At 36.4% G+C, this 72089-nt stretch overlaps 5 protein-coding genes across 7 annotated transcripts; 2 read left to right on the top strand and 3 right to left on the bottom strand.

Annotated features, from left to right (window-relative positions):
* Positions 1 to 16491: 16491 nt before the first annotated feature.
* Positions 16492 to 33941, top strand: LOC110787715 (tobamovirus multiplication protein 1). 2 transcript variants are annotated; one of them, XR_008920649.1, is made up of 13 exons: positions 16492 to 17131; positions 19205 to 19255; positions 20763 to 20796; positions 22830 to 22916; positions 23002 to 23053; positions 23239 to 23413; positions 23561 to 23656; positions 26906 to 26966; positions 30368 to 30432; positions 31661 to 31735; positions 31876 to 31951; positions 33034 to 33213; positions 33367 to 33941. XR_008920649.1 is itself a non-coding variant. In XM_056828066.1 (13 exons), the coding sequence occupies exons 1-13, from the start codon at positions 17027 to 17029 to the stop codon at positions 33388 to 33390; spliced, it is 1068 nt and encodes a 355-aa protein (XP_056684044.1). In that variant the 5' UTR covers positions 16499 to 17026; the 3' UTR covers positions 33391 to 33941. The 2 variants fall into 2 exon arrangements, 1 of the variants encoding a protein (XP_056684044.1); XM_056828066.1 differs by having other exon boundaries at positions 16499 to 17131; positions 33047 to 33213.
* A 3213-nt stretch (positions 33942 to 37154) lies between these two features.
* LOC110787714 (uncharacterized) lies at positions 37155 to 44649 on the bottom strand. Of its 2 annotated transcripts, none has more exons than XM_021992352.2 (5): positions 44424 to 44646; positions 44093 to 44317; positions 42894 to 43004; positions 39110 to 39166; positions 37155 to 37515 (listed from the first exon to the last, which is right to left on the bottom strand). In XM_021992352.2, the coding sequence occupies exons 1-4, from the start codon at positions 44547 to 44549 to the stop codon at positions 39134 to 39136; spliced, it is 495 nt and encodes a 164-aa protein (XP_021848044.1). In that variant the 5' UTR covers positions 44550 to 44646; the 3' UTR covers positions 37155 to 37515; positions 39110 to 39133. The 2 variants fall into 2 exon arrangements, with proteins under 2 accessions (XP_021848044.1, XP_021848045.1); XM_021992353.2 differs by lacking the exon at positions 37155 to 37515 and adding an exon at positions 37554 to 37869 and having other exon boundaries at positions 44424 to 44649.
* Positions 44650 to 45867: 1218 nt separating this feature from the next.
* LOC110787736 (L10-interacting MYB domain-containing protein-like) lies at positions 45868 to 46549 on the top strand. Its single transcript, XM_021992380.2, has 2 exons — positions 45868 to 46191; positions 46305 to 46549. Exons 1-2 carry the CDS (start codon positions 45868 to 45870, stop codon positions 46539 to 46541), a joined length of 561 nt encoding a protein of 186 aa, XP_021848072.1. The 3' UTR covers positions 46542 to 46549.
* Positions 46550 to 46571: 22 nt separating this feature from the next.
* LOC110787735 (uncharacterized) lies at positions 46572 to 47171 on the bottom strand. The gene is made up of 2 exons (XM_056828077.1): positions 46994 to 47171; positions 46572 to 46891 (listed from the first exon to the last, which is right to left on the bottom strand). The coding sequence occupies exons 1-2, from the start codon at positions 47168 to 47170 to the stop codon at positions 46757 to 46759; spliced, it is 312 nt and encodes a 103-aa protein (XP_056684055.1). The 5' UTR covers position 47171; the 3' UTR covers positions 46572 to 46756.
* Positions 47172 to 47435: 264 nt separating this feature from the next.
* LOC110787734 (uncharacterized) lies at positions 47436 to 50773 on the bottom strand. Its single transcript, XM_056829678.1, has 9 exons — positions 50625 to 50773; positions 49892 to 50515; positions 49701 to 49793; positions 48928 to 49611; positions 48664 to 48801; positions 48427 to 48570; positions 48243 to 48281; positions 47881 to 48148; positions 47436 to 47839 (listed from the first exon to the last, which is right to left on the bottom strand). Exons 1-9 carry the CDS (start codon positions 50664 to 50666, stop codon positions 47436 to 47438), a joined length of 2436 nt encoding a protein of 811 aa, XP_056685656.1. The 5' UTR covers positions 50667 to 50773.
* Positions 50774 to 72089: the final 21316 nt, after the last annotated feature.

Genomic DNA, 72089 nt, shown 5'->3' on the forward strand with positions numbered 1-72089 from the left:
TTGAAACCATGTTGTGACTTTCGTGCTATGAGTGTTTCCTTTCCTAGTGGAGAAACTGTGAAATGTAGAACTATGTATAGCGATTGTCCTATTGTAATAGAGAAAGTTGAGTTCCTATTAGACTTAATAGCTTTTGACCTATCAGAATTTGATATGATTTTGGGAATGAATTGGTTGACTAAGTATGAAGCTAACCTTAATTTTTTAAGGCAAAGTGTGTCCCTTAAAACGCCAAATGGAGATAGAATTTCATTCCATAAGTTAGTAAGAAAACCAACGATTCAAATTGTCACTGCTTTGAGAGCTCAAAAGATGATTGAGAGTGGTTTTTTTTGTTATCTTTGTAGTGTTATTGACCTAAATACTTCCAACTCATCCATCACTGACATACCTATCGTTTGTGAATACCCGAATGTTTTACCAGAAGAAATACCTGGTATGCCTCCACGAAGAGAATTAGACTTTAGCATTAAATTAATTCCAGGATCCACCCATATTTCTAAGGCACCATATAGAATGACACCAGCTGAGTTACAAGAATTAAAGAAACAATTAGATGAATTACTTGAAAAAGGATATATTCGACCTAGTGTTTCACCTTGGGGAGCCACTATCTTATTTGTGAAGAAAAAAGATGGATCTTTGAGGTTATGCATAGATTATAGAGAATTAAAAAAGATTAATATTAAGAACAAATATCCTTTACCCCGTATTGATGATTTATTTGACCAACTTTGAGGCACAAAAATGTTTTTCAAGATAGATTTGAGGTCAGGTTACCATCAACTTCGAATTAAACCTGAGGATATTCCAAAGATGGCCTTAATTTAGAACTAAATATGGTCACTATGAGTTCGTTGTAATGCCTTTTGGGTCAACTAATGCACCAAATGTAATGAGCCGCATTTTTAAACCATACCTTGATAAGTTTGTAGGTGTTTTCATAGATGATATTTTGGTATATTCTGAGAGTAATGAGGAAAATGAGGAACATTTGAGAAAAGTGTTAGATACATTGATTGAAAACCATTTATATGCTAAGTTTTCAAAGTGTGAATTCTGGCTTAAGGAGATATCATTCTTAGGTCATATTATTTCTGAGAAAGGTGTATCTGTTGATCCTGAGAAAATAAAAGCAATTGTGGAATGTGTTAGGTTATGATACATATGACAATTCATAAATCATGCGGAAACAACCATTAAGCCAGGAATACATATTATTTACACATAATCATTTAGCATAGTTTTAGATGCATACTCTTTGTTGCGTGCCTTCCCTAGCTGCGCCCGAACCGAACAAGAACAAGTCTTTAGGACTCCAAGTGTCGTCCCTCCGTAGATAGTCCACAGCACGTCCGGATCCGCCTTAAGATTGACCAACTAGAATCGCCCTTAAGGTACTATTATTTTCGGCACTTTTAGGCAAATGTGTGACTGAATTTTTCTCTCAAAAACTCACTTTAATACTTGAAAACTCGTTGTAAATATGTGACCCTAGGCACCTATTTATAGAGTTATGGAAAAGGATTTGGAATCCTATTAGGATACTAATTTATTTAATTATAATCCTACTAGGACTCTTATTAAATAAACTAAATCTTTTAGGATTAGATTTAATCATATGACGAATCCCGGTAGCCTTAGGATTCGAGTAACCCACTTCGAGTAATACGCTAGCACCGCACGCAGGCCTTGCGGCCCACGCACAGCGCCAGCCCACTCGTCGCAGCCCCGCGCGCGCGCCCAAGCTTCGGCTGGGCCTGGCTTTTGCGTTGGGCCTGGTCGCATGCTTGGCGTGTGGTTGTTGCGCTTGGCTTGCTGGGCGATGGCCCGGCTTCGTGCTGGGCCTTCGTCTGGCAGGCCTCGTCCGATGCTAATTCGTACGATACGCTTCCGATTAAATTCTCGATTCCGAAATTCATTTCCGATACGAACAATATTTAATATTTCCGATTCCAGAATTAATTTCCGTTTCGAACAAATATTTAATATTTCCGTTTCCGGAACTATTTTCCGATTCCGATAATATTTCCGATTCTGACAATATTTCCGTTTCCGGCAATATTTTGGATTCCGGCAATATTTCCATTTCCGATAATATTTTCCGATACGTACCATGTTTCCGTTTCCGGCAACATCTACGACTTGGATAATATTTATATTTCCGATACGATCCATATTTCCGTTTCCGGCAATATCATCGTTTCCGGAGTATTCATTTCTTGCCTGTGACGATCTCAGCTCCCACTGAAACCAAGATCCGTCGATTCCGAATATCCATAGATGGAGTATTTAATGCCATTAAATACTTGATCCGTTTACGTACTATTTGTGTGACCCTACGAGTTCAGTCAAGAGTAAGCTGTGGATTAATATCATTAATTCCACTTGAGCTGAAGCGGCCTCTAGCTAGGCATTCAGCTCACTTGATATCACTGAATTATTAACTTGTTAATTAATACTGAACCGCATTTATTAGACTTAACATTGAATGCATACTTGGACCAAGGGCATTATTTCCTTCAGTCTCCCACTTGTCCTTAGGGACAAGTGTGCATTTCCTAATTCCTTTGTCGCTCGATGCTTGCTCTTGAACATAAGGTAAGAGTTGTCATCCTTATTATGTCCAGAGGTGTTCCTCGGTTTCAGAGTTCAACTGATCAAATAAACAGATAATCATAGCCTATTATTCATCCGAGCACGGCCATGCATTTCACAGTTTCTAGCTCTCCGAGTGGCCTTGTACAACTTTTAAGCATCTCATCCCGATTTATGGGAGGACAATCCCAATCTTGCGATATTGAGATTAGACTTCGTTTGATAGGTGATTACCTGAGCGTTGCCTTTATAGCCTCCTTTTACGGTGCGACGGTTGGTCAACGTCAAAGTAACCAGTTCTCAAACAAGTAATCTCAAATCACTCAGGTATTGAGGATTTAGCGTCTAATAATTTTAATGAAATTTACTTATGACATATTTTCATCTCTTACAGTAAAGTTTCATAGGTCTTGTCCGATACTAGTCTTCCCAAAGTAAGTATCTATGCAAATGATTATGACATTGCCATGTCCACATAGTTCAAGAAACAGAACTACTAGTCATCTTGCATTCTAGTCGTCTAACGTTTTCTATGCGTCCAATTTTATAGAAAACTCCGACTAGGGACCATTTTCAACCTTTGACATTCAAGTTCACTTGATAGACATTTCTTAGTCACAGGACTGGTCCTGACAGTCTATCTTGAATATATTGTCAAATTGAAGGGATTCATCATTTAATAAACCACAAATTAAATGGAAAAATGAATTCTTTTCATTTATTGTGAATGATTAACCAATAATGTTTTACAAAGATTTAAACTCTAAAACTTTAAAACATTAAACAGGGACATCAAAGCCATTCTCCAATATGCTTGATTCCCATAGCTGCAGTGTGCGAGTTGTGCTTCGCCTGCGGCAGAGGTTTAGTCAATGGATCTGATATGTTGTCATCAGTTCCAATTTTGCTTATCTCGACTTCTTTTCTTTCAACGAACTCTCGTAGAAGGTGAAATCTACGAAGTACATGCTTGACTCTCTGGTGGTGTCTAGGCTCCTTTGCCTGTGCAATAGCTCCGTTATTATCACAATACATGGCTATTGGTCCTTTAATGGAGGGGACTACACCAAGTTCACCTATGAACTTCCTTAGCCATATAGCTTCCTTTGCTGCTTCATGTGCAGCAATGTACTCTGCTTCAGTTGTAGAATCCGCAATGGTGCTTTGCTTAGCACTTTTCCAGCTTACTGCTCCTCCGTTAAGGCAGAAGACAAACCCAGACTGTGATCTGAAATCATCTTTGTCGGTTTGGAAACTTGCGTCCGTATAGCCTTTAACAATTAATTCGTCATCTCCACCATAGACCAGGAAGTCATCTTTGTGCCTTTTCAGGTACTTCAGAATATTCTTGGCAGCAGTCCAATGCGCCTCTCCTGGGTCTGACTGGTATCTGCTCGTAGCACTGAGTGCATACGCAACATCCGGGCGTGTACATATCATAGCATACATTATTGAACCAATCAATGATGCATATGGAATCCCATTCATTCGTCTACGCTCATCAAGTGTTTTTGGGCACTGATTCTTGCTTAGAGTCATTCCATGAGACATGGGTAGGTAGCCTCGCTTGGAGTCCGCCATCTTGAACCTATCAAGCACCTTATTTATATAAGTGCTTTGACTAAGTCCAATCATCCTTTTAGATCTATCTCTGTAAATCTTGATGCCCAATATGTACTGTGCTTCTCCTAGATCTTTCATCAAAAAACATTTCCCAAGCTAAATCTTGACAGAGTTCAACATAGGAATGTCATTTCCGATAAGTAATATGTCGTCGACATATAATACTAGGAAAGCAATTTTGCTCCCACTGACCTTCTTGTATACACAAGATTCGTCTGCGTTCTTGATGAAACCAAAGTCACTGACTGCTTCATCAAAACGTATATTACAGCTCCTGGATGCCTGCTTCAATCCGTAGATTGACTTCTTTAGCTTGCATACCTTTTTAGCATTCTTTGGATCCTCAAAACCTTCAGGCTGTGTCACAAACACAGTTTCTGTTAAAACTTCGTTTAAGAAAGCAGTTTTGACATCCATCTGCCATATTTCGTAATCGTAATATGCAGCGATTGCTAACATTATCCGAATAGACTTTAGCATTGCAACTGGTGAAAAGGTTTCATCGTAATCCACACCGTGGACTTGCCTGTAACCTTTTGCAACTAATCTAGCTTTGAAAACTTCAAGTTTCCCATCCTTGTCCTTTTTCAGTTTGAAAACCCATTTGCTTCCAATGGCTTGGTAGCCATCTGGCAAATCGACCAAATCCATACTTGGTTTTCAGACATGGAGTCTAATTCAGATTGCATGGCTTCTTGCCATTGCTTGGAGCTAGGGCTCGTCATAGCTTGTTTGTAAGTCGCAGGTTCATCACTTTCAAGTAATAGAACGTCATAGCTCTCGTTCGTCAAAATACCTAAGTACCTTTCCGGTTGAGATCTATATCTTTGCGATCTACACGGGGTAACATTTCTAGATTGACCATGATTCTCCCCAGATTCTTCTAAAGATCTCTGAGTTTCATCCTGAATGTCATCTTGAGCATTCTCTAGAGTTTGTTGTTCGACTCGAATTTCTTCGAGGTCTACTTTTCTCCCACTTGTCATTTTGGAAATGTGATCTTTCTCCAAAAAGACACCATCTCGAGCAACAAACACCTTGTTCTCAGATGTATTGTAGAAGTAATACCCCTTTGTTTCCTTTGGATAGCCCACAAGGATACATTTGTCAGATTTTGGATGAAGTTTGTCTGAAATTAATCGTTTGACGTATACTTCACATCCCCAAATCTTAAGAAAAGACACATTTGGAGGCTTTCCAAACCATAATTCATATGGAGTCTTTTCGACAGCTTTAGACGGAGCTCTATTTATAGTGAGTGCAGCTGTATTTAGTGCATGTCCCCAAAATTCTAATGGAAGTTTGGCCTGACCCATCATTGACCTGACCATGTCTAGCAAGGTTCTGTTCCTCCGTTCCGACACACCGTTCCATTGTGGTGTTCCTGGAGGAGTCAATTCTGATAGAATTCCACATTCTTTCAGATGGTCATCAAATTCATAGCTCAGATATACACCGCCTCTATCAGACCGCAGTGCCTTAATCTTCTTGCCTAATTGATTCTCTACTTCACTCTGAAATTCCTTGAATTTGTCAAAGGATTCAGACTTATGCTTCATTAGGTAGACATAACCATATCTACTGAAGTCATCAGTGAAAGTGATAAAGTAGCTGAAACCACCTCTAGCATTTGTACTCATTGGTCCACATACATCTGTATGGATTAAACCCAATAGTTCATTTGCTCTTTCTCCAACTTTAGAGAAAGGTTGCTTTGTCATTTTGCCAAGTAAACATGATTCGCATTTACCATAATCCTCTAAGTCAAATGGTTCTATAATTCCTTCCTTTTGAAGTCTTTCTAAGCGTTTCAAGTTTATATGGCCTAATCGAGAATGCCACAGATAGGTGAGATCTGAATCATCCTTTTTGGCCTTTTTGGTATTTATGTTATATACTTGTTTGTCGTGATCTAATAAATAAAGTCCATTGACTAATCTAGCAGATCCATAAAACATCTCTTTAAAATAAAACGAACAACTATTGTCTTTTATTAAAAAGGAAAATCCCTTAGCATCTAAGCAAGAAACTGAAATGATGTTTTTAGTAAGACTTGGAACATGGAAACATTCTTCCAGTTCCAAAACTAGCCCGGAGGGCAACGACAAATAGTAAGTTCCTACAGCTAATGCAGCAATCCGTGCTCCATTTCCCACTCGTAGGTCGACTTCACCCTTGCTTAACTTTCTACTTCTTCTTAGTCCCTGTGGATTGGAACATAAGTGTGAGCCACAACCTGTATCTAATACCCAAGAAGTTGAATTAGCAAGTATACAGTCTATAACGAAAATACCTGAAGATGGAACGACTGTTCCGTTCTTCTGATCTTCCTTTAGCTTCAAGCAATCTCTCTTCCAATGCCCCTTCTTCTTGCAGTAGAAGCATTCGGATTCAGAAGTGGGTTGACTGACCTTCCTCTTTACAGATTTGGCGCCAGTTTGCTTAGTTGGGCTGGCCTTGTTGCCACCTTTCTTAGCATTCCTCTTCTTTCCAGATTTCTTGAACTTGCCCCCACGCATCATAAGCACATCCTGCTTATCACTTTTGAGCGTCTTTTCAGCGGTCTTCAGCATACCGTGAAGCTCAGTGAGCGTTTTGTCCAGACTATTCATACTGTAGTTCAGTTTGAACTGATCATACCCGCTATGAAGAGAATGGAGGATGGTGTCTATAGCCATTTCCTGAGAAAATTGCTGATCCAGCCGACTCATATTCTCAATGAGTCCAATCATTTTGAGAACATGTGGACTTACGGGCTCGCCTTTCTTAAGCTTGGTCTCAAGAATTTGCCTATGAGTCTCGAATCTTTCGACTCGAGCCAGATCTTGGAACATGTTCTTCAACTCACTGATGATTGTGAAAGCATCTGAGTTGATGAACGTTTTCTGCAGATCCGCGCTCATTGTGGCGAGCATTAGACATTTCACATCCTTGTTGGCATCAATCCAACGATTGAGGGCTGCCTGAGTGACCCCGTCGCCTGCGGCTTCAGGCATCGCCTCTTCTAGGACATACTCCTTTTCTTCCTGCATAAGAACTATTTGCAAGTTCCTTTGTCAGTCAAGGAAGTTTTTCCCGTTCAACTTCTCCTTTTCGAGAATTGATCGAATGTTGAATGAATTGTTGTTTGCCATATTAAAAACTACAATTGAAAAGAATAAACAAATAAATAACCATTCACAGTTTCTTTTAATAAACTTAAATTCTAGCATACATGCATAATTCAATGTTTATTAAGCATTTTATTCAAGTTATGTGTTCCGGCAGGTGTGAATAAAATGATTCCAAGATCCTAAAATCATTGAAGAACTAAGCACAGTTTGTCGACTTAATCCTAAAACATCTTAGGTAAGCAAAATCCTTTTGCTAATAATCTAGAAACTATTCTTGGTTGATAGGTACGTCTAAGAACTTATTAGGTAAACCTATCGATTTTGCCACGACATAAAAGGACTCCTTACTTATATCGTTGAGTTTCACCAAAACTAACATGTACTCACAATTATTTGTGTACCTTGCCCCTTTAGGACCAATAAGTAACACCTCGCTGAGCGAAAAACTATTACTAGATTGATGTAAAGGATATCCAAGCAAGTGTATATTTTGGCATGGCACCTTTTAACTCAATTTTTAAGTTTTGGAACTTAAGGCTCTTACTATGTTGGTTAGATTTTAAGTGAACTAAAATCCTTAATCATGCAACATAATCAAGCTTTTGATCTCATGCATTTTAAGACATATTTAAAAGCAATAAATAACTTAAAACATGCATAAGATAAATGTGATCTAGTATGGCCCGACTTCATCTTGAAGCTTTAACTTCAAAGTCCGTCTTGAAAATCTCCGTGGGAGGCACCATTTTCTTCAAATAGGATAAGCTATAATTAAAACTAATTACAACTATTTGATGGTACGCAGACCATATTTGAATTGAAAAACAACTTTGGTACTTTAGACCAATTACATTCAAATTAATGGTACGCAGACCATATTTTCTATCCTATTTGGGCCATACTAGTCACTTCATAACCTGCAAAACAGTACATATACAATATATATACCATTCACCCATTCATTATCATGAATGGCCCACATAGCTGGTTAGTAAAACACATTATGCATCACGTAAACATTTGCAGCAATTAATCAAGGGCACCAATAATCTACCAATTATTCAGTCCTTATTAATTCTAATCAAGTTGTTTTAACCTTAATGATTTGTAGACCTAATCAAGAGTTTATGATTAAAAGGGCTCCCACTTAAACCAATAAATTCATATGCTTTACTAATTTTAAACATAAAAATGTATTTCTAGTCTAACCGTAAACATAAAAATTTAATTAAAATTTAAAGCTCATATAAATTTATAATTGAATCCAAAAAGTTTAATTTAATTTCAGTCGTAATTAAATTAATTCATGATTTTAATTTTAGTAAAATAATTAGAATAAATAAAATTTATTATAATTACAATATTCAAAATTAAAATCCAAGAAAATAATTTAAATTATTAATTTTAAAATTAATTAAAATTACGTAAACTGAAAATTTCAAATTAAAATTTCAAAACGATCTAATCGCAACGCAACAACCCTACGCATCGCACGCCCATGGGCCACACGCACACAGCCATCGCTGGCCATGTGCGCGCAGCCCATGCGCTGCGTCGCATAGCTGCTGCTGCTTTCCTTCGCAAGGCCTCATGCGAGCTGGTGCTCGCTGCGCGCGCGCCAACGCTCGATGCACGCGAGCCATCGCTCGCTGCGCTCGCTCGCCAGCGCTCGTTGTGCGCGCTCGCCAGCGCTCGCTGCATGCGAGCCAACGCTCGCTGCGCTCGATGCTGCGAGCCATCGCTCGTTATGCGAGGCATCGACGTTGGGCGCAGCACTCGTGGCACGCGAGCTTGCGCTCGCTGCGCGCGCTTGCGCGAGGCAGTGCGCGTTGTGGCGCAGCTCGCTTGCTGCCCACACGCGACTGCTGTGCCTTGCATTCGCCCATGCCCATTCGTCCATTGCTCATAGCCCACGACACAAGGCAGGGCTGCTGCCTTGTGCTCGTGCACCATGGCCTTGCTCATTGCATTCGTGCCGCATGGGCGACGAGCTCCCTTGCTCGTCGTCACATGCCCGCACTATACAACACCCCTTAAGGGTAACACGTATGCTTTGTGCGTGCAAGTTATATGAACGAATCGCATAAAATTTAAAAAATTTATATTTAAAATTAATGACAAATTAATAAATAATATTAATTTCATAATTTTAGGGCGAAAAATCGAAAATTTATTATTCAATTGATTTCCGATTAACATGGATTCAAGCCTAGGTCATAAAAATTTAAAATTTATCATAAATTTACAATTTTTATGGTGGTTTTTAATCATAGGTATCTAATTAAATTATAATTAATTATGAAAATCAAATTAATTCTAAATTATTCTAATTTTCAACAAATTAATCATAATTACAAATTAGATTGCATAATTAACAAGGCTAGGCATTCAAACTTGTTAAACATATACGGTAGGTCAATCAAAAATTCAAGATTTATCAACAAGAATCGCAAATATTTAATTTAACATCTTAAATTTACGAAATTTTGCATTCGAAAAACTAAAACCTCCGAAAAGTCATAGTTAGGCTTCGAATTTGAGAATTCTGGGTTCGGCAGAAAAATACTATTTTAGAATGCCTTTTACATGCGTAATTGACACAAAAATCACTCGATTTGGATGAGTAACGAAAAAACTGCCGAAAAACTGCGTACGTATAATTAAATAAACGCAATTTGCAATTAATTAACAATTACGAAAATTAATCACCCCTTTTAATTCTTGCAAATTTGTAATATTTAACCATGTTCATGCAATTTAGATTATGAAAATAATAAGAGGCTCTGATACCACTGTTAGGTTATGATACATATGACAATTCATAAATCATGCGGAAACAACCATTAAGCCAGGAATACATATTATTTACACATAATCATTTAGCATAGTTTTAGATGCATACTCTTTGTTGCGTGCCTTCCCTATTTGCGCCCGAACCGAACAAGAACAAGTCTTTAGGACTCCAAGTGTCGTCCCTCCGTAGATAGTCCACAGCACGTCCGGATCCGCCTTAAGATTGACCAACTAGAATCGCCCTTAAGGTACTATTATTTTCGGCACTTTTAGGCAAATGTGTGACTGATTTTTTCTCTCAAAAACTCACTTTTAATACTTGAAAACTCGTTGTAAATATGTGACCCTAGGCACCTATTTATAGAGTTATGGAAAAGGATTTGGAATCCTATTAGGATACTAATTTATTTAATTATAATCCTACTAGGACTCTAATTAAATAAACTAAATCTTTTAGGATTAGATTTAATCATATGACGAATCCCGGTAGCCTTAGGATTCGAGTAACCCACTTCGAGTAATACGCTAGCACCGCACGCAGGCCTTGCGGCCCACGCACAGCGCCAGCCCACTCGTCGCAGCCCCGCGCGCGCGCCCAAGCTTCGGTTGGGCCTGGCTTTTGCGCTGGGCCTGGTCGCATGCTTGGCGTGTGGTTGTTGCGCTTGGCTTGCTGGGCGATGGCCCGGCTTCGTGCTGGGCCTTCGTCTGGCAGGCCTCGTCCGATGCTAATTCGTACGATACGCTTCCGATTAAATTCTCGATTCCGGAATTCATTTCCGATACGAACAATATTTAATATTTCCGATTCCGGAATTAATTTCCGTTTCGAACAAATATTTAATATTTCCGTTTCCGGAACTATTTTCCGATTCCGATAATATTTCCGATTCTGACAATATTTCCGTTTCCGGCAATATTTTGGATTCCGGCAATATTTCCATTTCCGATAATATTTTCCGATACGTACCATGTTTCCGTTTCCGGCAACATCTACGACTTGGATAATATTTATATTTCCGATACGATCCATATTTCTGTTTCCGGCAATATCATCGTTTCCGGAGTATTCATTTCTTGCCTGTGACGATCTCAGCTCCCACTGAAACCAAGATCCGTCGATTCCGAATATCCATAGATGGAGTATTTAATGCCATTAAATACTTGATCCGTTTACGTACTATTTGTGTGACCCTACGGGTTCAGTCAAGAGTAAGCTGTGGATTAATATCATTAATTCCACTTGAACTGAAGCGGCCTCTAGCTAGGCATTCAGCTCACTTGATCTCACTGAATTATTAACTTGTTAATTAATACTGAACCGCATTTATTAGACTTAACATTGAATGCATACTTGGACCAAGGGCATTATTTCCTTCAGAATGGCCTAGGCCAACTAATGTCCCTGAAGTACGAAGTTTTATGGGTTTAGCCGGATATTATCGAAGATTCGTTCAAGACTTTTCTAAGGTTGCCTTACCTATACCCCGATTAGTTAGAAAGAATAATAAATTTGTATGGAATGATGATTGCGAATATGCATTTCAAGAACTTAAGAAATGTCTCACCACTGCCCCTATTCTTACCCTTCCATCCGGAACTGAGGGATTTGTTATTTATAGTGATGCTTCTAAGCATGGGTTAGGATGTGTCTTGATGCAAAATGGAAAATTTATAGCTTATGCTTCTCGTCAACTCAAAGTCCATGAACAAAACTACCCTGCCCATGACCTCGAACTTGCAGCTGTTGGTTTCGCCCTTAAAATTTGGAGACATTATTTATATGGTATTTTGTGTCAAATTTTCACTGACCATAAAAGTCTTAAATACATTTTCACCCAAAAAGAACTCAACATGAGAGAACGTAGGTGGTTATAACTCCTTAAAGATTATGATCTTGATATTCAATACCATCCCGGAAAGGCTAACGTTGTTGCAGATGCATTGAGTCGGAAGTCTCACTTAAATTCTATCCTAACTTTTTCTCGAGCCAACCAAGATGATATGCAAAAGATGGAGGTTGATTTCATCAAGAAAGGAAATGCCTATTTAAATACGTTAGTAATGAGACCAACTTTGATCGATGAGATTAAGGAAGCACAATGTAAGGACTTGCAATTAGAACGAACAAGAAGTGAAGTGAGAAATGGAAAGTCACCTGGTTTTGTAGTACAAGAGGATGTCACATTGAGATTCCAAGGAAGATTATGTGTACCAAACGACGAAAAATTGAAAAAGAGAATCTTAGAGGAAGCTCATAGTTCACCATACTCGATTCACCCTGGAGGAAACAAAATGTATAAAGATTTGAGACAAGTGTATTGGTGGAGCAACATGAAGCAAGAAGTGGCAGAATATGTGGCTAAATGTTTGACATGTCATAGAATCAAGATAGAGCATCAAAGACCAGCAGGTTTGTTGCAACCCCTAGATGTGCCAGAATGGAAACGGGATATACATTTAGTGTCGATGGATTTTATCATAGGTTTACCAAGGTCAACCAAGGGAATTAATGCTATTTGGGTTATTGTTGATCGATTAACAAAGTCATCACATTTCTTAGCAATGAGGAATAATTCGAGTTTAGATCAACTTGCTGAACTATATGTGAATAATATTGCGCGATTGCATGGGTTCCTAGTTCAATTATTTCTGATTGTGATACGAGATATCAATCTACCTATTGGAAAGAATTGCAGAAAGACCTTGGGAAAAAACTTAACTTTAGTATTGCCTTTCATCCAACGACTGATGGAAAAACAGAACGCAATAATCAAATTGTCGAGGATATGTTGAGATCATGTGTTTTGGATTTTTAAGGAACCTTGGAAACGTTTTTACCCATGGTAGAATTTTTATACAACAACAGTTAGCAGGCCAACATTGGCATGGCCCCGTACGAAGCTCTTTATGGAAGGAAATGTTGAACATCATTATGTTGGAGTGATATCGATGAAGCACGTGTTATAGGACCAGAATTGATTTAAGAAACTACCGACAAGATCCATTTAATCCAATCAAGAATGAAGGCAGCACAAAGTAGGCAAAAGAGTTATGCAGACCAACAAAGAAGACCATTAGAGTTTGAAGTTGGAGATCACGTGTTCTTGAAAATTTCACCAACAAAAGGAATAATGAGATTTGGCCATACGAGATATTAGAAAGAATAGGTGAAGTAGCATATCGACTTTCCTTACCGACCGACTTGGAAAAGGTGCATAACGTGTTCCACCTGTCAATGTTAAGAAAATATGTTCCTGGTCTTAGCCATGTGATTATACACGAAACCTTTTTGTTGCGAAACGATCTCACATACGAGGAGAAACCAGTTGAAATTCTTGAAAGAAGAGAGATACGAAATAGAAGCAAAGTAATTCCAATGGTTAAAGTTTTATGGGCCAATCACTTGACAACTGAAGCCACATGGAAAGTCGAAGTGCAGATGAAATCGATGTATCCCCGGTTATTCGTTTAAAAATGATATGATCTATGAATTTTGATATCTTATTTGAATGATTATGTTATAATGTTATTTAATCATGTTTGTATAACTACTTAAACGATTAAATATGACATGTATGATTTGTAAGAATGACAATTAATCCAAGTTCAGCTGAGCTCCAGTTTTGAGGACGAAACTTTTTCTAAGTGGGTAAGAGTGTAATACCCCGAACTTTTTAAAATTTAATTTAGTAAAATTAAAAATATTCATTAACTTAATTTCGTTTTTAAACATTTAGAAATAATTAAATTTTGTTATTTTAAACATTTTTACGAAATATTTTAAACGATAACTCATAATCGAAAATTAATTTATATTAATGATAATTTATAAAGAATTATGTCAAAAACTTTATTTTAGTTAAACATTTCTATTTTACTCAATTGCTGAAAATAGCAACCAAATTTCAGAAACTTTGGCCTAATATGTGAAATGACCAAAATGCCCCAAAGAGCAAAAATTGCCTTTTTCTTCTTCTTCCTTCCTCTCCAATTTTTTCATTCCCCTCTTCCCTCAATTCAGTCCTTGTTCATTCCTTGGACCCCAAGGATTTCTCCTGGTTCTTCACTCTACATGTATACAAAATCAGCAAATAAATCAACAAAATACAATTCCAATCCCACCTCCCTTTTTTGTTCTTTGTTCGAACCACCACCACCACCGTCTACCACCACCCCTACCACTACTGCTTAACACCACCACAACCACCCAACACCACACGACCACCCAACACCACCCCCGCACCCCCGCCTCCCCTGCCCTTTCCCCTCTTTGCACTCCCCTGCCTTTTCGCCCTCACCCCCGCGCAAACCGTAGCCGCAACCACCACTCCCTGCCACCATCACCACCACCAGTTGAGTCCACCACCTCCCCTACCCTCGCCGGAAAACTGCTACAGCCTTCCCCCATAACCAACAACGTCATCGCACAAAAGCCCCTGCTTCTCCTTTTATTTTTTCGCACAACCTCCCTCCCCTTCCTCGTTGTTCTGCCGCCGCGAACCACCACCACTGTCGTCTTTCCGGCGCGGTTTCGCTAACCCGTGCCACCTAAGCCCATACCCGAATCGTCACCTCCCTTTCTCCTCCTCCCCTGCTCCTTCGTGCCTCCCTTGTTCGTGCCCACTCTTCCCAGAAACCAAGTTTCAATTTGAAATTTTGGTTTTCCTTAAACCCATAATAAAGTTGGGTGAATTCTAATCATTTGGGCTTTGGGTAAGACATATGTGAATTTTCAGATTTTCAACATAATAGTACTTATGTTTTGATAAATAAGATTTTAAATAATAATTAAATATAAATATATTTTTTGACTGAAATTTCGTTTAATAATATTTTCATTAATTTATGAAATTATATTTTTATTATATTCATTATTTATAAATTCGCTATTTATAAAATATTGGTTTTATAATTTTTATCGTTTTAATACTAATTCTATAATTTAATATTTTGAAAGAAATCGGACTCGGAGCTCAGGAAAAACGAACCAAGGAAAAAGCTTAGCAAAATTGCGGAACTGAGGTAACGACTATTGCTAGTACCCACAATTCGCTTGTAAATGTAATTATGACGTTATGATTGAATTTATGAATTAAATGTTTTGACATGTTTTATGAATTGCGAGAATGAAATATGATCTGATTGAATTATTTCTTATAATATGATGTTTATGAGAAACCATGAAATAAATGTTTTATTGAATCTCATGATCTAAATGAGTTATGTTACTTCAACTAACGTACAAAAGCCAAGAAAAGTAAAATTAAATACAACATGATAAATGAAAGTGAAAGACCTAGTTTGTCTGGCAGTATATATTATCATGTTTCTATTTTTCGGTCATGCATGTACCTATGGGACACTTTCCACCCATGTTGAGCCCAGGCTCCAATGGATTATGAGCCCAAGCTCGGGCTGAGGCCCAATGTTACCAGTTCGATTATGAGCCCAGGCTCCTATGGGCCCAGGCCCTTCGTGGTTAATGTTCCACCAGTTCGTACTTGCAAATAACTAGCATGTTAATAAAAAGTTATGAATGAATTAAATGTGATGTTTTATTAAATGTTTTACATTATTCTATTCTCCCTGTTTTATCAACTAAAATGAGTTGAATTGAATTTACGTTACTAGAATAGTTCGTGACTGAGTATTCGGCTCACCGTCTTTGTGTTTCTGGGTTAGGTACTGCTGGGGAGTTACGACAGTAATGTCCTGACCAAATTAGGTTAATTCCTCTTAATTCTTAATTACTTGAATTAGAGGTCGGGCGTTACACAAAGAAAAGGTGTCTGATTATCCGCTTTCTTTTACTTGTAATTTATATTTTACCCTGAGAAGGAAAACATTGTACAGAGATTGATTTTTATTGTGATAAAAAAAGTATTGTTTTTTTGTGATAACCGAAGAAGGGAAGCAAATGAGAAATACAGTAACCAAAATCACAATAAATAATTGTTTTATTTCAATAATGTTACAATATTTTGAAAATAAAATCAATAGAACTTCTCGGAAATAATTTTTTTTAAGCTCAATTTCACGGGAATAAAACATACTTCATCGGCAATAAAATCTAGAGTTATGAAACTAATACCCTATTTGACAAATCCAATTTATTTTTGGAAATGTAAAGTATTCTCACCTAGACAATTTACAAAGCACCCGCCAAAAACAAAATATATACTTGTACCTATTTTCCAATTTCGTATCGTAAACACAACCTAAATCGAACTTAACTCGTAGTCCAGCAAAGCCTACCCCTCTAAATCACATGCCTATAATTCTATAAAGTGATTACTATTGTCTTAATCTAAGAGGTTTAGAATTAACAAATGGGATAGAAAGTAGAATCATAGATTCAAATCCTTCATCATCAGGGCATCAAACATTAAAATAGTAGACTTCATTTTAGACCTCTTTCCACTTTCCAGCACCCAAAACACAATTCCACAGCACAAGGGATTAAACTAAGGAATCTTCATCATGAATGCAGTATCTTGAAACTCTAAATTTGATAAAAAAATAATCTCTTACCACAATTATAAATTTATAATCCTTCTCATTTTTTGTTTTTACTCTTTTTTTCCAATAATAATACAAACCTGATTACAATACCTTCACTTTCATCCTCTCAAATAAAAAAAAAATCCCAAAATTCAATTTGTTATTGTTGTTTGCAGTGGAGCGAATCTGGGTTCGGATCTGTCATGAAAGATACTGTCAAAAGTTATCTTTTTCAATCCCTTTTGCAGTATATCTCTTGGTCCCAAAAGGCTACACAATTTCACCCTTAAATTCCCAGAAAAAGTAGAGGGATTAAGGGTCTGTAAAAGGGTATCTTTTTAATTGAGTTTTCTGAGTGATTTTGGTTGAAATTGGATTGGGAGAAAAGGGGAGCAAGAATGTTGGAATTGAGGGATAATACTTGCTTCCCACCTGGAATTGTTGTTGTTTATGCTACCCTTGCATGTGTTGATGCGGCTATTGCTGTGATTGCATTTTGTCAGGTATTAATTGTGCTTAATTTTTATTGAATTTGAAAATGGTATTGGTTAATTATTTTAATTAGTTTGTTGTTTTGTGTGATTATAGGTTTTGGATGGTTGTTGTTTTCGTCCAATGTGGTTGTTTATTGCATTAGATTGGTGAATTTGATGGGTTTTTTTTTTTTAAGGTGGGTCGTGCTTAGCTGGGGTTTATGAGGGGTTAGTGTTTTTGGTGATTGAGTTGTTATCTGCAGTGATTCTTACTGGAAATTTGTTGTAGATGATTGACAAATTCGTTCGATGGATTTATGAGCTGAGTTTTATGACTTTACAGAGTACTATTGAGAATTTCGAAATTCCGAGTGCAGCGCTATGAGAGTTAGTTAATGGACATGGAAAAAGAAAAATAGGTTTTGGATGATTGATGCCTTGTCCTATTTCAGTGGATGTAGGAAACTTATGTTCAAGGAAACACTTACTGTTTTGTACATGTTCGAGAGTGATTATGTTATCGGATTGGTCTTTGGCTTCCACTGAGAGCGAAGCTGATGTGACTGGTTCGAGGACATCTAGTTGCATACCACAATATGAGATTAGATAGAAACATACGTGCAACATTGGAATTTGTCTATACTAGTGTAGATATAGAGTACAGATCAATTGCATAGGCCCTTAAGGAGTTAGTACTTAGTACACCACTTTGATATAGATAACTAAATCTGCTCTAAGGCCATAACCAATGTTACCTAATACTCTAATCCCGCCGTGTGTGTACCGCATACTGACAAGCGAATTGTAATACAAAACTGGTATGTTTTTGCTCAGTTTTAAGAAATTATGAATGGCATATCGTACCGAATCTAATACTCACGCATTAGGTAACTCTGGCCATATTCCAGGCACTTTAGGTGATATATACTAGATAGTCCTGTGCTGGGTCACTCAAAGTGGGCATTATTTGATGGGCTCATTTATATTTCTAGAACTTAAGACATCTTGAGACAAGCTTTCGTGGAAGTTTGGAAGGATTCAATGAATGGAAGTCCTCAAACAATGCTTATATAGCCATGAGTCCTGAGTATTTCTCTTGAGTCTTGCCTATTTCAAGACGATTGGTTCTTGTGGTTGGTAATAACGGAAAGGGGGTATGGACTATGGAGGGTGTTTGTTCGGGGAATAAATTCTTTCACTGCTGTGTTGGAACATCTTTTGCATGGTTGAAGAATTTGGTATTGACTGTAGTCTTTGAGGAAGTCTTATGTGCTGTGCTACAAGGGTTTATGTTAAGAGGGTGAATAGTCCTTGATGTTTGCGTCGGAGTTAGTATTAGCAAACAAGACTTTAAAGGTTCTTTACTTCTTATTTTATTGTCCACGCAGGGATTCTTTCTTGGTAGTGTCGTGGTATACTATTGTGCACCATGTTGTTGTAAAGTATTTGCCTGTTGTGTTATGTGGTTTCTCTCTTGATTATGTATCACTTCAGTAGCAGTACTATACCAATGCATTTTGCTTTTTAGCAGTCAATTGAAGTATTGAACATAGGGCTAGCCACAACCATAAATAATCAGGTTATAGTAATTTGATTTTCCACCGCAATAGTTTGTCTGAACATATATTAGCCTTAAGGTGACACTTTGCAGCACTGTTAGTAAAAATGCTGGAAGGTGTTATCTTTTTTATTGCTTGTCATTTTAATGCTATTCTATGTATGTGTTTGATTATCTCAACGCCCCCCTCTCTATAATCCCTCCTTTCCGGTTTTTATGTATTTGGGATAACGGGAAGTAGCTAGGGGACAGTTGGAAGTGTTCTCACAATGTTGAGGTGTTGAAAGTAATATAATTTAGATAATACAGTTTTGTGTTGCTTAATCGCCTATGGCAATTTGTATTCTCTAAAAATGTCCTTATTTTCTAACTTCTTAAAGATGTCAAGAAAGCATAGCAGATCTTGCTGATTGAGAAATATCTTGTATATTTAATTCTTATCCTCATTTAATTTTGGTTTCCTATTTGACTAGTATCATCATTCTTTAGTAGAATATCTTATCTTTTCTATTTATGATGCCAACCTATTCTTTTTTGCTCTTTAGTTAGCGAGGATTCATTCTAGGAGTGCGCTACTTGGTTGGACCCGCCAAAAGGTAAGTCGGCGACCATGTTCAGTTGCTTTTTTCTGTACACATTCTTACTGTTGTTTTGAACTTGGCTGATGTGTAGCGCCTGTTAGTTTATTTCCAAATGGTGCTTGGCCTCAATGCTTTTGTGATTAGAGCATTGGCATGAATTACATATGAAATTTTGTCTCAAGGAACTCCATGAGATAAATCTCCTCACCATGTGAGCAAAATGAATTTTCCTCATATGCTATGAAACTTATTGCGTCGGGCCATGTACATGTGAGACATTTACATTATTTACAATGCTTATTTTTTCACATAATATAAATAAAAAAATATTAAAAACTATAATTGACACATGTTTTTAGATCTCTGTAAAATGACATCCATTTTGCTATATTTTGAACACATTTAAATTTTTTCCTGTTTTTAATAGTTTACTTGATGAAAGAGACTAAGAGAGTGGAAAGTGGGTGAGGGAGTGATGGGGAACTTTTCATCCCCTTATGAGTGAGATGGATTTTTATTTTTATTTTTATTTTTTTATTTTATTTTTTTATTTTATTTTTAAAATTCTTTTGAATTTTTTTAATTTTACATGCTATTTTGAAATGTACTTACTTTACTTATTCATTTATTGTAAACTTTACTTATTTTTTATTATCTCTTACAATATTTCTTCTATAATATATATATATATATATATATATATATACATTTTTCTCTTATCTTACTTTCATTAATTCCACTTTCTCTTCCTTGTTTTTCCTTTTTTACTTCCTGCTCCTTTCTGGTTTGATTGGTGACAATGACGATCTCCTACGACGATTCATGTTAGCCGACCCCAAATCATTTTGGGACTAAGGCTTTGTTGTTGTTGTTGTTGTTGTTGTTGTTGTATGAGTGAGATGGATTTTGTGGGGAAAAAACTCATGAGTCATGAGGAAAACTTATATGTAAGAGGGAAAAGGTGGGTAGAGAAAACAGAGAAAGAGAGAGGGATGAGAAAAAAAAATCCCTCACCAATAGGAATGCTCTCAGGCTTTAAGTGTTTGATTATGCTTGCTAGTCACCGAATGCTTCATATTGAAAATTGGATGCTCTCAGGCTTTAAGTGTTTGTTTATGCCTTCTAATCGCTGAATGCTTCAAATTGAAATATTTCTGATATCAAAAGCCCTTTCCCTACCCATGTCCGAAAAGCTATTGCTACCAAGTCATATGATGCTATCCGCCAATTGTCCTTGACAAGTAATCCAAATCCATGACCCGTCGGAGCCATCGTAGGCCTTGAAATGACTGGTAGGTAGTGGTAGTGCGGTGGGAAGACATGAACGCAAATCTGCCTAGTTAGAAAAGACATATACATGATCACAAGTCGGCCTAACTTTACCAATGATACATTAGCTAGATATGTTTTTATTTCTTTCACTGTCAAAACATGAGCACAAATCAGAACTATGTATTTTTTCTTTGTATTTTCCCTTGAGGCCAAATGGCATAACCTGAATCAAGTTCATATGTATTTTCAGGTCTTTCATTTCATGATTGGCCTTTGTAACTTAGGTAAGATACTGCTTATTCTCTATGGTAATTTTTTGTCGCTTTTAGTGATCTATGAGGAGAACTTTTTTGAACTTGACTGCTTAAAGATGAGTATCTTTACGATTCTTTGTTGATGCTTGAAAAACAGAACTCTCTGGGTGTACCATTTTTAGAGACTGTTTTTTTATCATCTTCTGTTCTTCCTGTTGGTCCAGGGCTCCAGGCTCTTGTTTCTGTAGCTTTGAATTCATGATTATAGTGATGGTGCTGGCGCCTTTGTCTTTTCCAATCAGCATATCAAAGTTTCTTGTGCACTTGATCAATCAAAAAACTTTATGGTTTTAATTGTGATAAAAAAAATTATTACCTGGATCATACAATTTTTAGATGGAATGACGAATCATATTAATGGAGAAACAATCCCTCTCCCTTTTATGTGAATTTCATGTGATATCAAATCTGGAATATTTTGTTGTAGTTGCTTTAGTAGAGATAATGTCGAGTCTTGTGGGATGAGTGTAACTTTAAAGTAGTCCCATATACTTCAGATGAAATTGAATCTGAAATGTTGGCAGATAACTAAACAGTCTAAACTCAAGTCTAACTGCCAAAAGGAAGGCATTAAAATTAGGAGTTCCTGATAATGTTGAAAATTCTTTACTCTGTTGACCTATTACAGCTAACAGTAAACTATCAATGTATGACTTCGAAGAAAGCTGCAGCTAATTGTTATTTGGTTGAAAAGGTGGTTGTGAAAAGAGAAGTGGAGTGTTCTTTTTATTGTAAAAGAAAAGGTGGTATGAGATAGTGAGGTACTTTTTCCTAATTTGAGAGAGCATGGACCCTTCCATTTTGTGGTGGGAAGAGAGATGCATTAAATAACGGAGCAAAACTTTCCCAAAATTGAAGTATAAAAACTAATCTACGGTAGATGAAAAAAGAAAAAGAAAAACTAATTTGGGACACAGCGCACAGGGAGTATTTCTTTTGTCTTAACAGCATGGTGCTCTGTGGATGGGCTCCTAATATCTCCATAAATAGTTTCCTTGCTTGTCTAGTTGTGCTTGATGATGAGATGGTGTATCCTTTTTCGACTTTTACCATATAAAGTTCTTTAGCTTTGGTTAGCCTAAGGCCTAAGCTAAGATTAGTCATGCCGAAAACCAGTAAGTTATAAATATCCTGAATGGATTGTTGACTTTTCACCCGTAATTTGTTGGTGTTAAGGATCTAATAGATCCCATGTTTAATTAGTGTTAAATATTACACTGAAAATTATTTATACTTCCTCTGTTTTTTTTTTAATCTCACCATTGGTATGGGCACAGGAATTAAGAAAGGGAATAAAGGTGATAAATACCAAAAATTCCCATGTCATTCATCATTATCATTATCATTACCCCATTGCCTCAAGAGGCTCCCGCAAGAAGCGGGGTAAGGGGGGGTCGGACGTACGCAACCTTACCCCTGCAATTGCAGAGAGGTTGTTTCCAATTGACCCAAAAGCGATAACGGGACAACAACGGGACGACCATCTTCTACTTCATGGAAAGGAAGCGAATAGGTATTAAGAGCCATTTTGATTTAGTCCATCACATCCCACAGCCAAAAGAACAAATGAATCTTTGGCTCCATCAAAAATCCCCATGTGATAACAAAAAAAGGAGAGAGATAAAAGGTGGGGTAGCAATGTTAAACATAAAGTGTGTATAAGGGTAGAATTGGTATTTGTTGTGTGTAACGCATCAAAAAGCATTTGAAGCACACCATAATAGGAAATGGTGAAATTAAAAAAACACGGAGGAAATATATCAATAGAAGGTGATTAACAGTTTCATTAATGTTATTAATTTGTCAACTTGAAAGGTAAAATGGTCATTGAGTATTGTATTTAATTTTATTATGTGCTTATGTGCATTGTCCGTTTATGGTCGGGGAAATCTAGCTTGTTAGTCTGTTACCGTTTTGTGCAAATTCTTGATTTATGGTATCTGTTTTAAATTTCTTTGACCATATATTTAATGAAAAAAATATAATAATAGCTTTTGTTGCAGGTTACGTTGTTTTTTTTGTATTAACGCTCATCGCTACTTGCAAAGGATGGTCATGCTGGTCAAGTTTTTGCGGCTTTGTATTCATGGGTATGAATCCAGCTTATTGCAAGCTGGCTCTGATCAGTTGCTGATTTTTTTTTGTTTCATAAAGATTTTTGATATTTTGGTGCAGCCTTCCCTAAGATCCTTTTATTTGCGGCATTTCTTCTACTTCTGTCATACTGGTATGTATGTTATTTTTATTCTTGTTATTGCTACTATGCATTACTTTATATTGTCGCCTGGATTTTTGTATAATTTTAGCACACAATAGGTTGGTGTTATTGCTGCCTTGTTCTAGTTGTCAAGTTCTATGCCAATGTTTCTGTTAGTTCATTATTGTGTGCTGTCTTTGCTGCCTTTTCTATAGGGTGGATCTTTGCCACCAGGCTGATGATGAAGAGGATGAGGGAGACGGTAGTTCTCGTGAAGCTTTGTTGGATAAGACTACCAGTAAACCTCCTTTAACAAACACTGATGATAATCAAAGATGTCTACCTATTCCATCACTTCATGTTGGAAGCCGCCAAAGACTTGTTATTTTGGTATGTTATTAAAATCGCACATGTAGTGTGCTGGTAAATTCTACTTCACATTAGCCGAGGCATATTATGAATCGATTATTCATATTACGCAAAACTATTGCCAATTTGTTGATTAAGATTTCTTTTTTACTGTTATTTCTATTCCAGATTACGGTTGTGGTTCTTGTTTTAATGATTGCTTTCGCCGTGCTAATTTGGATTGGGATGGGAAGGAATCCGATTGATTCATCAACTGTTGCCCGGGTATGAGCTTCTTAGTAAACTTTTCTTCTGTTTAATCTTCCAAGTGTGCACTTATAATTTTGTATGTGGAGATTAAGGGGCTAATCTAAAGGAACTTTGGGCGAAACCATGCATGTTTGTGTCCTCGTTGCAACTTGAAAGGATTGTTATGGTTTTTCTGGCTGTCTTTCCCGTGTGAACTTCAGCTACTACAGAAAGCTTTAAATTATGTTCTGTTGCATTACAAATATACCAAAGTCAGCTTACTTTTTCTCTTCTTTATGTATCAATTTTCTGTCACATTAACATTACATTTTTTTTTATATACTTATGACTTCTTTTGGAGGGGAAAGTAGTTGGAATTATGGAGACAAACTTTGGAATCTCGAGGTTTTAGGCTGAGTAGAAACAAGACGGAATATATGGAGTGTAAGTTTAGTGGAGTCCAAAATAGAGACCGGCGCGATTAACTTCGATGTGAAGATTGTCCAGGTTCTGAAATCTTCCGCTATTTAGAATCTATTATCCAAAAGGATGGAGAATTGGGTGGCGATGTGGCTATAGAATCAAAGCAGGTTGGTTGAAATGGAAGAGTGCCACGGGGTTCGTCTGTGATCCAGGCAAGCCCCAAAACATTGAAGGGAAAATTCTACCACACGGCAATTAGACCGGCGTTGTTATACGACACAGAAAGCTGGACAATAAAATATTGTCATGTGCATAAGATGAATGTGGCGGAGATGCGCATGTTACGTTGGATGTGTGGACATACAAGAAATGATCGATTGAGGAATGAGATTACTAGGAAGAAAGTAGGGGTTGCATCAATTGAGTTTAAGATGATGGAGAATCGTTTAAGATAGTATGGACATGTAAGAAGGAGATCAAGTGATGCTCCAATTAGGAGGCTAGAAGGGTGGCAAAGTGATAGGGTTGTAAGGGGTAGGGGAAGACCTAGGAAAACTTATAGAAAGGTGATTGAGAATGATATGAGCCTACTTGGGATTGAGGAAAATATGGCGTTGGTCAGGACAAAGTGGAGGGAGAGAATATACATTGATGACTTGATTTGACATATATCTTCCATTTTGGTCCTCTTAGTTACTTAGCGTTTTGCAAACCTTTTTCGTTGAACTTTGTTTACATATTTTTTTTCCTTTTCTTTTTTCCCTTAAAGCTTTCTTTAACCTTTTAATTAGTTTCCCCCACAAACTTTTTTTCCTCCCCGTCTTTTCTTGGCTCCCTTTTATATGATATTTTCAAATGTAATTCTGTCCTTATTTTTTTCGTTTTTAACTTTACTTATTTTTCTTATCCCTTATGTTATTTTCTTTAGTATTTTTTTCTTGTTTTACTTTCATTAATTTCACTTTCTCCCTCTTTCTTGTTTATTCTTTTCACTTCCCGCTCCTTTCTTGTTTGATTAGTCACAATGACGATCTCCTATGACGATTCATGTTAGCCGACCCCAAAATCATTTTGGGATTAAGGCGTTGTTGTTGTTGTAGTTATGACTTCTTCTCCGGTACAAACCAGTCATGACAATCAAATTCAAGGTATAATATGAGATAAGTTCGGATAAAATAAGAGTTAATAAGTTCAAAATGTATCTTTTTATAACTTCTAATAAGGGCCAATAAGATAAGTTAAGGGGGTAATATGATAAGAATACGAAGTATAGATAAATAAGTGTAAGGCCAATAAGGTAAGATAAGATAAGATAAAATAAGTGAAATTCAGGTGAGTAGAATGATACCTTACTCTTCATCTTCTATGCCAACTGCAAGCTTGTCATTACCAATTTCTATCTTTTTATAAGTTGCCTTTGGGTTATGGTCAGTGGCGAAACCAGAAATATTTTATCGGGGGGGGGGGGGGGGGGGGGGGGGCACATATACTAATTGTATTACGTCTCAAATATCCAATTTTATGAAAAATATTATGGGTTCGCGATATTTACACCAAAATGAATTTTGTTTATCTAAGGTGACGATTTAAAGCTAACAATTACTTATAAAGTTTATAAAACATATGTGTGCAAATCCATTTCTACGATAACAATTGTAGTAAGGATTTTTTTTTTTTTTTTTGCGAAATGCATTTAATCAGTTAACGTAACTTATTTTATAATATAGAAAATATGTTAAATTAAATAAAGCTTGTAAAAAAAAAGTAAGACAAGTCGTTATTAAGAAAATACATTAGAAATACTTCTTCGTATATGAAGTAAAAACCTGTATGCATAAAAAATAAAAAATAAAAACCTCTGTTATAAGATGTTAAATTGCTGTAAAAAAGGATGTTAAGTTGAGGAATTGAACAATGAAAGACACTTTAAAAATAAAGAAAAGAAAAAACATGGATAATAAATGACTGGGCATAGCCAGCTGTAGCAAGGAGTAATAAAAATGGAAAAGGTAGAAAAGAAGAATCGAACTTGAGCCGAATAATGGCTTTCATGCTCCAAAAACCAACTAAGCCAACTTAATTTTGTGAATATTATAGACATCATTTAGTTTATAATTTAAATCATAGGGGGGGCCTTGGCCACCCTTGGCCACCCCCTAGTTCCGCCCCTGGTTATGGTCATTTGCTATGTGTCCTTACCGGGATGTGTAAAAATTACTCCCTCCGTTTTTTTAAATGCATCACTTGACTTTTATGGGTGTCTTTTTTTTTTAAATGCACCACTTCTACATTTGGTAACTTTCTACCATATTTTATTATTTTTCATTAATACCCACTCGAAATCTGTTGTTGTTCTCTCTCTCTTATTAAATACCTTTTAAAAAAAAAATCTCTCACATGTTATCTCTATCATGGTCCCCATTGTTGTTTTACTGGAATAATTAATTTTTCTACTTGCCCACTTGCACCATTTAATAATTAATTTTGCATGGGCCTCCTATAACTATATGCTCTAGTCAGGTTGAGCAAAATTGAATTGTTAGTTATTGTTGATGTCTGATCTTGTGTTCAACTCCTCCAAATCAAGTTTCAGGACTGAATGGATTTGAAAAATGAGCAAATTACGGAAATTACTATGGTGAAGGAACAAATTCATGTCTAGTTACAGCCAAATTATAAAAATGTGCTGAAATTAATAATAACTAATTAATAAGGTTTTGATGAAACATTTTTTTTGTGTGTGATTTGGGTGAAAAGAAGGTCCAAGTTGGCAGGAGTTCTCCAACATCTCATTCTTGTTTTTGTGTAAATACAAAACTAATATTGATGTTGCAGTAGAATGACCTCAGAAACACTGTGCAGGTCTATGTAGATATCTTTGCAATTGGAATTTTTCTGTTGGGAGGGGCATTGGCGTGTTATGGTAAGTGTTTCCAATTGCTTCCTCATAAATTTTACCTTAAAACAGGGGTTATTACCATTATGTGCTTCTGCTGCTGTTCTCACTTTCATACTTGAGATATTTTGGACATGATAAAGGACGAAATTAATGAAGAAAACGAATAGGTAAGAGGATAAGGTAGGAAGATAATTTGATACGGAATTCATTTTTGAGACTATCTTTCTCATTTCCCTAGTGTACTGCTATGCTGATGTCTAACTAATGAGATTTATGGTCCAAGTTTGATGGAATAACAGTGCAGTGTCTATTGACTAGAGATGTAAATTGAGTGATTTGCAATATGACCATTTCAATTTTGAATAAATGATGATGGGTTCTTTAGATTGGAACATTGCAAATTGAACTCATATTTTTTCACTAGCATTAGCAATCATGGTGTCCTATTGTGCTTTTGACATGTTACCGGGTCCACACATAGAGACATATACCTTAATGTTCATAGTTATTCCTCCTTCCATATGTTATCTTACTGTTTATGGCTGTCCTATACTCACTGTTATATTTTTTTTCTTTTCACTGTGGTAGTTTATGTGCTTTCTTGGATCCTAGAGTGGAGTTTAATCGGGTAGATCCTCATTTGTAAAAGCCAGTAGGTAAATAATATTATACTGTTTTGTTGATGCTGACCTCGATAATTTAAAGAAATTTTAAGAAGCTGCTTAGGGTTGAAATTTAAGTTGTTTCAGGATTGAAGTTAACCTAGGGTTTGTTCTCTTCGATTTATTTCGGGTTTATTACTTACTACTATACTACTCACTAAAGATAGTCAAAGTAAATTATGTGGTTGGTGGGTTGGGTCAGTTTTTGCCAGATCTACTTACTAGTCACTAAAGATAGTCAAAGTAAATTATGTGAATAGTGTAAAAGTTAAAATGGTGTTACTAAAAACAAACCTAGGAAGTATATACTATCTTATTACAGGATAACTTTAATTCCGTATTAATAGAGCTTATTGAAGCTAGATGTAAGACAAGTCTAACGGAGTGTTTAAAAAAGCGCGCTTAAAGCACGCTTAAGCCCTGAAGCTCGAAGCTCTAGGGAAAAACGCTTAATTAGGTCTGAGCGAAGCTCTTGTGATTAAGCCTGCCGATGCGCGCTTAAGCGCATGAAGCCCGCGAAGTGCAAAGAGCACGCTTTTGGCGCTTCATTGAATTTTTTTTTTTTTATTATTACTTTACGTTGAAAGCTTTTTTATATGTTGTTATTGTGTTTTGGACCACTCCCTATTAATCCTTAACAATAGAAAGTATACCAATAGTCCAAAAAAGAAGAAAAGAGAAGAAAACAGTCACAACAGCCGACCCTAACTTCTACCTTCTGGATAAACACTATGTTATATGCTTTATTTTTGTTAAAGCAAGGAGTAATATATTTTTGTTAAAGCAAGGAGTAATATATTTTTGAAGCAAATCTGATGTTTATATTTTTTTTTGGTTATTTTAGTAAGATATATATTCATAATAGTAAAAATCTTTAATTCTTAAAAAGTGTGCTTCACTTCGATGAAGCCCACGCCTTGCGCTTGCGCTTTGCGCTTAAGCTCTAGGACTCATATCGCTTTAGTGCGCTTTGCGCTTTTTTATACACTCTAACCAACAGAATTCAGATGGAGGATTCTAGGGTATGGGAGGGTCCGTGATACGCCTGGGAATATTTCTCTTAAGTTGTTTTTTTGTTGTTTAAGCTTGTTTTCATGAATCATAGTTGGTGGAATTCCCTCTATGGGACTGCTAATTGTGATCTGAAAGCTAAGGCATCTCTCAAGGTTTGAGCTTTTTTGGAGACTAAGGTCAGGTGTTAGGCAAAGTTAACTCTTTTGATAGATCGGGTTGACTATCTTGGCAGTCATTTTCATGTAGGACTGAGTCAATAGCTAGTCATGCTCATGTGTCTCTCTTCATTGTTACATGGTGTATTACATTTGGAAGATTCTTTATGCTGAGAAGAACTCCTTGGTTTTCCGTTGTATGTGTTAAATTTGTTACAAGTTTGTTTCTTTGGGCTAGGAAAGGCCAAATGGTATGATGCTCTTGTGGCAAACTGGCAATTGTGTGCAATGGCTAGAACGAAGTGTGTATGTCTTCTTGGTAGACACGCTTTAAGTGATTGCTGTTGGATAGGATGACTTATTTAGCGTTGAGCTAAGGCTGCTAGGCTTTTAGAGGAACACTCATTTTCTTTTATTACTCCCTTTGTCCAATAATTTCTTCACACATGGGTTTGGCTCGAAGCCTAAAGTCAAGATTTGAGAGAACTAATAAAAAAATGGAATAAAAGAATTGATGTAAAGAGAGAGAACACTAAAAGTTTTTGATGGAGACAGAAAAAGGTTTGATGTGATGAGAAAAGAGAAGTAAAATTTCTTATTTAAGTTATTTATTTTTATTTCAAAATATAAGTGTAATGTAAAGTTTCGAATAATAGAAAGAAGAAAATTAGGGATGCAGGGAGTATGGCTTGGTGTTTCTCTTCTTTCTGTCTCATGTCTTTATAGTGCCCTTTTATGTAGTTTCTATTTCTTAGGAATTTGGAGTTATTTGGTTTAATCATGTATAACTGCATTCATCCAGAAGTTGACCTGGAAATATGACATTGTTTGAAATGTGTAGGCTAAGAGTGGCTTGAAGTTGTGTTACAAATCACTTTCCTTGAGGCTCGATCTTGCCTCTTAATAGTTGTAATGGGGTATCATTTAATGCATTAAGAATACAATGAACCCTAGTTCATATTAAGTCATTGTACTAGCAAGATTGGTAATCTTGAGAGAAAATTATCAAATTCTGAAATAATTTGGAGTAAATGTCATCTAAATCTTGCATGAATGATTTTTCATCTTTTGCATGAGACCTGACACTAACTTGCCTTAACAATTATAGCTAATCCATGTACTCCCTCCGTTCCCGAATACTTGCAACACTTGTGTTTGCATGTAGTTTTAGGAAGGTTTGTGACTAGTACGTGAAAATAAAGTGGAGTTAATGAGGATATTTAAAAGGTTTTTGGGAGAGAGAAATAATAAAGAATTTAATAGAAAAAAGAAACAATAAATACTTGATACAAGTCGGGTTAGTGGGTGAGAGAAATAATAAAGAATTAGTAGTCCCCTGCCAAAATAGGAACTGTTGCAAGTATTCAGAGATGGCCGAAAGAGGCAAGTGTTGCAAGTATTTAGCGGAGTAATACTAATGAAGCACTACTGTCTGAACGTTGTCCACGAGACACTCTGCTGCTGAATGTACAATTCCCGTTAACTTCTATTTTGGTATTGTGATATATTACTATGCCCTCTCCCATCTCCGTTCTCCCCATATATCAACTTTTCTATTCAATTTTTGTTCTCAGTTACCTATTTTCATGCTCAGGTCTCCTAATATATTTGAAGATGAGCAAAGTAAGATCCGAGGGCGCTTCATCGGAGATGTGGAAGGTATTTTTTCTTTGTGCTGTATCAATTTCCTTTTGATGGGTATTCTACGGTTTTAAGTACAATATAGAGGAACTTAAGTGGGAATAGAAGGTCGGGGGTTCATTTACTTGTTAAATCTATCGAACAGCACAAGAAACAAGAAGTGTTCTATATCTGTCTGATGTGGGAGTTAGCATGTGAGACTTAAATAATGGGGACATATATTAAAGATCTATGGTTGTTCATAGTTTTAGCTTGGGGTAGAGCCATAGAGGCCCTAAGGGAGAACATAAGAAAGATATTTTAACATTCAGAGATGTAACCATTTGCTTCGAAGTTGTAGTGATGGTGGTCTAGATGCATTTTCATTTGCCATCCTTTCTGGCCCACTCTATAAAGACTAAAGCCTTTGATTTCATTCATATGCTGATTGAAACCTGCAATGGAAGTAAATGGCGTGTGACTAGCTTTAAGTTATTCAGGTGTATGTACCAGAGATGCAGTGCTGAAAGGATGGTAACTGAAAATGTACATCGGTCTTAGAACTTAGAAGTATATATATAGGGTGAGGTTCCGGTGAGAACTTATGGTGAGAACTTCTCTTTTCACGAGAATCTCTTTTGTGCGTAATTTTTGAACACGTGGATAAAATTTGAACTATATGTGCATATATTTTTTAAAATGTGCACCACTTTTTTTCAGCTTGAATAAAATTTACGATTTTCTAGAAACGGAAAAAAATGCACATAATATATGAGTAAAACATATGCACATTTAGTTCAAAAAATATGCACATTTAATATAGTTGAAATATTATGCACATTTTAGTTCAAAAATTATGCATACTTAGTTCAAATAATATGCATATTTGAGGTTCTCACCATAAGAAAAGTTCTCACCATAAGAGGGTTCCCATATGATCTAAATCTATATATACTTTCTCCGTGTCACAATAAAATAGATGCACTATTTTGACTTTTTGCACTATTCCACTTCTTAACTTTGGCTTCTTTTTTACTAATATATTAAAAATACATATTAATATTTAAAATGCTGTTAGAATAGTTTATAACGTATATTTCAAAGTATAACTTTGTTTATAACTTTTTACTAATAGATAATTATAGAAAGTAAAGTTCAAGGATGGTTGTTGATAAGAGAGGAAGTCAAAATAGTGCATCTATTGTGAAAAGGAGGTAGTATGTTGCATGTTATTTATCTTAAACTGATCTTACCTTCCGATTTACAGGTCACAGGTCTTGCTGTTGTTTCTCTTGTATGTTTCACAACAAGTGCTCTAGTAGCACTTCTAACTGATATTCCAGTATGTGTTGATTTTCTTTTTAATGATTTATCTTGGATTCTATATTTACTTTCATTCAGATATTGATTATAGATTGCCCTTTTTTGGCTGCACTTTGTGGCATATTTACCTCTAAGAGTTCTACTATTCTATTGCTACAGGTTCTTTACCGTTGGCATCAAGAGCCCATTAGTGGTTTTAGCACCACTATCTTACTGATCTTATACTATTTTATAGGTACTTGATGTTTTTTTTTTAATTGACTTCATTGTTTTGGACATTGAACTAGTAGTTTGTCTCAGCATAATGTTTCACATGTTCACAACTAGAAGTGGCTCATCATGATTCATGATTAGTTCCAAGCTTGTTAATACCTGACGCTCATGTATTAACTATTCCTCATTACTATATCGGAAAAATGGCATAGAATTCCAAGGAAAACTTGTGAGAAAGCTGAGCTGTGAGCACCTATATGACTATGTTGTGGTACCTGCCTTAGAGTGAGAGTCCTTAGCCTAGTTTCTTTCTTTCTAATAGTCAAACACTTGGTTAAAAGTATACAATTACTTGCCTAGGGACTGCTGGTAAAAGGTTGAGTGTGATTACTGATATAGATAGGTACTTTTGGTGAATTTTTTTGCCCTGCTATGAGAATGTTTAGTTAGTTATGACCAAACATCTATAGCTTGAAATGTATGCCCATGTAATGGAATGCCTCCTTTCTTTGTTGATTTAGAAAATTCTCTATCGTATGCCTCTTTCCTTTTCCATTTCATTGTCTTTGATTCCTGCTCTGTCAGCCATTAGAATGACACATCTCCTTTACGCAAGTGACAATTGGTAAGTCATTGCAGAACTTCTGATAAAGCTGCTAAAAACTGTTCTGATACTAGGCAGATGATGAAGTAGAAATAGGATTCCGTGTTATTCAATTTCTATGGAGTTGAACTATTTGGTTATAGCAAGATTTTTGTAATTGGTGATAGATAGATTGCGCAACTGCATCACATGCACTTTTCAAAGGCCTCTAATTACTTGTGGGTGTTCAAGATAGTAGAGGAAGTGCATCACATGCACTCAACTTTCTTATGGAAGAGGGTTTTAAAACCTCTTCTCTTCTCAAACAAGAGATTCCCTCCATCCCAAACTAATGGGCCACCTTTGTATATTAGTTTATGAGTTCACCCTAAAAAATAGGTCACTTTTTAAATGTGATAACTCTAGTAACGTTCACCATGACTGGTGCTCTTGAATTCATTGGAATGTTGACGTATTTGGAATTTTGCCTGATTTTGATGAAGATAATGAATTTTAGTTAGCTTTGGTATGCAGGTTCATCAGCACCGGCAGCCTTTGTATTGTGGGTCATGAGGGAATTACCACCTTCTTGGGTGGTTGATAGAGCCGAGGAATCAAGAATAGTAACCTTCATTAATGATGGATCAACAGGAACGCATAATTCTCAGCACTGGACTGCTGTAACAAGCTCACGAAATCAGGTTTGCTTTCAGTTGTTCGCACCATATTGATAATGGCATATCACCATGAACCTTACCTTTTCCCCATTTAGCGCAAAGTTGTTTTTTCTTTTTTAAAAGAAGTATAATGTGCAATGAAGACCAAAATAACTCCTACTCCTACTACTGTCACAGGGTTCAAAAGCAAGCCCCATCTAATGTAAATCATGGTCTGAAACATATCCGGATGAAATTTCTTGAGCAGAATTTTGTACTGTACTCTCTCACTAAAGGTTGGGCAATGTGGTGGCACCCTGAGTTGGGAAGAAGCACGGTGCTCCATTTATTAGCCAGAACCATACCGCTGTAATTCAATTGTTTTGCTTTGAATTATCTGTAAATAGATAATCTATTCCTCTTGCCATCCTTAAAAGTAAAACAGCAGGGATGGTTGGAGGAAGATGGAAGGTAGTCAACCTGTTTCCTGACCTAGAAATTTGTAAAATTTTGTAGCTCAACTTGGTGAAATGGCTCACTTTGGTGAGTATAATCACAGTTTTGTACCCGAGTTAATTGTCTCAAATGAAGGATTACAATGACATTAGTGAGATACTCTGTAATAGCTCTTCCGTTTTCTCTCTACCATTTTGTTGGTAGTTTAGGTCTCTTTTGAATTTCAACCATAATTTATACAAGTAACTATTTTAGGGAAGATCAAATTTATTTTTTAAAGCATTCGGAAGTAGTATTATAAGATCTTATTTCCTGGAGTTTTTTTTTTACGTAGGAGTCTTAATAAAGTAAAGTAGCCCATGAATTAGCCTGTTCTTTGTGGATCGATTCGTTTGCTTCAAACGTGTCTTTTGCTTGGTTGATGATGGTTTAAGTAATGACCTTAATAGTAACGACAACTTTTGTGTAAGACCGTCTTACCGGAAAGACTGTTTTGATTGGTTAACTAATTGGTTTCATTGCTTAACTAAGTAGTTCTAATGTTTAATTAACTAATTAGTTTCAGTAATTATATGACACAAATGTGGTGTTTTGTGTAAGACGGCCTTATATAAAAGTTTGCATTAATAGCGATACTACTGTTCAATTCTCGTGCCAATTGTGAATTTGTTTGAATAATCTGGTCGTACTAGTATGAATGTATGATCCACCGTCAAAATAGACATGCTCAACATATAGAGGTGTAATGAAACACTGCTGACTTTCCTTCTCCGCCTCATACATCCTTGATCCTCCAACCATGGTAAAATATGTACAGCTAATTTGTTTTCTGAAATTAAGCAAGATTCTCTCTTGCTTCTTGATCCAGCATCTCATGATTAGACCTGGTTATTGGACAGGGTAGTCCAATGGATATAGGGTTAGGGTCAAGTTAATAGGGCTTTTATTGGACAGGGCCTTTATTGGACAGGGCCTTTATTGGACAGGGTCATTATAGGGTCAAACTTATACTACAATTATTTTGAAAATAAAAATAGTAATGATACAAAAAATTACATGCATAGCTTCGTATTTACTTGTACTTGCACATGGCTCTTTTGTTTTTCATTTTTCATTGCTCGTTTATTGACCCGCCCAATAATGACCCGCTATTGACCCGCGACCCGCTTTTGACCCGCCCATTATCGACCCTCTAAAAATGACCCTTTCAATACCCGACCCTCTTTTGACCCGCACCGACCCTGACCCGCCCCGCCCGATAACCAGGCCTACTCATGATGCATCAATGATATTTTTTGATTTTAAGTTGGCCCAATTTATTTCGAAATTTAAGCAAAGAATGAAATAGATATGTTATGTTTCTTCCGAAATTAATCAAGCTTTTGTCTTGGTTTTTGGCCCTGCATCACAAGATGCCTATGACCATGCTTATGAGGTGTAAAATGAAGTTTATGTTCTCTTTCCTGCCTCATTACTCATTAGGCACAGAAACTTAATAAGGCCAAATCTTTGCTTGTCTTCTTTGTTTTTCAGAAATTTTGGTAATTTCCTGGTCAATTTCTGTCTTTTGTTCCGTAAAGAAGTTTTTATAGGCTTTTTTTTTTTAATTTCAATCATTTTTTAGATTATTTTCTGGTTCTTCTCTTGGCCATGCCCATAGACGATAGATCTCTTTTTACAGCATCGTTCCATCTGTTTATTTTTATTTCTCAGAAATTTTAAGCAAGATGTTCTTGCTTCTCGACCGCCTCATTTCCTTGGCTAGCATAATACCCTTTGCTTCTTCGTTCCCAATCGGTGAACTTCAGGCGCCGACATACTCGTCTTCGGAGACCACTATGAAGATCTTCTATTCGACATCACTCAGATCGACACATGCTGAGTTGAACTCCCTAGTTATTTTGACACCTCTCTTGTATTAGCTTCATTGGGAAGCTCTGTTTATTTGGCTTCCTTGAGAAGTTTTAGTTTTAGTTTTTTTATTTTCTTGTTTTTATGTCTTTTTATTTTCTAATCTATTAGTCTTTCTCTGAGATAGGGAGACTTTTAGATTCTTTGGTTTTCCCTGAGATAGGGAGACCTTAGAACCGTGTACCTTTCCTTTAAAAGTAATAAAAAATAATATAGAGGTGTAATGACCCCATAATGACATCCCACTCTTTACAAATAACGATTACAAGTCATTATGCGATTCTAAACTAGGGATGTCAATGGATCGGTTTCAAATCGGGTGAAGTTTCATTTGCGTACATCAGTTTATTAATTCGTTCCCACTGCATCCATTTGTCACCCGCTTAACTCATCACCCGCATCCATCTGTCGCTTGTTTAACTCATCACCGGCATCCATCCATCCGCAGATGAAACAAGTTGATTAGGATAATACCAGATTAATGTTTTGTATTTTAAAAAAATTACATAAACTCTGGCATAAACTCCGTCTGTATTTTTATTAAGTGATACAATTTGACCAGTACGGGATTTCAAGAGGCTAAATTAATTTTATTAAAATAAGATGTAAGTGATGGTAGAGGGTTATTATTTGTTATAAAGTTGATAATAAGTGAATTATTTATTGTTAGAAAAAAAAGATGACCACAAGATGGAGAAGGATTAATATAATTGAAAGTGATAACCATGACATACCAAAATATATATATATATATATATATATATATATATATATATATATATATATATATATATATATATATATATATATATATATATATATATATCACTTAATAAAACACGGCCGAATAAAAAACATTGTATCCCTTAATAAAAATAAAAAGGGAGAAGTAATTTTCAACAATATGAAATACAAAAGGTCTTGCGCGCACAAGGTGTACAATAAATTTATTGTACACCAAGATAACTTTTACTCATTTTTTTGTAACTTTAACCTAGTTTTTATTAACTTTTATATTAATAAAAGAAATTTGATAGATAAATATTTTAAAGGGTTAAATTATTAATTTTATAATGATTAGTGATTTTGAAGAAATAAGTTTTATTAAAATGAAAAAAAAATCACTTAAAAATAGATAACTTTTACATATATAAGCTTAACTTTTAAGCATTTTGAGTTAACTTTTACTCCGGTGTTCAATGTTTATTGTACAACCTTTGTAAATAAGAATTTGTGTATAAAATAATTACATATAAACAAACAAAAAATAACTTGAAAAATAATAATTTGCAACAAGAATCACATTTTTCTCTAAATAGTATTATAAAATTTAGAACGAAAAAAAATGTATTAAACGGATGGATAGTGGTCGACGTATGGAGTGAAGCGTTCATTCATATCGGACATGATCCGTCACCCGTATCTCATCCATTTAATATTGTTCTTATTCACAAGATCTTCAAACCAAATAAGCAATATTACGATAACGATCTCAACAATAAAAAGGAAACTGATGCAAGCTACAAATGTCTGATGAGTAGATACGAATATGACTCAAATGATGATGACCCTGTGTTCTACCATCATCGTCGGACAAAAAAGGCAAGGGAAGAGGGGGGTGCCAGCAACTGCTGCAAGAAGTTTTCCATTCAATAATACCACTGGGAACCAAACAAGAACAGTAATGCCAACACCACAGAATTTTACAAATATTCCCATCTCAAAAATGTACAGCCAACCTGCTACTGCATTCCAAGGTGCCAAAATATTCAATGCTCAAAACCTTAATCATGTATCTTACCCTGTAATAGGCAAATAAGACTAACATATGATAGCTGACTACCCTTCATTTCCCAGAAAAAGAAAAAGAAAATGCCGTGTTTTAGGACCTTTACAAAATTAAATCTAGCTGATTCAAGCAATCATTGTCAGCATCCTTGTAAAATCTGTCATTTCAACGATCATTGTCAAGAAACCACCCTGCCAGAGAAATCAGGAGGCATACTTGCATTACGTTGAAGAACTCATCAATTAACTCCCAGCAAAAGAAACCAAACATTGACATCTAACAAAGCCATGAATCAACTAAGTATAGCCATCGGGCCAGAAATGTAAAGGGGAAAAAATTAGGCTCATAGACAGACTAGACTATACAACAAACAAACATAAACTTTCTTCCCAAAAGGAAGGGGTTGGCACTTGGCAGCATGAACCAACTCAACCAAGACTATCTCCTTTGTTCATCTACAAAGATCCTCTTCCTCCACTTGCTTCTATCTAGTGGTATACTCTTGCAAACCCACTTTCTTCATGTTGTTTTTAACTCCCTTCAACCTAGATTCCAAGTTATTTTTTTGTCACCCTGGCTTCTTTTGAAATTCAATCCAAATTCTCTATTCCATCTAATAATGAACTTCACATTTCGGTTGCACAAAGATTAAATATATATTTAGAAATAGAATAAAGATTAACTGTAGATAGAGAGAAACAAGAAAACAAGAGAAATTTTTGGTTAAAAAAGTGATGTGAAGTTTGTCATGGGGAAGATGAAATCCTCCGAGAGCCAGACATGCCAAGCAAAATGATAAATACGAAATAATGAATCTAGGCACATAAGCAAAAGAATGGAAGGAGTACAGTAAAGAAAAGCAAACTAAGACACTTTACCATTCCCCGATAAGTACAAAGCAGAAATAAATGCGTAAATATTCAGGAGAACAAAAAAAGTCAATTTAAAAACAATACTACAGCTGACACAATTTACATCCACATAAAGTGGAACAGTGGAACAGGAAGCGAGGAGCAGGGCATTTTAGAGAGACAAGAGACCAAATTCTATGTTCTAAATTGCGGGCCTGGATTAAACAAATAAACCAATCCAGTTGAAACCATTTAGAACCTGTAATGCATGTAACGCCATCAATTATAGGGGAGGGACATTTTAGGTAATACAAACTTAGTTAGTTATAATTAGCTGGGGGAGGATGACAACTAGCAGTTATATATAGAGGAGGTCACTGAGAGGGAACGTTATGATGCAAATGATGAGAGTTTTAACAACACTCATTTCTGTATAGTTTGGAAGAGCGAGAGTGTCCGGTCACTTAAATTGGGATTGTATGCTCTATTTGGTTATCTAATCGTATCAAATACAATCTACTATCAATCCTTCCCCGAATTTTCCTCTTCTTCCTCATTTCCATTTATCTGAGTTTTCAGTCTATAACAGAACCATGTTCACATTAAGCACAAAAATCATTGTGCATCGGTGTGAAAATGCAATAGGATGAAGAGTAGAAGGCTGGCTGCGATCAAAAGGGCCCCCTTTAACATGTGCTCAAAATAACCCGGTCAAGAATAACTTAGCAGGAACTCTTCTAATCTTATAGAGCTCTTTCGGTTCTTCACATTACGATAGCATGAGATTTATCATTCATTGACACTTTTTTTTTGCTCAAACCATGCCTATTAGTATTTTCATTTCTCAGTACAAATCAAAAAAGAAAATAACAATAAATGTCTCAGGTGAACAATCTTCTACTGTCAGAAGGAATAAGTAATACATTTTGCATACCTTTCTCTGCAACATAGGAACTAATCACAATGGTCCAAAATCCTTCATTGGCCAAATCTACAAAATTCAGATTTTAAGAGATCAGATCCAGAATTACAACCGAATCTTCAGATGCAGACAATTAATGCTAGAGTATCCCAGCAAAAGAACTCACATAGTCAAAACAAAGTAAACATGAAACCACAACCTAGAACAGACAAAAAAATAATCACAATATACATATACATATTTACATACATACAACCATCTTGAAGAAAGAACCTAAAAACTCTTTGGATGGATCAAATCCTGGTAAAAGCAGAAACTCATGTAACTGCAGGTGTAAGAGCATATGCTGGCAAAGCTTTGTTTATCTTTCAATAGGCAACAATGCTCTTGGGCTTCCAAGTGATGCAACAAGCAATTAGCTAAGGACGTGCAATTGATTAACAGCTAGTACCTCAGACCTAAGCTCTAAAATTTCTCACAATTTCATAAAAGACTGGAGAAGCATTCAGCTACTTTGGACCTACATTGAGATATAGCACTATGACCAGAACATAGCTTAGGGATGGCAAAGAATATGACATTACAAGATCTGGCAACATGTAGAAATAAATGAAAATATTATTCAATTAATAAACCTAGTAGAAAAGACATTCCCACTAAAAATGAAGAAATGGGTGTACTACAGCTTCTAAACACTAAAAAGGGCTTGTCAATAATCAGATAACTATAACCACTACTCTAATAACATGGCACGGACAAATCAAGATAATGTGAATAACCCTCGGAGTTTATAGATATGTAAGAAACTTATTAATTCTCTTTAAAACATAGCCTTGGACCTTTCCAAAAGAACACTGTGTCTAGCAGCCTAGATATGCCAATTTAGCAGCTCTGGAATTCATGAAGGCTTGCAAAAGAGGACACCAATTTCTGGTAACCACTCCTAGGCTCCATCTATACATGTTAGTGAAGGAGCAATACTGGGGGTCGACTAGGTTACCATAAAGGGACATTACTAGAAGCCAAATATGTTTAGTCTTAAACATTGAAGTTCCTTTATTCCATTATGAACTTCCTTTGATATGATTGGTCATTAGTTATTATAAACCCTCGAAGGCCATCCAGCTTCATGCTTGGGATAAATTCCTCCATTTCACAGGCACATTGACCCCTATGTTACTCGGACTTTGGCACTCGTGTCGGACACGGGTACGTGTCCAAGTGTCTACTCGGCTCAATTACGAACATTTTCCATGGTTTTAGTCCAAAATGAAGTGCCGGAGTGTCAAGGATCCGACACGGTACTTGAGGTAAAATGAAGAGCAGGAGTAACCATAGTTGACCCCACAATTCCTCTTAACAGTCACAACTACATCAGCAAAAGAATTCACTCAACAAGTATGTGATCCATTTGGTAATAAAGATGATTATGTACCAGGTTGTTTCTCCTTCAGTGATTTTCCGGCACTCCCCACCAAAGACATTGTCACTAACTTAGGGAAGATGGTCTTAAAAGTGGATTCTGATTAGATGACCCTGCATATTCCGTAATTAGATTTTGAGGTTTGAAGACCTCCAGCTAATTCATCAATGTGGTATGTGTTGTCATTAGTGGATTTGTAGTTTGACTAAAAGGGATCATGTTTAGGACTTATCCACATACTCTAAATGCAGCTATTGTTCTCCAACTTCTGGAATCCGTGTATCATCATAGACATAGTTCGAAACAGTGTATAAAAAAAAAGCGTAGAGCGCACTAAAGCGATATGAGTCCTAGAGCCTAAGCGCAAGGCGCGCTTCAGCAAAGTGAAGCGCACTTTTTAAGAATTAAAGGTTCTTTACTATTATGCATATACTTCGTATATCTTACTAAATAACCACAAAATATATAAACATCAGATTTGTTCCAGCAATATATTACTCTTTGTTTTAACAAAAATAAAGCATATAACATAGTGTTTATCAAGAAGCTAGGGCCTGCTTTTGTGACTGTTGCCTTCTATTTTTCTTCTTTTTCCTTTTCTTTTGGACTCTTGGCCCGCTTTCTATTGTTAAGGATTAACAGGGTGTGGTCCAAAACAAAATAACATATAAAAAAAGCTTTCAACGTAAAGTAATAATTAAAAAATATATTTTCAATGAAGCGCGCTTCGGCATGCTTAATCACAAACGCTTAGATCAGAGATAATTAAGTGCTTTTCCCTATAGCTTCGCACTAAAGCGCGCTTTTTTAGCACTGGTCGAAAGGGGGTATCCCATGCCTTTCTTGGTTGGTAAACCTCAAAGACTGAGGGAAATAAATAAGAGTGGCAAATAGCCCACACACCCCCGGCCCACCCTCCCTCTCAATGAAAGAAAAATATGAAGGACTTGTAAAAGACAAATGAAGCCAGCCCAATAGGTGTTCTGCAGGAACAAATTCAATAAGAAGACAGATTCATGTTTACAAACAAAACATCTAAAAACTTTGCATCTTAAACCTTCAATGAGCTTCGTCAAGAAAATCCAGGGGGGAAACAAAGATTTAGAATACGAAGCAAAGCCGTGAGCTTTGACATCATCCTAATTAAGCCATAGTTTATTGAGCTTGAGAAAACAGCAAAGACTGCATATCCATAAGCTAAGCAGTTATAGACATTACATCTTCAATCATGCTAAATTGATTGATGGAGTTTACGTCGTTTATGGCCCACGAACATCAGCTACTTAATGTTGGAGTTCTTACATAGTTAAATGTCAGCAAAACCCGTTCACATCCACTTCCTCCGTTCCAAATTATTTGACATGTATTCCTTTCGGGACGTTTCTTTTAAGATGACGCGGTTCTACTTTGGGCCAGTTTTATGTGGCAAAATGACAAAGTTAACCTCAATCCTCTCCTGTCTCCTCCCTTCCCCATCAAAAACTCACCTCTCCTCTCTCAAGACCCTATCCTCCGTCATCGCTGCCTCTCTTCTCTCCTCTCCTCTCCTCTCCTCTCATCCCCCCCCCCCACCCCCCGGAGGTTCTCTCTTGTCCCTCGTGGACTTTGGCTCCTCGGGCGTTCGTTGGAATCAAGCTAATTAAACTCCTCCTTAGGTTTCAAGTTTTTTTAATTTAAAAAAAATGGGGAAAGGGGGGAAGGTATGGTGGAGCAATCAAGAACGTCACCGGAAAGGGAGGAGGTGAGGGAGGCGTGCAGTGGAGCAGATGAGAAGTTAATGGTTGCGGTGGTGTTGGTGGTGGCTGAAATTCTGTCAACTTGCCAGGGGTAGGTGGGTAAGGGAAGGGAAGGTGGGCGAGGGTAGTGAAGGGAAGGGTATTTTTTACTTTTGACTCTCTCACTTCACCTTAATATGCGTGCCAAACATAAACGTGTCAATTAATTTGGAGCGGAGGAAGTAATTCTTATCACTATACCGTAAGTAGATGAAGCTAAAACAACCAGTTCCAAGCATATCAATCACACAACTTTCTTAGCTTTTTGAGAAGCATAAACTAGGGAACATCAAATAATAAAAAAGAACAAAGGGTTGCAATAACTGAAAAACGCCCAGAAGACCACATGCAAAACACTTCATGAATTCATAATACTCTAATCACAAAGATAACCAAACTATCCATGTATCATAAAAATGAAAATCCCTCAGCCCTTCCACTCATCATAAATCCCTCAGCCCTTTAGCAACAAGTTCTGATATGTAAACAAGGTAAAGGCTATATCCAACAGTGATAATATTTGTTTCAATTAAAAATCAGTAGTTAAGAAAATTTCATCTTGATTCAAGTGCACAATTTATTCAATTTGTTGACTCACTCTCCAAAATACTTTCCCATAGAGAAGACCATAAGGAACAGGGCCAAATTCTCTTGAATCCCTGGAGTTATATATGTTATCGCCTTGCACCCACATATGCCCCTTTGGTACCTGCACAAAATAGGAAAATCATAAACTTCAGGTGGAGAGAAAATAAAAACAGATACCAAAACTAACATACAGAAATCTAAAGCAGATGATAAGAAACAGTACTTAACAATAGAACAACGACTACTAAACCAAGTAGTCATTGCACAAGCAGTCGCAATAAGGAGGTTAGGATCGGAGTCTCTCGATATAGAAGAGAAACCATCTCCCTTGGTTCTCCCATGTTGAGTAATGAGTAAATGTTCACAAACTTCTAGAAGCTTGTAGGCTCTTAAGTTGTCTAACTACAGTCAAAGGATACACATGTTTCTTTTTTTATTTTGTCAGAGGGGATTCTACAATATGGAATATCAGATTAACTTCTAAAACATCAACCTTCAACAAATCATATCCAATCAAGTAAATTAGCATGTTTAACTATCAAGCAGTCAAATTCACTTGCACTTGATACATTCTAGGCCACATTTTCTTTTGTAAGCTTCACTTAGGTCAATAAGATATCTACAGCTTTGAATAAATTGATATTCTAGAAATAACACCTTGCCTCATTAGTACTACATATTTTCATAGGATCTGATTGGAGATGTTTCATAAACCATTTGACGTATTAAAGATGGTAAAATCCTAAGAACTCAAACAAATTTATATTTAAAAGAAAATTCTTGTAGCTTAAAACCCCAATATCATGGTCTAACAACACCATGCTATTCATAATCCTACTCATTCACATTAAGTTGCCAAATAACCAACAAGATTTACATTTTACAACTAAATCCCACAACTATCATTTGACAATTTCAGAGAACAAAAAACTAACTAAAAATTGGAGAAAAAATTTCTTTGAATAAAATAAAGTACCACATTATCAATTTCCGGCCACAGTTTCACCGGAAATCGGCCAAAAACTACAGTCCTAATTGCTAAAAATAGACGTTAAGGGGTTAATTTCGCAATTAACAAGAGTTAAGGGTCAATTCGTTACATCAGCCAAACCGATAAAAACAGCTACTGACGTATAAAGTCCAATTAAAATATAAAGTAAGAATGAAAATGAGTCCCTTCAAAAAAAAAAAAAAAGAAAATGAGGATACCACAACAGTGTTGCATTTCTCAGTATGCTTAGGATCAACAAGATATGTGATACTATCATCTTCTACACCAATTAATCTCTTTGTAATAACTTTTGTAGGGTTTTCAGGTGACCCGACAATGACAATATCTCCCGCAGCAATTTTGCTAAAGCGAGGCGAAATTCGATCGACTAAGACTACATTGCCGGTAATATTCAAGGTTGGCAGCATGCTTGGACCCGGAATCTGCAAAAATTATAGAGGAATTTTATGATTTAATATGTTTGATTAACGACACTGATGAATTCGGAGTTTCAATCGAGTTTGTATAGGAGAGAGAAAGAGAGATTACACTGGCAACGTCCAGAACGTAGGTGCGAGTGACGTGAAGGAAGCAGAAGAACTTGACAATCGCCATTGATGAATTGCAAGCTTCTTTGATGAAGAATCGCCATAGCTCCGAATTTCTGAGTATCATTTTATGGCATCTGCCTGTACGGACTACTGCCTGTACGGACTACTGAGTACAAAACACTTCTTTAGCTGAACGTCAATTCTAGACTCCGCTCTTTTGCTCAATTTTTTGTAACGATTGGGTTTTTTTGTTTTTTTTTTCATTTAACGACTTTAAAAAAAAGGAAATTTTGTGAAACACTAAGCCCTGTTCGGCCGTAGCTTTTGGAGTAGCGGTTAGTGTTTTGACATAGTCAAAACGCTAGTTGAAAAAAATGTGAGTGTTTGGCAAGGTAGTGTTTTAGGTAGAGGTTAGAGGTAGAGGTAGAGGTAGAGGTAGAGGAGCTTTTATCAAACGTTAGAAATATTAACGTTTCATCCTCACAAGTAGCGTTACATATTTTTCTCATCCCATATTCCCACGCACGCCGCTCCATCTCCTCCAAAATCCTCCATCTCCATTAAAATCCTTCTATCATCAAATATCAATCTCTCCATTCTCCCTTCAGGTATGTCTTCTCTCCCTTGAATATTTTTTTCTTTGTCCATATTTTAATTTGATTTTCTATACGTATAATTTTTCAAGCAGTTTTGGTATTGAATAGTATAGGGTTTTTCTAGGATTTTAAGATATACAAATAGGATTTTTCTAGGAATTTAAGGTATTGTATGATAGTGTTAAAAAAATTAATATAAGAAAAAACTTCATGATTTCATGATTATTGCTTTGGTTTGTATACTTATTACGTGCTACCAATCTTGGGTGTATTTGGGTTGTTTGCGGCAAGTATATATGTGGTTGTCAGAGTTGTTGTTAATGTTAAGATATATTGGTGTAGTATCGAACTAGGTTTTGAATAGTTTATGAAATTCAATGTTCTTGATATTTTCTTGGTTACATATATTAATTGGCCACTGATCCTCATGATTTTTTCATGAACTTCAATCAACATGTGGAATTCGTCTGCAATATATTGGTAGCTAGTATTGAATTAGGTTTTGAATAGTTTCCCAATTACATAGAATTACTAAACTTGGTAGAGTTAGAGTTTGCCATATCGTAGGATATCTTGTACTATATATTGACGTGATGGATATTGTAGGAGTATTTATGTTAGTTTATGATGTTGAGTTTCCTAGGCATAGTTGGTATTGTGCTAGCCTAATAGTGTGATTTGCCGTGTAGAATTAGGTTATGCTTTGTACTACATATATCTTGGTTTATCAATAATATGATCTCAAACTTGAAGCCTCTCAATTATATTTTACACCATTGTACGCATAGAACTAAGGTAATTTTGGTTATTTATAGACATAATGGTTATGTTTGGTGGTTGTGTTAGATGTCTTCGAGTAACAAAGACGGAACCAGAGAGGTTTTTAAGTGGAGTGATGAGGACACAATCATCTTATGTGAAGTTTGTCTTACGTTCATTAAGGATAATGGCAAGGCACAATTTTTCAAGTGGAAGGACATTCAAATGGATGTCGAAAAAAAGATTGGACGTGAACTTAGTAACCCGAATTATTGCAAGAACAAATATGATGCAATGAGGAAAGATTGGCGTAATTGGAAAGCTTTAAAGCTATCAGAAACTGGTTTAGGGTGGGATCCATATACAGGAAAAATTGATGCTTCAACTGAGTGGTGGCAAAGAAAAATTGAGGTGTGTAATTTTACTTTTCAATAATAACTTTTAGTAATAAAATCAAATTAAGAAAATTAATAGTTTAAAAGTATCTTAACTTTTATATTTAATTTTTTTTAATATTATTGTAGGAGAATCCAGAGTATAAAAAGTTCCGACTAAAGGGTGTCAACATGGAACTGGAAGTGAAATGGGAAAGCTTATTTGGGGATTCTTATGCTACAGGAGAAAATGTTTATGTACCATCAATGGATCACATTGAAGACCTTACTGTAGACAATGAAAAAATTGAGGAAGAGAATGTAGGAGAACATGGAGGTGAGACCTATTTTTCAAGTAACCAATTTACTGCTGCTTTGCTAAATTAAGAGAGGTTTTTTGAGAGTTTTGTAGAACAAGCAAGTAATTCTACTTTTGGAGGTAGTTCACAAGGACGTGCGACTCGTGAAGCCTCAAACAATGACCAGACATATAAACATGGAGTAAAAAGACACAATCTTCTGGAGAGGGGTGGACCACTTCTTCAGCCTCATCACTCAGTTATTAGTCCGAAAATAGTCAGACACATGTTGTTGGCATATAATCAGACATATAAACATGGAGTAAAAAGACTAATTAGACTTACCACAGATATATCAGCTGACACAATCTTCTGGAGAGGGGTGGACCACTTCTTCAGCAGACCAGCATATGTTTCCCTCGTCTTTAATTTCTGATACTGTAAAGCACAATAACAAAATAACTAAGCAACCTCGTACGCTTACTTTATTGATTTCATTAATGGTGAATATTAGGAGAACATAATATTAGGAGAACATACCGCAAATGAGGAGTCCAGCATGATTCTGCGAGAATTCGTTGGGTATTCCAGAGCCCATTCCCTGTTGTATATGTTTGCAACGGCCCGAACATACTGGGAATGCACGTACTCCCTAGGACGCACAACCGAGTAGCACATCATCCGATTTGCATCATTACCATCACACTCGATAAGCATGGCCCCCCTGCAAACATAAAATACAGATATGATACAAGTGATTATCATTATATAAATGTACAACGTACATTAGTGTATACAACGTACTTAAGTGTTACATGAGTAAAAGTTGTAGAACGTACTGCTCTTTCCCTTTACGATTGTATGACTCCACATAAGCTACTACGTCACTCTCAAGTTTTGTCATTCGTACTCGCGTCTGCCGATAGCGTGTTTTTTGGTTTGTTCTCGGAATCCTTAGGATCAATTTCTCCCGTGGTCCTTCTTAGTCATCAGTTTGGAGATTCTCATCAGTGGTGTTCCCTTCAGTGGGGTTATCTTGACTGGTGTTCTCTTCACTGTTCTTATCTTCAGAGGGGTTCTCTTGAGCGATGTTCTCCAAGGGCGATGCTGCAACCGTTCCTTGCACAGGACCATTAGCCGGTCCCTCATCATCGTCATCATCCCTATTATTCGGCCCCCCATCCTTGACGCCACCATCCTGCTCTTCCGGCTCCTCAACATTATCCTCACCATTGTCTTCACCATCCTCTTTGTCTTCAACTACACCCAGCTGTCCCACCTTCTCCGATGACATTCCATCTGGAAGTGGCCCGTCACCAGCTTGAACCTGTACGTGCTGTTGTGTCTGGTCGACCGGGTGCTTGCTTGTTTCTGGGTCAGTTGCTACTACACCAACATCATCAGCAGTGTGGACAAAGGTACATCACCGTGGCTGACCGGGTCTAGGGGATTCATAACTGGCACACTCACATGAGGGCCCACAAATACACGTCCCCCATCAGACGGTTGCAACTCCACATCGGAATCGTCATCGGCATCCAACTCTGTAAGCACCTTATTCACAGACTGGTCCAACGGCATAGCCACACCATCAACATCTATCGTCAAATGATCGGTAGCATGATATGACCTCATTCCTCTTTCACGGGATACGCCCCGGCGATCTTGCAATAATGGAGCAAGCTGCCCCATAACCTAAACAGAAAAAAATGTAAAGTAATTCATGCACACAGAAATGACTCCTCCAGACCTTGGTGAGTACTATTTTTTACTAGTTAAACATATATGCCTGTTTATCACTAACACTCAGTATTTGAAAATTATCCCACTACAAAGAGTACCAAACAACATCAATATCATTCATATGGTACACCTAAAGACATTTATGAGTACTATTTGAAACCCTAAAACATTTTTGGCTATTAATCACTAACATCAACATAAAATTGAGGAAATCGTTTAACTTCCCATACCATCTCTGTGACCTCCTGAGCTAGGGTGCATCTCCATTCTGAAGAAGTCATCTGTGCTACCATCTCACCAACCTCTACTGCGGGAGACCGTCTACCCTCCCTGCCGTAAAGGGGATGAGGATCCCCGTACACAACATCAACAGTCTGGAAAGATTATAAAAGGAATAGATTTCAGTCAGATTAGATAATACAAAATTTAATATGACAAATACGACCAACTAACAACCAGTTACCCACCGTAATCCTTCCATAATCTTCACTCGCTTTCCTATCCCGATTCTTGGCCTCATCCACTTCCTCCTGTGTCCAGACTTTGATCCTGGGAAACTCATCCCATCTCACAGGATGCCTGCATAAATGGTCTAGGTAGAAAATCTGTAAAACAAATCCACTTTCAGATAAGGCACTGTAATAGAAGACAGGATACTAACACCACAACAATAACAGTATTAACCTTTTATATAATTTAATACATTAAATATTTCAGTAAGATAGACGCACCAGCAAAAACAACACACAACCACCAGTCCCAGCGGCATACCCCTGATGGTCTATCTTCCGCTGACAGGCGTCTCCGTAGTCTAAAAGCCATGTGTGACAAAACTCACACCAATTGTACAGTGATGCATTCTTTGCTACGGAAACTGCACCTAGCAATTTTAAAGACATGTTACCCCCATCGGTAGAAGGACATAAAATCTGCCCCAGCAACACAATCATGAAATTTTCCATGAACGAGGCCCTATCACGCTGATTAGCCAGGGGCTTTATCTTTCCTTCACCGTCAACCGGCCCTGCCAATTCCTTTACAGATTTGGCTATGATTATTGTGCTCTTTAAGGTTGATGTATTCTTTTCACCATACTTGAGGGCCATCGCTTTAAGGGTGCCTGGAGGAAGATCAGACTCCTTCACTGGCACCGGAAGACCGCTGTTCTGGAATCCGAATACATATTCCCAATGGGAAGCAGTTATCGGCAACACATGGCCGTCCCCTCCAACAAGGTAACTGTTACCCCCATCCAACCGGGACATCAGCCAGTAGCACAGCTGCCTAGGTAGCTTGGATATTTTCAAATCCAACATCCCCCCGAAACCCATTTTCCTAACGCAACTTCTCCTTGACTCATCAAAAGCAGCAATAATCTTAGAAAATGCATCCGTGCGACAGATAACGCTTGGTTGCTACACATAATAGTTTAAGTAAAAATAAATTAACTGACAAAACCTAATCAAAATACACAATTCATCTTTAAATAAAGGATCAATAGTACCTTCCGGCCACAATTAGCCCGCTGAGTAGCAACTACCACGCCGTGAAACTTCGCATACTCACCCCTAGACAGAGGATGTTTGGGAATCGGTACCTAAATATGAAAAAAACATTAGCATCAACTACGTAGAAAAAACATTATTATACCATAAAAATCCTTAAAAACAATGAATAAATTTCAAAATTAAATACCCGCACAAACATCCTCCTGTTATTCCCTCTGATTGCCTTCTGTTTTGCAGGGGGCTTTCCTTTTGCTACCCCTGTTTCATCAAACTTCCTACCCATCTGCTTCATCGCAGGAAGTACCGTCTTCTTCACAGGTCTCCTTCCCTCGTCAACATCATCATAATCCTCTCTACGCCTCTTCCGCATCATCTGCAGATGTGCCTTCTTCTTCAAAGCATTCTGCCCGACCTCCTTCCAACTCTTCCCTCTTTTCTGAACGCGAACAACAACATCCTCTCCTTCATCTTCATACCCACCATCCATATATTCACCGTCTTCGTCTTCTATATCTTCTTCCTCCTCTACTTCATCGTATGAAATAACCCTCCTGCTTTTAGCAGATTGCCTTTTCTTTGGCGCACGTTTCACTGTTCTCTGGCATAATTCATCCTCGAATTCTTCGTCCTCATATATCTCATCCTCATATTCATCATCTTCATCATCTTCATATGCATCCCCGTCAAAAACAGATTCTTCACTGTCATCCCCAGACAGCGATCGCCCTTCCTCATCTTCTTCCATTTCTTCATCGACGACAGGGTCTTTGCCCTTTAGCTTACTATTCCGAGCAACTTCCACGCGTTTTTCCTTAAAAACAATATTGAAATACATATCTTGTTAATAAACGTATAACAATATACATACTATCAATTATCAGCAAATACGATACACTCATAAAATGAGCAGTGACACTCACCCTAGGTTTGCTGCTGCTACCACTTTGTCCCTTGATAACCATCCTACAAATACAATTTTACCAATCATTATACCATGCATACCTTCGATATAACAGTACCAAACACATTGGTAATTTAGGTTTGGTACCAAAGAAAATACCAAATCATATATCCTTTACCTAAATGTACCAAAGTATGTAATATTTTCCATTTGGTACCAGATCAAGTACCAAACAACAATAAAACAAACAAAGGTAGTTTTAAAAGCATGCCATCACACGAATTAAACATTAATCAAGCACCCTTCATACCAGTTTAACTTTACCTAAACGAAGGCTTATCAAATTACTTAATTCGACTAGGAAAGTAATTCAACAACAAACATCACAGTATAAAATTCGCATAATAACCACAAATTAACCACTAATTAACCCCAAAATATGAAAAGCCCATAAAAATAGCTACTTCATCACTAAATTAAATATACACACTTAAATTTCCATAACAAGAGCTACTTCAAGTAATTAGAACATAATTGTGAAAAAAATTCACTTTCAATTCATCAGCAACACAATTGTCAAACAAAATGGTGAAACCCTAAAAATCAAATCAGCCCCAAAAAACTGTGAAAACATAAAATATTACCAAAACAAGAACTAAACATCAATTCATACAGAAAAAAATTAACTTCACCTTGAAAAGTTGAGCAGTTCGTTAGTTAACAAATATCACCGATTATAATCGCCCTGGCAAACACCCTTTTTGGAAGGTATGAATTGGAAACCGGCCACGAAGTGGCTAACCTTCTAACGAGAGACTGACAATTTGGGAAGTTCTTGCCGGAGAATTTGGAGGGAGAACAATTGAGCGGGAGAGCACGCAAGGAGGAAGAAGACGAAAGAACCGTATTTTGGAAAGAAACTGTAAAAATGAAACCCACCTGATTTTTTACATTACATTAAATTAATAATCAGTAAATTATAAAATAGAAATAAAAGAAAAACTGAATTTAAAAAATAAATTTGAAATTCAAATTTTGGAACAGATTTTTAGAGAGAGAAGTTGAAAATATCTGAAGTTGTAATTAATGGTGGGCCACCCACCTTTACTCCACTTAAAATTACCAACATGTCCCTAGTATACCATTGTTATGGTATACCTAGTATCGATTTAGACAACCTCCCCTATGACTATGTATGTTACCTTTTTTGATTTCTTTTTATTATTTATTTATTTGTAAGTGTGGTCCCAAGAATAAAGAAATTGTAATTGTGGTCCCAAGAATAAAGGAATGCTATTTTACCAACTTTTCTCCAACTCACGTATTCACGTGTAGACTTAGGAAATACTCCCTCCGTATTTATTTAAGGGATACACTTGGTGGGCACGTGTATTAAGAAGAATAATTGAATGAAATAAAATAATAAAGCAAGTGAGGTTGGATAGATATTTTAACAAGCAAACAAGTGGGAACCCTGTCATTTTGGGGGTGGGAGGTGGGATGGGTTTCTGAAATTATTTGTTTAATAGGATGGTGAGTCATAGGGTAAATTAGATGTATTATTTAATTAGACGGTGGAGTTGATAAGTTACTAATAATGGCAAGTATATCACTTAAATAAATACGACGGGAAAAGACAAGTGTATCCCTTAAATAAATACGGATGGAGTACTGTAGTTAATATTTTTTTTAAACTTAGCCTAATTAAACAAATTTTTAATAGAAAAATTGGTTAGACAGTTGTCTACCCAATGTGCACTGTGGGTGCGCCCCTGCTTCCAATTCCTATCTCGAGAGGTGCAAAATGAAATTCATCCCCTCTTCATCACTCTCCATCCCGTGTATCCACACCCGCTTCAAACTCACCCCTAAACTCAACTTTTTTTTTTTTGGTAAGAGAGTTTTGAATTTTAAAACTCTATTCTGAAGTCTTTGACATTTGATTTGTCTTAGTAGAGTAATTTATTAAATAAAAAAAATTATAATATGTAAGTTAGTAGTATTTTTTTTAATATATATTCATAATCAATTTGATAAAGGATTAGCGATGCGGGCTGGTCCAATCTAAAAGTTATCATCACCGTGTCACCAACGAGGAATTATATTTTTTACCCCACCACCTACCAAAATCTTCGCCATCTCCGTCCACTTGGGGAGGATGTACATGGGATCTCCCAAACAACCCGCCCCATTGACAATCTAACATCGATCCCTATATCAGATAAATATCCACTTTTCCTTTCAACTAACTTTTAAATTTATGGCAAAAATATTACGATAATGAGAATGTGGCAAAAGTTATTTTTGATACTTAAAATTAAGTATATATGCTAGGGCCCGTCATAAAAAAGTATATGCACTACTACGAATGTTACAAAATCCGATGATCAATATAACAACATTTCAACAAGGAACCGTTGTGACAAGTAGTTTTAAAAACTCAGCAATGCATATGACAACGGTCTTATTTAAACCATTGTTATAAATGTGTATAATTTACAACGGGTAATAAATTAGACAACGCTTTGTACTAAACCGGTGTAAGAAATAACGCTTTAATAACGGGCCACCATTAAATGAAAACACAAACATTTCTAACCCTTCCATTACCCATGATCTCAAATCATCTTTAAAAAAATAAAATATTCTTCCACTTCCAGTTGGTGTTTGGCGCGCTTCAGAATTTCTTTCTCCCTGTTCCACTTCTAGCTTCCTCAACTTGATGAAACTGCTTCTCGACTATCCTACTCCTACGCTGCTTTGGATTTGCTGGTTTAACCATCAGAATATTTATATGAATTCATTACTTCTTCCTGTTTATTTCTCTCCACCCTTCCTACCTTCTCCTTCAACCGTAATTCACTGATTATTCATGATTTTTGTAGGGTTCATTGTTTGAACTTTTAATCTAATTCGATTGAATTCTTATCTTTGTTGAAGGTTGAGGATAGGAAATTTACAATATATCTTCCAAACTAAGTACGTTAACTTTGTCCTTCTTATTAATTAACATTGGGCCTATAAAATGTTTGAGTCGGCCTTGTTAAATATATTAAATCAAGTGTTAAGGTCTGCTATGCATATCCGTATTCATTATATGACACAAATTCTTAAAAGGTCGATAGTGTTATAATAATTTAATTGATAATCAAATTCAACTATTATAATATTTTATATATCTATTATCAGAAATCGCATACCTTCAAATAAAAAATGATCAAAGGTAAACGTTCTTTATACATATCCATGACTTAATTTGTAAACAAAAATTGATAGTGCATACAATTCGTCATTATTTATGTTATAAGAGAGGCAAATCTGAGAGCGACATTTCTCATCTCCACATCGATTTGCCTCTCTTTTAGTATAGTACGGAGTATATGGATATAAATATAGATATAGATTCAAATTAAGAAATATATTGTCATAAGTAAATAAGTAGTTCTTAATCGATTATTACCATAAGTAGCTAGTAGGATTTAGGTAAAATATATACGCAGTATAGTAATTATTTTATCATATGTTAGTTATTTATATTAAAGAAGAAAATTAGAGAGCAATATTTGTCAGCTCCACATGCATTTGCCTCTCCTTTAGTGAGTGCGTCGAGGCGGATATCGGGCATGCAACAACAAACACATATCAACTAAAAGACAAATAGCTAAAAGACAAAAAAGGAAGTACCATTCATGTAAAAAAAGTACCATTCTAATACCATTCTGTAAAAAAAAGTACCATTTGTGTTTAGAAAAGTACCATTTAATTTTTTTTTTTGTCCTTTTTCCTATTTTGTCTTATGTTCTGATATGTATTTGGACACACATATCAGATATGTGTTTTTACTTCCTCCTCCTTTAGTATAATATATACAAATGTTTGTTAAAACTTGACTTAAATACAATTCAATTGTTTAGCCTAAAATATTTGGAGAAGCTCTTTTAAGTAGAGAGAGGACCACATGTTAGTTGAGCATCGATGTTCTTGTTTACTACCTATTCCCTTTTCTTTTTTTTTTTTGGAATGCACCATTTTTATTTTCACGGTGTTTAGTGAGTAACTTCAACTATTAATATCTTAAATGATCAGATCAATAAAAATTATTTAAAAAAATGGTGGTATTATGTAAGTATTTAGAAAAATTAAATCCAACAAAATGCTATAGAGTATATGACTATTGTCAACATAAAGTATTAATAATCACCAAAAACATAAAAAGTAGAGTGATGTGTGAATATAATAGATAGGGTAAAAATCAAAAAGTTGCATCTAAAATATTGAGGATACGTAGTAGATTAGTAGATAGATTAGACTATGCAAGTTTAGCCCATGTTTAAGGAAGTTACATATTTTTTAAAAGTAGTAAAACACTACAATCAATAGCGGTGATAATTATCGAGTTTAGTTGCTAAATATACTACGTATATTATAGTACAATCAATAGAAATTATAATTATTGAATTTAGTTGTTAAAATATTATAGAGAACTATCGTAATTTTTGATACACTCTTATTCATATTTGATTGATTTTCTAATTTAATAATTATGTAAGTACAATCAATAGACTACTTTTAAATTTTCATAAATATCATACTATGTACTCCCTATAATGGATTGTTTTATAAAAAGATAACCTTATATTTGTTATATTTTTTACTAAAATGTAGAAAAGATAATTTAGAAAAATATTCCTCATGTATAGAACGAATTTTTTTTTTTTTTTGAGGAAAATAAAATCAAATATTTTTATGAGGTGAAAGTTAACAAAATGATTATAGAATCAATTATTTTATGTTATAAATTTTTTTATATCTACAAGAGAGGCAAATAAGAGAGTGACATTTGCTTATGCATAATATAAGTAATCTTTGCCTAATCTAGCTAATTTTATTGTATTTTTTATTCTTTCCATATTTTTATTAATTTTTAAAAAATATTATCGTGATGGACCAGAAGATGACACGTGTCATTTATGGTGTGTCTTTTAGTACTACATATAGAAGATAGTAATTAATTAGAATATTTGCTATGAATTATAAATTTGGTTAAAGAGCGAGTGAAAATCTTTGATGTGAAATATCATTTAGGTTAAAAGAGCGAGCGAGGGTAAAAATGAGTAGATGGCCGAATTTTTTTTTTTTTTTTGCCAGAATCTAACACTAAGGTGTGTCATTTACTCGCTTTGTTTTTGAATAAATATCATTTTGATTATCACACTTGGCAATGTATAACTTTAACCATTAGTATTTCTAATTGTCAATATAAAAGGTACTCCGTGTGGAAATATACATTGTGACTAATTCAACAATACATTACTACCTCATTTCCACAATAAATGTTACATTTCTTTTTGCATTGTATTTCAACACACTTCTTTATTCATTAATATCATTAAATACGTATAAGTAAAATTTCTAATTAAAAGATTGATATTTGGAATACTCGTATTGATAGAAATTTAACAAGATATCACTTGACTATGTTTTTTCCTTATATAATGGTGAAAGAAAGATTGTCAGTGTTGATTGATAGTGCGCAAATGGGAAATGATGCATGTATTGTGAAACGGAGGTAGTATATGATAACATATATATTTTTATATGTTAAAATCAAGTCAAAGTTAGCATGTGAATAGTGTAAATATTGAAATGATTTATTTATTCAGAAGGATGGAGTAATAAATAGTGAGATATATGGTATTTTTTCAAAAAAGAACTTTTATAAGGTGTTTTACAAATAAGAAAAAGTAGGTTGACAATGGGTTGAGTTGGGTTGGATCGGTTTCAGGTTGACTTGCTTATAAACGGGTTGAGATTCTCAAATCCAACTAAACCTGTTTATAAATTGGGCGACCTGAAATTGACTTGCTTAGATTCTTTCAGGTACTTTTTTTTTGTTAAAAAAATAATGGGAAAGCATATAACCAATTTTTGCTGCAATTACGATCATAGTATATTTAGATCCTTACCAACAAAAAGTTGAATAAACATCAACTTACCCATAACACAAAGACATGTTTATTGGAGCTTTTACTCAATGATAAATTAAATGGTAGCTTCAACTTTTTATTGGATCTGCTTACCCATATTAATCGTCAACACCATATTTATTTCACGCAAATTAAAGTAAAGATGAAACTTACTTAATTCATTTGCAATGAGAGATTAACGTATAAGTTTCTAACTACAGGTTAAGGGGAGAGAGAGTAATACTAAATGTGAGCGCCAACGAGAATATAATCAGCTACTTTTCGGTAAGACCGCCTCACAGGCGCGTGTAGGAAAGACCAGGTGAGACAACCACGCGCGCGTGGGCTCACGCGCGATATAAATCGATTTTTTTGTCTGGTTTCTCACTTTCCCCTTCTCTCTTCTTAGCCTCTTTCTCTCTCCTCCAAAAATCTCTGGATCTCAGCCCCCTCTCTCCCTCTCTCCTCCAAAACTCAAGCACTACCTCCTCGTCGCCGTCCCTACAAAACCCTAGCCACCTTCATTCTATCTTCTCCTTCCTCGATCTCTCCTCCTCTCCGCCTCGTATTCTCCGCCGACCATAGATGCTCGCGGCCATGGATTCCGCTTGAAGTTTTCAGGTTTTCGGTTTTATTTCTTTGATTTTGTTGAATTGCGATTTAGGTTTTTGATGAATTTGGTAGATATGACAAGAGGTGGCGATGACGGTGGTGGAGATGCGGCTAGTGCTGCTAGGAAGACGGTGGGTTTCGATAAGATGGTGGAGGTGCGGTAGAGTCAAATGACAGAAGTAGGTGGTGGAGGTGCAGTTGGTGGAAGCTTGCTGCAAGGAACAACGAGAAAAGAAGGAGAAGACGAGTCTTCGGATCGACACCACGACGGCCGGCGACGGCGACGGTAGCATCATGAAGCTTTAATGTTTGAGAATAATGTTATTTTTATCTGGTTGGGTGTTAGAAGCAGGAACTGAGGAGTGAAGAATTGTCAGTTGTGTTCTAATTCCGTTGAGTTATTCATGGTTCTAGTAATAAATTGTATGGTTTTAGTGATAAATTGTATGGTTTTAGTGATAATTTTCTTATCTTTAGTTACGAAATGGTTTTTAGTTATATTTTTTGCATTTGAGTAATTTTTTGTTTCTGAAATTTTGTATGAGCTGGTGAACTTTGTTATTCATGGTTTTAGTAAAAAAAATGGTTCTATGCTATTTCTCGTGACGTTTTTGTTATTGTTTTGGCATTTTTTCGGTTCAACAAGTGAATATGGGCATGACGGTTCAGATATAGACACAAATAGTCTTAGATTTAGGAATGATTGATATTCAGGTCAGAATATTCGAGTCCCTTAGACAGCCTCTAAGTTAAATATTAATACACTTAGAGTTTTATTGCTTAACTAATTGAACGTAAGACTTGACTAATTGATTTCATTGCTTAACTAATTGAATTTTAGGTTTAACTATTTGGTTTTATTTCTTAACTAATTTGTTTCATTGCGTTAACTACTAAATATCATTGCTTAACTAATTGAATGTCATGCTTAACTAATTGGTTACATAGCTTAACTAATTGAATTTCAAGTTTAACTAATTGGTTTCATTGCTTAACTAATTGAATGTCATGCTTAACTAATTGGTTGTATAGCTTAACTAATTGAATTTCAAGTTTAACTAAATGGTTTCATTGCTTAACTAATTGAATGTCATGCTTAACTTAATTGAATGTCATGCTTGACTAATTGGTTTCATTGCTTAACTAATTGAATTTTAGGTTTAACTATTTGGTTTTATTTCTTAACTAATTTGTTTCATTGCGTTAACTACTAAATATCATTGCTTAACTAATTGAATGTCAGGCTTAACTAATTGGTTGCATGGCTTAACTAATTGAATTTCAAGTTACTAATTGGTTTCATTGCTTAACTAATTGAATGTCATGCTTAACTAATTGGTTGCATAGCTTAACTAATTGAATTTCAAGTTTAACTAAATGGTTTCATTGCTTAACTAATTGAATTTCATTGCTTAACTAATTGAATGTCATGCTTAACTTAATTGAATATCAGGCTCAACTTAGAAAATCATAACTAAATTTCAAAAAAAATCATAACCAAACCAAAATTATTATTAACTAAAAAGAATTTATTTCCACCTTAAAACGAATTCAATCTTCACTAATTGGTTCCATTGATTAACTTATTGGTTTAATAGGTTAACTAATTATTTTTATTGCTTAACTAATTGAATTCCAGGCTTAATTAATACTTTCTTTATAACTATAAATTTATTGGTTCCGTTGATTAACTAATTTATTCAATTGCTTAACTAATTAGTTCCATTGATTAAGTAATTGGTTCCATTGCTTAACTAGTTGGTTCTATTCTTTAAGTAATTGGTTCAATTCCTTAACTAATTAGTTCCATTGATTAACTAATTGATTGCATTACTTAACTAATTAGTTTCATTACTTAACTAATTGGTTGCATTACTTAACTAATTAGTTTCATTAATTAACTAATTGGTTGCATCACTTAACTAATTAGTTCCAATGATTAACTAATTGGTCACGGTGCTTAACTAATTAGTTCCAATGATTAACTAATTGGTCATAGTGTTTAACTAATTGATTTTGTTGCTTAACTAATTAATTCCAGTACTTAACTAATTGGTTATATTGCTTAACTAATTGAATTTCAAATTAACTAAAACAAAATTATTTTAATTACAACAAAATTTTTCATAACTAAAACGAAACTATTCTTAACTATAACAATTGTAACTTAAATAAAATAAAATTATTCTTAACTAAAACAAAACTATTCTTAACTAAACTCATAAAATCACAACAATTTTTTATTAAATCATAAATAAACCTCAAAAATTTATTGTTAACTAAAACAAATTTAATCTTAACTAAAACGACTTTATTCATAACTAAAACAAAAAATAGTTTCAACTAATACAAATTTAACTTTAACTACAATGAATTTCTTCTTAACTAAAACATAATTATTCTTAACTAAAGAAAAAACGACTTTATTGCAAAAGAATGTAACAAAATGATAAAATTTATAACTAAATATTACAAAAGTATTGTTAACTAAAACCAATTTAATCATTTCTAAAATACATAAAATAAATCAATAACAATGTTGTTAGCGTGGCGGCCTTAAGATCTCATGCCGTTGAAGCCTGTGACAATAAATCGGACCTCAATGGTGTGGCTAGGGATTCTTGACCATCACAGGCTCACAGCACTACATCACAGTGTGCACCTTGAGTACGTGTTGGTTGTGTTTCTGAAAACCAATCTTGTACCAGAATTGTCGTGGCATTGCAGCTCCACTGAACTGTGGCTCATGTGTCATTACAGCTCCACTGAACTGTGGCTCATGTGTCATTGCAGCTCCACTGAACTGTGGCTCATGTGTCATTGCAGCTCCACTGAACTGTGGCTCATGTGTCATTGCAGCTCCACTGAACTGTGGCTCCTGTGTCAAAAACCTCAGCTGCAGATATCAACAGAATAGATATCACAAAATAACATAAAAAAACGCAACAGCAAGAAACAAAAGCAACAACTACATTAAGGCACTAAGCCAAGTAAGAAATTCTTTTGCAGACACGAAACCAAAGCGGCAGGTGTCACAGTAGACTCTGCCGCATAGCTCATAGGGCTTCGGAAACTTAAATCGTTCAACATAAACAATTACTCCTATTTAGTACACGCAAAATTCAAACAAAAAATGAGGGAAATGAGACTGTAACAGCTGATTCAACAACTGAAAAATACTACTGTGATTCAACATCTTCAAGTTGACATACTGAATTCTAATTAACTCGAACCGAATCACTAATTGCAATTAGTAATTAACATAAACCCTAGAAAAGAAATGAAACCAATTGATTTGAAATAAAACGCCAGAATTCCTTATTTAGATAATCGGATATTCAATTAAGGTTTAGATTTCAATTTGGAAAAGGAACTGAAAGAAAAAGGACGCTCAAAGTGAGGAGAGAAAGAGAGAGATATACCTTGGATGCAGCAGCGACGAGAGGAATTGCCGGAGATGAAGCATCTTTCACGGAAAATCCACATCGGTAACGACCATCACAATCGCCGTCACGCGGTGGCTCGCCGGATACTAACAATCAAACTAGGAGACAAAGACTTCGACGGCGAAACCGCGGCTCTTCTCCTTCCTTTGGCCCACCGATCTGAACAGCAAGTCAAAATGGAGAGAAGAATTAAGGATGGAATGAAGGAGAATTGAAGAGTTAAAGAATTGAAGGAGGATGGAGGATGGAGGAGAGAGATGGAAGATTTACCTCAACAACGCGGAGGTACGGATGGCGACATCGAGGTACAGACGACGGCGTCGGCGGCGAGGTACAAACGACGACGGCGGCGTGGCAATTCGAGGAGAGGGAGAGGCGGAGAGGGAGAGAGTCCCGTTGATGAGAGAGAAATAATTAACAAATAAAACGAAAAGAAATGGACAAAGAGGATTTTATAGTATCTGAATTGTCAGACCCGCCTGTGAACCCGAATACCCAAGATCCGCGTGTTGATCCGTGAGAATTGAGCCCAACTCAGTTATAAGGTGGTCTTACAAGAAAGACCGCCTTATACAAAAGTTTGTAGAATATAATTATGTTTTTGTGTTCATTATTTGTTGTTGGTTTTTACAATTAAAGTTTTATTAGAAAAAAAGCTTAAATTTTAGAATCTAATTACAATAACTATTTTAAAATGGGTTTGGCGTGTTGATTTGAGCGGGTTAACCTGACCCATTTTAATAAACAGGTTAGCCCGGTTATTTTTAGCATATTCTTTTCCCTTTTATTTCTCTCTTTTCCTCCTCTTCCCCTCTTCTTGTAACATTCAAAAGAGAAATATGTTCACCTGCCCTCCTTCCTCCTACTATTCACCAGACGGAGCAACGACCGAAAAGTCCATCACATTAGTTGCATGCGAAGCCGAAGGATAAATTTCCGCCTCTTATTTCGACCCCGATTCAAAGTTGTAGCTTTCACTTCCTTAGACTCAACTAATATCAAAGCTCATAATTTCACCTTCAATAATAAAAATGGCGGCAATAATTTCGTCATGCCCGACCTCTATTTCAATTTAAGCTGTAATTCTTTAAATCTGCAATATCTGAGAGTTCCTATCAGATTCATTTGCAATTACATTAATATAATATATAATCCCTCCGTCCCTTAATACTCGCACCGGTTTGACCGGTGCGGAGTTTAAGACATTTGAATTGACTTATTAATTTAATGGGTGTTAGTTAATAGTGAAATATTTTTTTAATATAGTTAGTGGGAAATGTTTAAGGGGTGGGGAGTGGTGAGTGGGGGGTGTGAATTTTTAAATGATTTTTTGTAGGTAGTAGAGGTTTAGGTGGGTTAGTAGGTAAGTGTGAGAAATAATATAATATTGGTAAAATTTCCATTTATAGAAATGATGCAAATATTAAGGGACGAACTGTAGACACCTACTTTTGTCCTCATTCCCGAAAGGGAAGGTTCGATGATGAGAACATAAATCTCCACTTGGCAACGCATCTCCTATAAAATAACGAATCTCAATCACCCTTTCATTTCAGCCAAACCTGCTATTTATAGAAACCTGCTAAGAATAGTAACCGTCGTAAAAGGTAGTTGATAAAAGTGGCAAAATCATGAAAGATAGAAACCTGTCAGAATTAGGTGTTGCACTCCAACATAAATCCTAAAAGAGATAGAATTTGCATTCCTGGTATAATTCGAAAATAAGAGTTACGTATTAATTAAATTCCAAACGAACCTAGAGTTCGTAACGGGCCCAGACGCATTCCGTCATAAGTTAATACGCACTAAAAGACTCGGATAAATCTCAAAAGCTCCGTGTCCTAAGAGTCCAAATCTGACAAAGAACTCGGCCCAGATCCCATTTTCAACGCCTGGGTTTGGGCGCTTAAATCTTCGGCGCCCAGCCTTGGGCGCTGAAAGTGCATGGGGCCGTTTTATCTCCGGATTCTTTTTGGATTCGTATCTTAAAATCTATCTTTCCACACACTCTTTTCCTATAAATATAGCCTAAAACCGACGTGAAAACACAATTCCATAATCTGAGTATTGACTCTAGCCTTAAGCCTAAGCCTCACGCTGCGAAATTGATCCAGCGTTCTGTCGCAATCGACTCAAAAGTCGAACAGAACGCACCTTGCCCCTTGTAGCTTGATGAATTAAGACTAAATACTGGAACATTGTTTGGAAACCCGAGATTCGTTAAATAAAAGGAGAAATAGCAAAGCCAAGTACGTGGTTAGTTTTCTGAGAACCACAACGCACCTCTCAAGGGTGCGTTGTAATGTGTCCCTCATATGATTTAATCGCTTTCATCACCCTTTTATAAAATTGTCAAACTATTAATTTGATTGATCTATCACGCCTAATAAGATAATACCCTGGACAATTGAATTATCATGCTAGGTACCTTAAATCAATCTAAATAAGATAATCACGATCGATTTAGTATTATGTATTGCATATTGCTAAAATCAATTCAGAATAGTTTAATAGTTTAACGCATGTCCCTTCAATTATTATGCTGAGCTAGTAAGGATAACCTGCCTCTGGAGTATTATCGATGAGCACTCCTCTTGGTAGTTACAGTCCCCCGAACTCTCAATCTCTGCCCTGCGGGTGTACGTTGAGCGATCCCCACACTAGGGATCACAAGGGAACCTATGGCCGTCGTGGTCGAACATAATGGCACTCCCTTTATGTCACGATAACCGGGTTTTGTTAGTTTTTCTCATTGTCGTTAAAAACTGAATGGCGACTCCTATATTACTAGTCGATTGGGTGTAAACTCACAGGAGATCCAATTACACTTGATCTGACAATGTCACACCCACGAGGGACGAGGTCACGCATTAGCCTCGTGCTTTTTCGACCCCCTCACATTGGCGACTCCACGGGGGAGGTTAATGAAATACTCGTGCTCGTAGGTAATCAAAATAGCCGAAGGGTGAAACGATCCTACCCCGCGTTTATTTCCCTATCAAGTTGGGACGACCTGAAAATCAGTATATTAATGTGAACGGACAGAATCGCATAACGAATCTTGGCTCCCTTGGAATGTTTCATCTCGGGAGTTGTGAATAAGGATACCCATCGCCACCCAGGGGGTGCATACGCTTCGAATGTTGTCCACTCGGCATTTTTGCTAGTAGTACACCTATCCCAAACCAAATCGCTCGCCCACTAGGTCCCTCTCATTGGTGCATGCCCCCTTGGCTTACATCGTGATTGGCCTCTTGGGACGAAATTCGCTCGTGAATGCACTTCCCCGATCGGGGCATGTGTTGGATCGACGATAGAGGAGGTACCAAGCCGGCGCAAATATTACCCATAGAAGCCTATCATAAACTACGTGACATATTATTTTGCTTCATGTTGTAATGTTAGTTGTGTGTAGTGAATTATGTGATTTGTGTGAAAAATAATACTAGAAAACCAATGACCCTAAAAATTGCCCAAACATTCATAAACACCAATTGGCCAAAGATTTATACCAAAATACGTGTTCTGCAGCCCCGGGCGTTCGCCACAAAAATAAGCGACACCCAGGACAGCCTGTAACGGATTCCACAACGCTGCAAAACGCGTAAAGGACGTTATTAGGTAAGCACGCAAAATTAAGTCGTATGTACGAAAAAAGATAGACAAACAGAATACGAGTACCAGTCAGGGACGCATTTTCAGCGCCCCTGACTGGGCGCCAATCATTTTCAACGCCCCTGCTGGGCGCTGAAGTTGCCGCCTGGCCTTTTGGTCAGGCACAACAGCCTCGGTACCCGCGCATAAAGTATACGTAGCAATAAAAAAAAATCGTGACAAATTTGCTACGAGGACGTATGAAAAAAGGCACTCGATTCTAAGAACGACTTATAAAATAAACAACTCCTTGTGTCGTCATTAGACCTCCTATGACGACAATGTTCGGCACCAAAATCGAGCATGCTAATTAAAATAACTTTGAATGTGACACGGGCAAATGTTTCGAAAATCCAAAGAATGACCAAAAGAAGAGCCAAAAGTGTACCAACAAAAGTGAGAATAGAAAACCAATAGAAAGAGTCAGAAGTCTAGACTGTAATGCTTAACTTTGGGCCTAAACTTTAGCTTGTCTTATGCATAGGGCTGGTTCTGCCACACTTGGTATCGATCTGAAAATCAAAGGTTAGTGCGTCTCAAAGCTACATCACCAACACAAGGTCTAGTAACCCCAAGCTCCATCCGTCATTTCCCCTTTCAAGGATCTCCGCTTCCCCAACCTCAATTCGCACCCTCAAACATGTCCATGGAAGAATTACGAGACCAAATGGTCCAAATGACCCAACTTATGAGTCAACTGGAAATGGAAAACGAATCCTTAGCGGCTGCGCAAGCCAAAAATGACCTCGATAACGAGAAGAAGATCGAAAAAATGGTTCTACAGCAAACCATGGGGAGCAAGTATTTCTCCCTCGATCCTAAATCTTTTTCCGGCAAACTACCGGAAAAGTTCAGTTCATCTGACCTACCAAAGTTCAAAGCCACGGACAATCCCCGTGATCATCTCTTGAGCTTTGTGAATGCCATGAACTTGAAAGGTGTGGACAAGTCCATGTATTTGCCTGCCTTTCCTCTGTCCTTGGAACCTGTGCCACTCAAATGGTACTACCACCAGGACCCTAAGCTCTTCCCCACTTGGGAGGACTTTGTCAATGTCTTCATCAAGCAATACTCGTCAAACATGGATTTTCAAGTCACAATGCGCGAGTTGGAAGTCCTCTTCCAAAAGAAAAATGAAGGTTTCACGACCTATTTTGCTAGATGGAGAGACCAAGCGGCCCAACTAATCAATAGGCCTCCTGAAACTGAATTGGTCCAAAAATTCATTGACAACCTAGACCCAGCTTATAAACAACACCTTAGGTACTTGGGCCTTGATACCTTCAAAAGGGTTTATGATGTAGGAATAAAGATCGAGGATGACCTCGCAAAAACAGTACAAAGCAAGCCTGCATACAAAAGTAACACCTACAACAGGGGCCACACGCCTCAAGCCCAAGAGGTCCACGCCGTAGAAGAAATCCCAACCCGAAGGAGCCCTGGAAGGTGGACCCGAGATCGAAAGTTTGCCCCACTCGGGCCGACTCTGGTACAAGCCTTCCAAAGACTAACCAATCAAGGAAAGCTAAGGCCCATATGCCCCACACCCGACCCTTCATTCAAAAATAAATATTGGGTCGAGGGCACATATTGCAAATTCCATCAGGGAAATGGGCATGATACTGAAAACTGCTGGAATCTAAAAAAAACGATCCAGGATATGATAGAGGATGAAGTAATACCTCTCCCTAACGTTGGCAAACCCAACAACAACAAGAGCCCACTCGGTTCTTGTCACATCTCTCTCGATCAACCAGAAAATAAGAACTTTGACCCTACGGTGTATATTACGCCTCAAAGTGCACCACTCGCCATGGTCCTTATGGATCAAATCGAGAGAGAAGTGTGCGGTGTGTGGGATGATGACGCTGAAGATGTCTACCTGTCCAAAGTATCGGGCCAGGACCTCTTTACTGAAACTTGGCCCGGGCATGCTCCCACTGACACCACCCCTCAAGAGTCCGAAGTTGACAATCTCACTCGGTCCGGAAGGGTATACCAACAGGATATTCGCCCACCTCCCAGGGACGACCTCCCAGTCAGACAGACTCCTGAAAATATACGGCACACCACCGTCGCAGAAGTCATCGAAAATCCTCTCTTGAAGCAACTAAAAAGAACTAAAGCCGAGATTACCATCTTGGATCTCATGTGCACTTCAAAGGAACATCGTGAAAAACTTATTCGCTCACTTGACCTCATCTCAGTCCCTACGGATATCACACCTGACTCTTTGGTTAACCACGTCACAAGAGATGTTGAGGAAAAAGCAATAGTTTTTACTGACAAAGACTTACCTAAAGAAGGAGACGCCCACAATAAGGCCCTCTATATCTAGTGGTTGGATGCAAAGGACAAAACATCCCCCTAGCACTCGTAGATAACGGTTCAGCGGTAAATGTTTTCCCATTGCGAACCGCCCATTGCTTGGGGCTAGGAAGCGATGACTTCAAAACCTCCACGCAAGGGGTACGAGCTTTTGATAACTCTCGAAGGCCTGTGTTGGGAAAAATCAACCTCACAATACAAACCGGGCCCGTGGAACGTACCACGGAGTTTCAAATAATCGACATCAAGCCCACTTTCAACCTCCTCTTAGGACGCCCTTGGCTCCATGACTTAGGAGGTGTGGCTTCTACCTTGCACCAAATGGTTAAACTTAACTATAACGGGGTAATTCTGGAAATACGCGCCCCTCCTCTCGACGTCAGTTGTACTATGGTTGGAACGGCCGAAACTGCAGAAGACCTTTACGGTTTTCAAGTGGATGAAGCCATCCAAGTCATTGAGGACTATAATTTAGCATTTCTAGATCCGCATGCATCCCGGGTCATCCCTAAAATATTGCTAGCTCAAGGATATTTCCCGGGAACTCCATTGGGCATAAGGAAGAAGAACTACATGTTCCATCCCCCACCTAACAAATCTACTCCCTTTGGCCTAGGCAATTGTAATCCCCCGTAAATTTATAAATTTTATTAATATATTTTAACGTATATTATTTATATTTAAATAAGAATTTATGAATTTTAGTAATAAATATATAATTAACGTATATTTAATTTATTTTAATTACGTTCTAAATATTTAACGATTTATGAAATCAAAATAGTTTTGAATTTTGCTTTGAAAAGAATTCGAATTCAGAAAACAATCCGAATCGATTTTTGATTCATACACTCAAACCTAAATTCCTAATTCTAGCCCACTTGGGTAAAGCCCACTATTATAAACCCAAACCCCCATAATTCCATCTCACGTGAAATCAAAGAAACAACCAAAAATCTCCCTCCTTGCTCTTCTCGTGAAACAGAAAAAGAAAAAAAGAAAAAAAGAAAAGAAAAACACTCAAAAACTCTCAAACCTGCTCTCCTCCTTCACGTGAAAAATTTGCTGCGCCTCCTCCTTGATTAATGCTGCTCATGCCGCCGCCACCACTAACCACCTGCACGACCACCGTCACCCCTCGCCTGACCGCCGGTCTGCACGGTAGTCTCCTCCTTTCTTTTCTCTTTAATTTTCCTATTCTCTTGCATTTTTCCTCCTCTCCTTACTTGGCTGTTCTGTTTACTTGGTAGCCACCACCGAGCCGTAACCGCCACCTGCGCAGTCTGCCACCTAGTCGAGACCACCCCGCGCTGCACCACTTGCATCGCGGCTGTTGCCTTGCCCAGCCGGCTCCCCTCCCTCTCTTCCCTTTCTTCTTTGCGTGCTATCACCACCAACGCACGTCGCCTCCAGCGCAGCCACCACCCTGCGCCACCGTCACGCCGACAGCCTCGCGACCACCCGTGCTTGCTGCCGCGCAGTTCGCCGCCGGCCAGCCTCCCTTCTCTCCTTATTGGGTTATTTCTTAAACCCTAAGTAAATTAAATGTTTTAATTATGTTTTATTAATTTAATTTATGTTTTCTTAAATTAAATTTATAGTTTTATGATTTAATTATGAATTTCATATTTATATGTTTTGCATAATTAAACTATTAATTTTGAGATTATATAATTTGATTGAAATAAGAGTTTGAATTATTTAAAGTATGAATTTTAAGGTCTTAATGGTTTTAAATCATGGAAGGATGATTGTGGATTATTAAAATTATTATTTCAACGTTCTAGGCATGTCAAATTGGCCTTGGCGAAGTTTTACACGAGTTTATATTGCTGGAAATTTACAGTACGATGTTTTGAAGAGTTTTCAACGAATTTCAATCATTAATTCAATAATTATTATGCTAGGAAATCAAATACTTAAGTTTCGATATTGGGGATGGTTCAAAATATGTTTAGGGTGTATTTAGAGTACTATAGTATTGCTGTAAACTGTTGATTATTGATTGGGGAATTTTATTGGTTGTTTTTAGGCGGAGAATTCTTTGTAGGCGACTTTTGAAAGTGTTAAAGTGGCCTATTATTTGTTTACACAAGGTACGTACATACCTGTGTGCTTGGAATGTGTGCTAATTATTGAAATCATGTGGAATTTGTTGGTGAACTTGGTTGTGTTGAGATTGTTGTTGAACTTGGTTATGTTGAAATTGCATGTTTAATACTGTTGGACGGACATATTGAACCTATTGCATTATGAGAATCATAACATGTTAGTATGGATGATTGATGCAAACATGTTTGGTTGGGAACACTAGATTACTTTGTATATATTGATTCAGATCGGTTGATTGTTGTTCCCTTTTAGCTTTTCACTACTTTATGAGGGCCGAGGACCTTGTTTAGTAAGTTGAAACTTTATACCCATATACTGGGTTGATCATGGTTAAAGGAAAGGTTGGGTAAATTGGAATGAGTCTTGATTGATGCCTTTGTGATCACTTACTTAATTCCAAGATAAAAACAGTTGTGAATAAATGTGGATTGTATGCCTTATGTGATTGTTGAGTCATAACAGGGTTTCAATTTGTAAATCATGTAAAGTGAAACTGAGTAGCAATAGCTTTAGACTGTGCACGTCTAAAGTGACGGACAAACAGGAGTTGGGGTTCATGGTGGTAGCCCATGGCCTTTATCTCGGACCGGATTGATCACCGTGTCCTATTTTATTCGAATGTTCCTCGATATCGCAGGTCTCTAAGGTTACGGAGTCGCGCCCGTACCTCGTCTTCCTTAGTGAAGGCTGTCGGACGGTCAACTCGGTCCATTGTCTATTTCAACTAAAATAATATTATTGTTGTAAGTCTAGCCTAGTCTAGTCAAGTATGGTCGTCAAATTATCATGTTTTGTCTGCCCTTGTTTATGTTCATTAGTATCATGTTAGGGTTGTTCGTTAATAGTATCATGTTAGGATTATTATTGTTTTAGTATGTAGTACTCAGCTTTGCTGATTACGTGCTTTGTTTGTGTGTGTTGATCATGGCTATGCCTTATTGATCCTGTGATGACCCATCTTTGGTGAGCAGTCTCTAAGGATCAATAAGCGTTGCCCATTTACAGGTTTGAAGATGATGCATCATTGGGATCGGGATTAGAGAGCTTGTAGTTATATTTGTTTTATTAAGTGATTTGGTTTGTTAACTTGGATTTGAAAGTTGTCGTACTATTTGTATTTCCTTATTTCTGTTAATTGGTTTTGGACTTAATATGTAATCAATTATTTATGAACCTAAAGGTTAGTTTTATGTTTTCCGCTGCAAAATTCTGAATAAGCCGTTACGTTTTCACACGGGCGATAATACTTTGATAATTCTCTATAGTTATATTTATAAAAGGGTTGTTTTAGAAAAAGGGAATTGTCGGGGTGTTACATAGTGGTATTTTTGAGCTATAGGTTTTATTGACTTTTTGTGTCTATTTTTAAACTTTTTAGGCGCCTAACTAACTAATTAGTTACTTAAAAATGAATTTCGTTGAGTTAAGCTCCAAGTATTAAAGTACGAGGTCGGAATTTATTTCTTTATCGTTCAAAAAGTTTCCTTTTTTTCCATTTTGACCAAAAATCTGAAACTTTTATTAATATTTAGAAATCGAAACCTTTTAGTTGAATCAAGTGCTTTTGTTTGCAATTTAATTTAAATTTATTCGAAAATAATTTAAGTTTATTCGAATTTTTGTTTTATTTTTGGATTAAGGGTACGATTCGTTAGGAAGTCTAAATTCTTTTGTTCGAATTAAACTTCATATTTCGAACTTATTTTAATTCTTATTTGAAATGTAACAAAAAAAAACTTTTTTTTATATATATTTTATTTTACTTTATTTTCTATTATTCTCGTTTTATTATTATTTAAATTACTTCAATGCTTTAGTTTATTCTAATTATAGTATGAGAGATGTGTAGTATAGAAAGGGCATGTAGGATAGAATTTTATGTGCATTAGTAGCTAGTTAATTCTATCATAAAAAGTTAATTGTTATGTGCAAGTGTTTAATGTTTAAGTGCTGCGTTTGAATATGCATAAGAGAAATTGTTTGATTCCGCCAAACTTATTGCTTTGTTGAACTTTGATTATGGTCGGATTAGGAAATCGTTATTGAGACCTGAAGTTGTTTCTTTCAGGAATAAAATGTTTCTTTCCAAGTATACCAACATAGGATCCCTTGAGAAGATTGACGAATAGACTCCTCGTCTATTTGTAAAGAAAGTTGTGTTTGAATGTGAGTATTTTGCTAGGATATAAGACCAATCCATCTTAATGAGAGAGTATATTATAGCATCCACCATTGTTCATCGCTTACGTAACAAAATGTCATACTCAGAGCTCAAAGATAGGTTTAAAGACGTGCATTTTGAGGATGGAATCCCAAATTTGGCTAAGTATAGGACTAGGGATAGTAGCTGGAGATACGATTCGGAGATTATGACCACCATTATTGAGGTAGTAGAAAGTGGATCAAGGAGGGTAGAAACTTATGGAGTCATGCTTGGGATGCAGTTATAGAAGAATCTATAGGAGTTGGTATAGATGATGATCTAGAGGGAAACGATGTAGTTGTGAAAGATGATAATGTAGTGGTTGAGGCAGAGAACCCTAACCCAGTGGCCCATGAGCCTACCATTGAGATTTCTAGTGAGTCACATGTGGAACCAAAAGGTGATGGTGAGGTGGCAAGTGAGCCTCATCAAGATGAAGGCATGGAAGAAGACTCAGATCCTGAGGAGAATTTGATGATCTTGAAGATCTAGACTTCACTTCGCAAGCTTCAGGGAAAGAACGAATAGGCATGATGCTTGAAGTTGTAATAGTCAGTTAGTCCTTTTATGTTTTAAGGAATAAGTAGGAAAGCTACACCAGTTTAAAGTTAAAGCAATAGAAGTTTGAGTTGTTCTTTATTCTTTTCAAGGACGTAATAAACCTTTATAGAGTTAGCAATAAAAGTTAAAGCATTCGTTTCCAATTTGAGAATTCCACAATTCACCCAAAAATAGTTTAAACTTATGTCATAGAACCTTTATTTTATTTTAGGACAAACACAGTGTTATGATTTAGGAATTGTTATCAACATTTTTTTTTCTTTCGAGGAGTAAAAGTTAGATTATTGATGATCCAAATGACCAAGAAATTATTTTGGGCACGCGAATGAGAATATTGTTACTTATTTGATGTGATTGAACTTCCATTCATTGATTTTCAAATTGTATGTCCTTGATGGAGATATTTTTCATGAATAAGTGACGAGGATTACTCTAATAATGTTGTACTTTCTTGAATAACTGTTTGTTGATGCGATCTCTATAATCAAATCGAAATTTCTTTCGTAGAGGTGACATATGAGTTATGTATCGCAGAGTAATAAATTTTAGGTCGCACACTAGAATGGAAAACAATAGTGAGTTAGTTGTTGCTATTCGCCTTT

This window comes from Spinacia oleracea, chromosome 5 (assembly GCF_020520425.1).
Source record: "Spinacia oleracea cultivar Varoflay chromosome 5, BTI_SOV_V1, whole genome shotgun sequence".
Lineage (NCBI taxonomy): Eukaryota > Viridiplantae > Streptophyta > Magnoliopsida > Caryophyllales > Amaranthaceae > Spinacia > Spinacia oleracea.

Excerpts from the sequence above, each read along its gene's own strand:
- LOC110787715 (XM_056828066.1), top strand. The coding sequence starts at position 17,027 with ATGTTGGAATTGAGGGATAATACTTGCTTCCCACCTGGAATTGTTGTT. Across the intron at positions 23,414-23,560 it reads GCCAAAGACTTGTTATTTTG|ATTACGGTTGTGGTTCTTGT; the intron begins GTATGTTATTAA and ends TTTCTATTCCAG. Across the intron at positions 33,214-33,366 it reads TAACAAGCTCACGAAATCAG|GGTTCAAAAGCAAGCCCCAT; the intron begins GTTTGCTTTCAG and ends CTACTGTCACAG.
- LOC110787714 (XM_021992352.2), bottom strand. The coding sequence starts at position 44,549 with ATGATACTCAGAAATTCGGAGCTATGGCGATTCTTCATCAAAGAAGCT. Across the intron at positions 44,318-44,423 it reads ACGTTCTGGACGTTGCCAGT|ATTCCGGGTCCAAGCATGCT; the intron begins GTAATCTCTCTT and ends TAATTTTTGCAG. Across the intron at positions 39,167-42,893 it reads ATGGGAAAGTATTTTGGAGA|ATTTGGCCAATGAAGGATTT; the intron begins GTGAGTCAACAA and ends TGAATTTTGTAG.
- LOC110787736 (XM_021992380.2), top strand. The coding sequence starts at position 45,868 with ATGTCTTCGAGTAACAAAGACGGAACCAGAGAGGTTTTTAAGTGGAGT. Across the intron at positions 46,192-46,304 it reads GGTGGCAAAGAAAAATTGAG|GAGAATCCAGAGTATAAAAA; the intron begins GTGTGTAATTTT and ends ATATTATTGTAG.
- LOC110787735 (XM_056828077.1), bottom strand. The coding sequence starts at position 47,170 with ATGCTTATCGAGTGTGATGGTAATGATGCAAATCGGATGATGTGCTAC. Across the intron at positions 46,892-46,993 it reads TGCTGGACTCCTCATTTGCG|TATCAGAAATTAAAGACGAG; the intron begins GTATGTTCTCCT and ends TGTGCTTTACAG.
- LOC110787734 (XM_056829678.1), bottom strand. The coding sequence starts at position 50,666 with ATGGTTATCAAGGGACAAAGTGGTAGCAGCAGCAAACCTAGG. Across the intron at positions 50,516-50,624 it reads GTAGCAGCAGCAAACCTAGG|GAAAAACGCGTGGAAGTTGC; the intron begins GTGAGTGTCACT and ends ATTGTTTTTAAG. Across the intron at positions 48,149-48,242 it reads TGAGTGTTAGTGATAAACAG|GTTATGGGGCAGCTTGCTCC; the intron begins GCATATATGTTT and ends TTTTCTGTTTAG.